This window comes from Carlito syrichta, unplaced genomic scaffold (assembly GCF_000164805.1).
Source record: "Carlito syrichta isolate Samal-C Ts95f unplaced genomic scaffold, Tarsius_syrichta-2.0.1 Scaffold308197, whole genome shotgun sequence".
In the NCBI taxonomy this organism is placed as follows: domain Eukaryota; kingdom Metazoa; phylum Chordata; class Mammalia; order Primates; family Tarsiidae; genus Carlito; species Carlito syrichta.
The window spans coordinates 281,184-353,272 of record NW_007252293.1 but is presented as its reverse complement, the minus strand read 5'-3'; positions in this window follow the sequence as shown (position 1 = coordinate 353,272).

Below are 72,089 nucleotides of genomic sequence, written 5' to 3'. Positions count from 1 at the left end.
ACTTTAAAGCTTTTCACAGCTTTATGAAATCTAAATATTTCCAATCTTAATACTAGAGTGTATGTATATGTTTTTATGTGTATACCATTGCTATATTTTCTGACAAAAAATATTGAAAATAAACTCTCTAAATTGGATGCTTCACCGATCATTCTGTTTATTTTAACATTGAATAGCACTTTTAATATTAATGTAATTTAATCAAACTTCTTTACTTTTTATTTTAGTTTTATATATACTTCACCATTCATTGTTATAAAGATATTTTCAAATACTGCCTCCTGTAGATTTTACACTTTGAATATTTGGCTTTAAGCTCTAAGCAAACCTGTAATTATTGTTTTATTTAATTAATTTATTTTTAAAATAAATTTACCAATTGTACAAGGAAACTTTACTGAAAGATTTACAGATTTACCTTTCTTCATTCATTCATAAATTAGGTTCCCATAAATGTCTGCTTGGGTTCACTCTTTTTTCCATTTCTATTTATCAATCTCAGCATTAATATCATGTTCTTCTAACTAATATAGATTTCACAAACAAGCATGAAATCTCATAGAACATATCTTCCACAGTCATGTTTTCCTTAAAGGATTTCTTGGCTTCTCTCAGGCTATTGTTTTTCTACATAAATTTCAGAATAATTTTAATCAATTTCAACAAAATATAATTTTGGCATTTTTATTTGAATTTCATTAAATCAATAAGTTAAGAGAGAATTGACATCATAATTTATTTAGTCCAATTATATTCTGTCAAGTAAATTATTTTTTGCCATTATAAATTATATGCTAATCTATACTTTCTAAATGATTGTTGCTGTTGCAAGAAAAGAAATTGACTTTGAAAGTTGATATTGTATCCAACAACACCACTACTCATATTGATTTGACTATCTGCACATTTGTGTGGATTTTCTCTGCGTATTATCATATCATTTATAAATAACTGCAATTTTCCTCCTCTTCAATTCACAAAACTCATTTGTTCTCTAGTCAGCATAATACAGAATAGAGGCCGAGATAAAACTTATCAGTGTTTTTTTAAAAATTTTAAATATCAAAAGAAACATTACTTGCTATAAGTTTTCTTAGGGTCCTCTCCCTCCTTAAGAAAGCTTTTTTGACTTCCAGTTTTCTGAGAAGTTTCTGCATGATGAGTTTGTAGAATTTTATTGATTTTTTTTGCCACCCATTTATAAGAACATATATTGAGATGATACTTATATATTAACAGAAGTGAATTACATTTTAATATATTCCAGCATTAAGAAAAATGTTATGCATTCCTTAAATGAGCCCTAATTGGTTCTGATGCATAATACATTTATGCAATCACTTTTTATGTGTGTACATGTGTCTGTGTTAATTTTATTTCTATGCTGAATGAGATGGACCTGGAATAGACCATTTGACCACAATTTTTTCAAGTGAATTTGCATTTGACAGATACATGCATCTGAACTCAACATTGTAAACTCCCACAACAATTCCTCCATAGTTGAGACTCAAGTTAAAGACAATTGCTATTTTTGGCACCCTTGTTAGAATAAATCATCTCCAATGTCTCCCCCTTCTTAATTTTTTGATTCTTGATATATGTTTAATCAAAGTGAATGGACAATTATTATTTTTGTCTTTATTGAATTCATGCATATATTTTGCAAAATAATTATTTTTTAAATACAACATTTAACGGTGTAGGTTGGTTCACTTTAATTATACTTCAAACAACTCTTTGTATTGCTTGCCTAGACACACAGTACTTATGTAGGCTTTTGATCAATATTCTAAACTTTACTCACAGGATTTCCTATTTAAAAATTATGTATTGGTGCTTTTTTATCATTACTTTAGTGATTATCTCATGAAGAGTTAGTATGTACTATTTTAATTATTACATAGGCAATATCTATCTATCTATCGATCTACCTATCCATCATCTATCTGTATTCTATTGAAGTGGCTTACCTTTACGTTGTGTGGGCAATTTTAGGCACAGGGCATAAACTCTATAAAATCTTCTTTTGAAAGGAGTTGAATAGAAAGCCTCCTTTTTTTTTTTTTTTTTTTTTTTGGTAATATGATTCTGAACTCGGTTTTTCCAAATTAAGGATACCCATGATTAAATATTAATAAGTATACTCCCCATAGTCAATATTGACATACCTATGCATTTCAGCCCGAAGACATAAAAAAGGTTAATACATTGTTCTATAGAATTTTTACAGCCTAATCCAATATATCAGCTGCTATCCGCAGCAACCAAACAAGATGAGAGGCAAAAACTAGGAGAAATGAGTGTTTGATACCATGGAATCAGAGAGCGAGTCTGTATTCAACCAAAAAACCTCCCCAACAGTACAATTTACTCAGAATTTTTACTTCATAGCCCCTCACCTATCCCAAAGTTAAATACTCCATAGCCCCTCACCTATCCCAAAGCTAAATAAACTCAAGTTCTTTTCATCCTTTTACCAACCCAAGATTGGATTAACAAGGCCTAAGGGCTATTTCTGCTTGACCCAAGATCCAATTGTGCTGATGATTCCTTAAGGGATGGATGAGAAGTTACAACAATCACAGAAGCTACCTTGGTACATGTAGAGAAACAACTTTGAATCAAACATGAGAGATATAAGAAATCCCCCTTGCCAGAGTCTTGGCCTGTAACAGAACCACTTTACTTGGAGAGGAAATGGGCATTTACAAACTCAGGGAAATATTCTGCTATTTGAACCTCCTTATATTTTTCCATTTATGAATACGGCCTATGTACATGTGCTACAGATTCTGGCAACTACTGCTAATTCATATGACTGCCTGCTACACTCAAATAAATCATGCCATTTTATTTGAAAAACCAATTAAGAATAGATCTGATAAAAAAATCATTTAAAAATTTAGCACTAAAAGCCAGAATTAACTAAGTACACATAATTTATCATCCATGTAAAAGTGATGAATACAACATACTGAAATTATTTGTGTGTGGTGAATGAATCAGAAATTGTATATTGTTTTTTATCTACAGTAATAAAATGCATGGTATACATTTATAAACACAAAATTTATGTCTGCATATTTATACAAATAGCTTTTTTGTTTATATATTTTATTTATTCTGGTTCTTTTTGGTCATCAGGATAGCAATGTTTCCTTAGGTCAGAGGCTTAAATTGTTAAAAATATGTTCTTGTTTTCAAACTCCATGCAATTTTACATGGTAAATAGAGTAAACAACAACACCAAAACAGACCCCAAACATTAGCCTTATGACATAATTAACCCAATGGGAAATTATATAATACATTGCTCAGTCCTTAATTACATGTCACTTTGAAAATGTTTAAACTTACTAAAAATAAAATCACCAAGTCTCAATTTCTTTAATCATCCAATAGATACAATTACCAAGTTGTTTTAATATTAAATTTTAAAATTGTACATATTTTTTGTAGACTGACATGCATTGTGGTTTTACCTTTGACTTTATATATAAAGTAGTTGAATATTTAACCAACAGGAATGTTAGATGATGAATAGAGATTGACACATTTCCAACAGTAGTGAACATCTATTTTATGCACTATAAAGTATAAAATCAAATCACGTCATTACTACCATAGTGGTAATAAAATTTACCGCAGACAAAAATGTGGGCAGCTTTCTTTGGTAGGGACAAAATTATTCTACTCTCTCAAAACCGCCTTGTCCATAAATGGTTCATTTGACATTGATAAAGTGAAGGCAAGTCATGATGAGAAGAGACATTTGGAATAGATGGTTCATATGTGCAGACCTCAGATCAATCTATTAAAATGTTGGCAATGCATTGTTTTCTCCTGCATAGAACGTATAATTTTACTAAGTCAATATAGATGCAAAGTCATTTCAAAGAGAACACTTCAGAATTAAAAGAAATAACTAAGACCCATTTAAGTCAATGAAATTAAGATGAGAAGAAAAATAATTTTTAGTCTTTGGCATATTCATTTCACATTTCTGAATAACACACAAAAATTATAAACTCTAGGAAGGTTCACATAGAAATAAAAAAAAAATAATTGTAAGACCAACAATATCATGCTGACATTACACCATCTAACATATTTGAGATTATTTCAACATTAAAGTTATGTTGAAAATCAGTGGAGACAGAGATTGTGATTCAAATTCAAAAAGAAAAATCAGTAATTTAAGTTCAATGATTAGAATTCTGTAAGAGTCCATTTTTGCTAGAAGTTAAAGAAAACACTTAGTACCAGCAAGTTGTCTGACATCTACCAACTCAGTTATCCCCACTGATTAAATCACTTGAGAATGTACTTTGACAAAGAATTTGTCTAAAAAGGATTGAATCTAGGGGAAGATAAAAGTTTCAAAAGCAATGATGAAGAATATATCTTATAAAATGAATTGTTAAAGCTAAACCTGAAAGGTTAGAATAAATGAGGATTTTATCAAGGTACAGAGAGATAAATCAGAGAATGGTCAAATAGATGATTTAATGAGAAGGGGCACTCCCATAGTGCAACTTAAAATTAAAATTAAAATTGAGAGAGAGAATCACAAAGCAAGAGACACATTATACATTCAACAATAAATGCAAATAAAATATTAATTCTAAGATTGTGGATTCTCTATAAGGAGACAAACATTTTTATCTTTCATTGAACTTAAGCAAAGTTGTGCTAACTTCCCTAGGAATCTATCAAGACATTCTTATTTTTTTTTCATTCCCTTTTTCACTGGTGATAGTCTCTGATTTCCTGGAAACAGGTGAGATGCAGTGGCCCTTCATAGTGCAGTAGGCAAGTCCATTCACTGGCTCAATCATCTGCTTAGACACCAAGTACAGGCAACCTTGCTCCTGGACTTTATGAATCTTGTCAAGCTCAAAAGGTTTGAAGATAGCAATGATGAAGAAAAAAATCATCCTTAAATAAATTGAGGGTAGAAGTTCAATGCTAGAACATTATAGCAAGTAATAAGTAAAATTTGAAAATATTTTCAATACACACAATCTTTGACCCAAGTGTACTTATCTTTTATCTATATTTCTATCTTTTCTTTATTTCTATCATCTATTTTATAACTATCATTTATATATATTTTCTAACATCTATCTAGGCATCCATCATTTCTATCTATCTATCTATCTTCTCTATTATTTTTATTTATTATATATCACAAATGATCTAGTTTTATAATCTATCATTTAAATAACATTTCTATTATCTATCCATTTATTCATCCATTATTTGCCTATTGCATTTTCTATCTGCACCTATTTATTTATGCATCCATCATGTATCACCTATCCATCTATTATTTATTATCAATCATCTATTTTGTATATATATCATATAAATATTTTTTCTATTATTTTATCTATCCATCTATCCATCAACTATCTTATCTATATTTTTATCTATCTAAACACATACATACACACATCTGAATAGTACTGAATGCCCAGAGATTGGGAATTTTCAGGGGAAAGATAAAAAGAAAAAGTGAAAGCCCAAGGTCTTTTTCCTAGGACGGCCCCCACACACCTAGTATTTCCACCAATACATCTTAGAATAGAACTGGATGCCATGGCTCTGTGAGACAGAGAAAGCTGAAGGTGTGCTGCAATTTCCGTTGTCAACAGAAAATCAAAAAAGAAAGGGGACAGAAACTGTATTTTGAGCATCCATTTCCCAGAGCCTGTGAAAGATATTAACTTAGGCTATGTAATTTTATTTGCACATTTCTATTCAGTATCTCTATTTTCTAGCATTAATATTATTTTAGTTGTATTTTTTACTGTGTCATTTTCAAATGGATGTGATGCTTATAGAAGTGAATCTCTATAACTTTATTGAAGACTTTATGATATCTCTCTACTACTGAATTTATGAAGGAGAAAGTTTTTTTTCAGCTTAAGTCTAAGTTATATATTACAGGACAATTTTCCATAATTTTACTCATTTTCTGAAAGAAGCATGAGGCAAACTACAATATATCTTGGTTATCCATTCATTATTTCAGAACATAAAGATTGTTTTTCTCTAAAGACAAAATTATTGTAATTCTGAGATATGATGGAAAAAACTATTTTCATCAGCACAAAATATATCAAAAGACATGGCCTAAATAATTCATTTTTCTAAAGTAGTATGATGCCTTGGATCAATAAAATTGTGCCAACATCTTGATACAAGGATTGATTAAACCTGAAAATACATACTGTGAATTTCATAACGCATTATTTTAGAAATACCACAGTTATAGAATTATGCCTCAGTCATTTTTTAAAAATATTTTTTTCAGTACTGCAAGCCCCCTTTCATGTACTTCCTGGCCACTTTGATCGACTTCCTTTGTAAGAATTAATTCGCTCTCTGGCTTAATGTTATTGCACATTTTCAACACCTGTCTTCTTCAAAGCTCAATTGCTAAGATTTGTTTTATTTAACGCATATTGAGAATCACAGAGACAATTACTTCCTGTATTTTAATGAATTTTTTTCTCTTCCATTTTATTTTTGTAAAATTTTTTTCCACTATAGAAGAACTATGATGGAAAATGCCCTACAAATAAAAATAAATATATAAAATACTGTTGCTTTATGGACCCATTAGCTAAGGCAATCACTGATTAATTTATCTTTTGGGGCCTCTCTAGTAAACTTAATTCACCGGGAATATCATTCATTTTTTTCTGAATTTTCACTGTTTGTTTTGCAAAGAGCATGCCAGATGTCAATTACTACAACTATTTGGCATTTCAAACATTTTTGTTCTGGTAACATTTGTCTCTCCTGTTTAGTGATTTAAGCATGGGAAGTCAGGAATTGTAAATAGGCCTAGATTATAATCAATAGTCATAATTGGGATGCCTGATATGTCAAATTTCTATGTCAACATGTTTTAAGATGTTTATCTAACTTTAGAAATTGACAATATTGAATGATCAAATTTCATGGGAGTCCTTTGATTCTGAAAAACAGCTTGGATTAAGAAATCCTCCTCGGAAACATCCATCCCCAAAACGTAAAACTCCCTGATACTACAGTTTCTCAATCCCCTGTCTCTCCCACATTTTATTTATCTATGACAAGACTAGATCGAACCCTTCAAATTTCCATTCATTGTCTTTTAAATGATTCACTCAATTGTTTGATCTCCTCCCATTAGTTGGAACAAAATGTTCCTTAAACAAACTTTTGTTAACCAGCCTATTGCCCCTCTTTAACTGGCCTCTTGAGAACATAATGGCCTCAGGGTAAAACATTCTCTTACCTTACTGGTTGGATCACTTTCCTTTTCGTCCTACATCCCCGTAAAAGAAAAGCTTTTCAGACTGAACTTTAAAAGGCCTGCAGCTATTCTAACCAGAGAGTTCACCCTACTGTGCTATAATTCTCCCTCTTCTTCTCTTGCAGTCATCTTTTCAGGAAAAAAATATCTCCCCACCTAAATATAAATTTATCACATGACAATATTCTAGTAAGGACGATAAGGGCTTGACTGATCTCAGAATTTACTCAATGAGATATAGCAAAACAATATATATTTATTTCATTCTAAATATTCTTTTATTGAGAAAATTTACAACGGTAAGAAAAAAATAGATGCTGAAGTCAGCCATGCCTGGTTCATATAATTGTTCCTTTTTAATCATTTGTGAGAGCTTGTACATAGGCAAGTTACTTGCAAGCATAGGGGTCAAAGGTTTTGCCTCCTGAAGTTACAAAGCTACTTGGGAGGCTGAGATAGAAGGATCACCTGAACACAGCAGGGCAAGACTGTGGTGGCCGTGAGTGTGTCACTGCACTCCAGCCTGGGCGACAGAGTGAGATTCCAACTTAAATACAAAAAGTACTTACTATAGATTAAACCTCTGAAGTGCTGCTGGCAAATAAGCTCTCAAAAGGCTGACCAAGTAGAGGAAAGACATGCAAATGTATTTAACATGTATATACAGAGCTTTTAGAATGATGACCCAGAGATTAAAGGGAAAGTGTTCATTTTCATGCTTAGGTTCAACGAAGTATGAGCAGCCATGTAGAAATACGATTGGGCAAAAAGGGAACAATCTAATGGTAATAGACAAAGTGGGGAAGTCCAGCAAGGCCTGTGTAGATTCTTCTTGGTCTCGTTGAGCAGTGTTCCTTCTTGCTAGGTGTGGGGCAAGGTCCTCTTTGGAATGAGGTTTTATAACCTACAACCAAACAAGGTAAATCAGATCATTTCTTTATGACCAGTTTTCACACAGAAGAGTAAGGGAAAGGAGAATCCTATTTTTGGGTTTTGTGGTCGGCTTGGGGGAGAAAGGGTTCTGGTTTCTAGCAGAGACTATGGGGGAAAAGGATTATAGGTACTATGGTGCCACAAGAAGAATGGGACCAGATAAAGGATGGCAGGAGAAAGTCAGAAAAAAACTTTTGTTTCCAAGGCTACTTCCTTGGGGCCTTCCTTTTGGGGTATTGGTTTCTGAGCCCCAGTATAGGCTACTTATGTGCTCTAAGTCTGTGTTTATTTATCTAAGGGGGAAACATTCTTAAAATATAATTATTTTAAATGCCACTTAAAACTAATATTTGTAAATGTCCAAGTAAAAATATAAAAGGTCAGCGTACAAAAGGGAATACCAATGGAAAGAAAATTATTGTATTTACCTGTCTCCATGCCAAATCCTCTCCACAAAGTTAATCACTTTTCATCATTATGCAAATCCTCTCCACAAAGTTAATTATTTCTCATTTCTTCTTTAACTCTCCTTGAGCTAAGATGATACTTCAAATTCTTTATCAACATTCAATGCATTTACCTACCCCCACATATGAATGACCCATAACTTATGAATTTTTATTTTTTTACACCTCATAATCTTCACAACTTTTGCAATTTTACATTTTTTGAAGAATTCAGTCTTCAGTTAACATTTTTCTGCCTCCAATTCTTGATCCATTACATTTGGACTACATAGATCTTAGTAGTATCTTACTGTAAATAATGAGTAAAATAGGTTTCTTATATTTTTCTTCATATATCCTCTTTCCTTTTCCTTCTTAATTCACATAGGCTTTTTCAAAAATTATATAATCAATTGAAATAGATTTTTTAACATGTTAAAATAATTACTTCTTAATGGCTTTCAATAGTGTTGATTCTGAACATTAAAAACCAATAAAGAGAATTTGGAATCATTTATAACTGTGTTGTCCAGTGGAGCCCAATTAATATAAATGGCTCTATAGGGGCATATGAGATAGGCCTGAACTACTTTAAGAATAGTTCTCATACTGAAGAACCGTATTCTCCTTTCTTAAAATCCAACAAATTACTTGAAAACATTGCACAATAATGCTTTTCCCTAGAGTTCACAATTACTTTTTTGCTTGTTGTAAGAAGAAACATGTATTCTTCTTTGCTTATCTCAATAAGATTTTCTTGTTGAGACTCAACCGTCCTTGAACAGACTGTCTTTTTACATTTTCCTTCTCAAGGCATCTTTCAGCAGGTTTCTCCATTTTTTTGAGTCATTGGGTGAAATCATGTGTAAATATTAGTTCATCATGCTGTCACATTTCCATATCTTTCCTGTAAATGATATTTCAGGCATTCTTGACAGATTTTCTGTACTGATCTGGATATTGGTGAATTATCTGATTCATTCATATTTGAAAGGTCAAGGAAATTTAAAATATAATTTTAATTCCTCATTACATTTAAACATTCCTCACTTCCCATTTGTCTTCCAACCTGATTCGTGGTTGCAAGTATGTATAAAGAAGGCTGTTATTGTTTTTAATGTGATTTTTTATCTTATGTAATTGTTATTCTTACAGGACTTGTGGCATCATCCTGTAGCTCTTGCTTCCAGTCTTCAGTCATACATATGGCTCTGTTTTTTTCTGTAAGGTCACTTTCCCGGAAGAGAGATCTTCTATCAGTGTCTTGCCAAGTGAGTTAAGCTCAGTCATCTTGCAGAACACGCTTGGCCCAACGAAACTGTCAATTATTTTATTCTGCTCAACCCAACTAGGTCAAGTCTTTGTTCTTGCAGTCTCACCTTTTTATTCATCCCTCACCAAGAGTGCCAGAAAACCTAGCACCATTTGACTTCTCTAGGTAAGAATCACCCAGCAGTTTATCTGTTTTCTGAACCCCAGATTTAGTGAGAAGGTCTCTTGATGCAATCAGAATGTGTCCCCCCTCAATAATACATTGAAACCCAACTCCCAAGTTGAAGGTATTAGGAAGTAGGGACTTTGGGAGGTGATTAGATCATGAGAGTGGAGCTCTCATAAATGGGATTGGTGTCCTTATAAAAAGACCCTAGAGAGCTCTCTTACCCCTTCCACCATGTGAGGACACAGCAAGAAGGTCCTATGAACAATAAGGTTGGCTCTCATCAGACACAGAATCTTCCAGTGTTTTGATCTTGGACTTTAAACCTTCAGAACTGGAATAAGCAATAAATTTCCCTTGTTTATAAGTAATTTAGTTTATGGCATTTCATTACAGCAGCTCAAACAAACTAAAATAGTTGATGCCCCCTCACTCAATTGATTTCACAAGTGGAAGTTCCCTGCTTCTCCCTTATAAAATGCACAGCACTAGGAAACTTTCCACTCAAGAAATACTCATTGCTTGTTATTATTCCACTGGATACTAAGCTTTTTTAAAAATATATCATAGAGATGAGAAATGGGCTCAAGGATCCAGATCTCTGCTTAGATAATCTAGTACTTATTTTTGTACACAGTGATTCTTAGTTTTGGATCCTCTTCTGAAGCTGAGGCAACCAGTTTAATTTCACACAGGCACACATATGCACACACACATACACACACATGCATATGTGACATATTGGGAGGAGTGTGTACTAGATTACTGAAGGACATCTCCTTTACTTTTAAGTTTTTATTTACTTCTGTACCTATGACAATGTCTATATCTATGCATCTTGGGAAAATAAATATAATTTAAAAGCTTTTTGGAACCCCAAAGACTCTTTAAGCTTGAGAGACATATGACTGTGATCTGAGTCACGTATGGCTACAGCTTCTGTTCTCAGATTATAGATTAACTCACGTTCTAGTCTTACTTATTCTATACATTGACTAAAGAGACCTAAACCATTTAAGGGACAAAAACCTCCTGCCTTATTAATTAGTGACTCTTCTTATATATTAACTTCCCTTTGGTTTTCTGGTTTGCTAAGATCAGACGACCAAAAACCCATGACAATTATGTCCTCTATAAAAGTGCTACATGTACCCTTCCCAAAAAGAAACAGTGCCTATAACCAGTCAAATTGGTGTAACTATGTGCCAGTCTTATATAAACAATGTTATAATCCTTTTAAAAACACCTGTCTCTGCCTATATAAATGACTTCTGTACTTTGGAATGCTGACACCATTCTTTTGCAGTTTGTTTCTGAGTGATCCATGCATCTTCAAACTTCGCTCTTGAATAAACTTTCTTCAGATTCTGACCTTTTTGATTATTTTAGGTTTATACTCTGAATGACTTTGTTAGGGATACTTGAAAGATGTGACTTTGTTCAAGGTTTTTATATATTTCTATATGTAGATGTAGATTTATGTGTATATAACAGATTCTTGAAGGACAGCACCAATTTTAGGGAGCTCAGGTTGTTGTAAGTAATGCCATAGACTGAGTCTCTTAAAAAGCAGACATTTATTTTTCACTGTTTTGAAAGCAGAAGTACAAGACCATCAAGGTGCCAACACCTTCCTGGGGAGAGCTCTTTTCTTAGTTTGTAGATAGCCACCTTCTTGCTGTATCTTCACATGGCAGAGAGAAAAAAGAGAGCTCTGGTTTCATTATCTTATAAGAGCACTAATCCCATCATGGGGTTTCCGCTGTCATGACCTCATCTAAACCTAAATAACTCCCAATAGCCCCACTTCCAAATACCATCTCATTGAGGGCTAGCACTTCAACACATAAATTTGGGGAGACACAAATATTCAGTCCACAGCACTCCTTAACTGTTAGCAGTTTACATTTCCTCCTTGTCAATGTCTATGTTTACGTCTATGTCTATGTCTGTTTATATTATAAGGTCCAAGAATAAACTTCCCTTTTGGCCTCTGCACTACTATTATAACAACCTCATCACTGTCCTGATATTGAACTATCTTTCTCTTGGCCTACAAGGACCTTATTTACCTTTCTGCCTAAAACACACAAACTTTATGAAACCCCGAATTTCATGCCAATAGACAGCAAGCAACAAATTCCTAAGAGAAGGGAAACATATAAGGATACTGCCTACCTAGAACTACCAAGAAAATACATTAAAAGAGTGAGGACTAAATAATTCAATGTGAGAGGCAATTAGTAAAATATGTAAGAAAATAAAATTATTATATAGAGAAAAACACATCATGATCAGATGAGAGTAAAATATCAGGTTTTTGTCTTAAAAGCATGAAAATTAAAGGGAAGTTCAATAATACAAATAGATTTTGAAAAAGAAGAAGACAAGGATGGGAGAGATTCAAAAACAGATGATAAGTGTGTGATTAATTTCTGTAATGAAACAAATATGGAAGATAGAACAATAACATTCAAAACTATCATGAAAGAAAACTAAAGGGATTTTTCAAAGTATCGATATAAAATGACACATTATTTCCCATGAAAAAATAAAGCTCAATTTCAACCAATAGTAAACCCTAAACATATATGTGCCAATATATACTTATATTATTTATGATATATATATTGCATATGTAAATTATTTATAGAGAGCAAGTAGTTTACTGGAAAAAATATATCCATTTCTTCAGATTTCTCCACAGTCACAATCACTGAGAAAATAAAATAGCACAATTTCCACGCAGTAAAGAAATTTAGATTCCCAAAACTGCATACCTTGATCATTTCCCACTTAAGTCAAAAGAAAGTAGTCATTATGAAAAGTAAGAACTCAGGGAATATAGGGGTCACTGTCTTTTTTTGTAACTACTTTAACCAGTACACAAATGGACAAACAAATCATTAAAATTATTTGTGAGAAAAACTTTAGTAAACCAAAAAGGAAAGCAGAAGAAATCATTCAAGATAGATGAAAATAAGCTCGGTAAATATTCTCAGTCAACTTCTGAATCCATGGAAATAAATAACTACCTGTAAACATTTTTAAAACTTCAGTTACAAAACTGAAAGTACATACAATGAATCTTTAACATAATTTTATAGTGTGAATAGAGAAAAAATAAGATTTTAAACTTTCTAATTTGTATACTTGTTTACTTTTTCCCCAGTGGGTGTGCAACAGATTCTAATGGTGAAAACTAACAAATAGTGTTTAAGATTAAGTAATCTCTGGAAGAATGTTATTTAGACATTTCTAAATATTAAATCACATGAGATACTTATGGAATACATACTGTAAAGCTCTAAGCTCCAAGAATTCTCAAAAGAGGATCTTCTGAAATGGAATTTGTATTTTTCAATCACTCGGGTAGTTTAATGAAAATGGTTCTTTGCCTCATTTTACGAAACACTGCACCAGATAACCCAAACCCTATTACTGCTACTTCAATTATAAAAAGAAATACTTGCATGGACTACCACCACCGCGGACTATACACCACAGACTGTGTCAAATAAGTAAGGGTGATAGACACAATATTATAATAATGTAGGCACTGTCCATTGAAAGACATGTGATAGCAAAATAAATTATAAGACTTATCACAACCTAAGACTAAATTAAAATCTTACATCATATCAATAAATCAAGTTTAGACTTGTAGATCAATAAACATGTGAAAATCCAATCAGAAGACTTGTTAATTAGAGAAAGGGCAACAGTTTAGTGAAAATACATGTAAACAAAATTGGAGCAAGTTTTGTGATAGGGATAGTAGACAAATTTGGAACCAAGACAAACATCATTACATAAAAATTGTAAAGTAAAGTGCAAAACCAACAATGCAATTTGTCCCTGTTTATATTAAATCTAAAAACAACACAAAAATACATAAAGAAAAGATTTTAAAGAAAGTCATTGTGTTTCACACAGTTCTTTAAGGAGATAATAGGTCCCTTTCTCCTACAATACCAAGTCAATCTCTGTGAAGCTATTTCTGCTTGTATATTATACCAGTATGGTCCCTATCTTGTTCCAAGAACCTTTCTAGGGTCTTTATGCTTCCCCATTTGAGGAATATGTGTTATATGGCCAAAAACAGCTGTTCCCTGAAAAGACACTCCACGTTAAGGTTTTTGTGGTCCTGAAAGTTAAGCTCATTGACAAAAACGATGCTTAGTGAATGACACATTGAAGAGAGCTGCTCAGCTTCTTTTTCAGCAAATAGAATTAAAAGGAGGTGGGAGGTCTAAAGAGAGGGTAACCCACTGTAAGAGGTAATTTTCTATCCACAAAGGAGAAGATTGGAAGTGTTACAAAGAGATCACAGCCTTGACCCAGGTATTCTCAGATTTAGCAAGGATTTATTTTCTCTATGTCTGACACAGAGACAAATAACTGGGAGAATTCTGGGGGCCAAAATACTCAAGAATTGAAAAGTGACAAAGATGGTAGGGTGCCACCATCCTCAAAAATATCTGAAAGCATTAAAAAAAAACACTCATTGATGAATGCTGAAAGGGGACTATTTTGGAAATTAGGATTGGAAGTTTAAGGAGGGGTATCTCCTTTTTAAAATGTATTGATTACTTGATTGTCTCTTTTAAGTAGTAACATGAATATATGCTACCATTGCAATTAAAAGTTCAAAAAGAAAAGGTTTAAATGAAGGCTTATTCTATGCCATAGTGTACATGTCAGCTTATGATTTGCATAGAGTTCAAAATATAATTTTTGGAAATATAATTTACTATTTAAATCTCTTGAGCAAGTATCAGTATATTATCAGTTACTCTCTCACAGAGCAGTAAGATTTTCTTCAAAAAAAAAAAAATTAACCAAACCTGCAATCCTCGAAGTATTACATTCTGAATATGATAAATGTTGTTGTTCAAGAGAGACCAAAATGTGAAGAAATTGAAAGAAAAGAACAGAGTTAACTAAGTGCTGGCCTCCACTGAGGTACAAAGGCTAAATTCTCTACATTTTTTATTATGTACTTGCCCAAAGGGCACAGATGCTACATTTTTATCACATGTCATTATGGCATGTGTAGCATGGGGCAGAAATACTGATGAAGATGCGTTTAGCTACTTATTAAGAGTGGTTTTAAGCCGGGCTCGGTGGCTCAGCCTGTAATCCCGCAACTTTGGGAGGCTGAGGTGAGTGGATTGCCTGAGCCCGCGGGTTCGAGACCCACCTGGGCAGCGAGACCTCATTTCTACAATAAATCAAAAAATTAGCCGGGCGTGGTAGCACAGGCCTGTAAGCTGCTCGGAAGGCTGAGGTGAAAAAAAGGATCGCCGGAGCCTCAGGTCGAGGCTGCAGTGGCCGGGAGTGGCCACTGCACTCCAGTCTGGGCAACAGAGTGAGACTCCAACTCAAAAAAAAGACACCATATTTTCTTGATTATGTACATCATACCACAAGTCTTCATGCACATAGATGCATTTAATTTACACACTTGCAGACATGAAATTATTTTATGGTCTTCTTTTTCATGCAAGAAGATAAAAACTTAAAAGATTTAAGGTTTTTTTTTAGACAGGATTTTGTTCTTTCATCAATGCTGCAGTGCAGTGACATGATCATAGTTCCCTGAAGCCTTCAATTCCTGAGCTCAAGCGGTTCTCCTGCCTCAGTCTCCCAAATTACTGGGATTGCAAACATGAGCCAACATATCCAGCATTAAAATCGTACTCAAAGTAATCAAACTTATTCCAGTTTTTTATTATTGTATTTATTATTATATTTAAAGTGTACCACATGTTTTAATATACATATGCACAGTAAAATGATGACTGCAGTCAAGCAAATTAACGTATCTATCATTTTCCTTTTTTCCCTTTTTTGTAACAAGGTCACCTAAACTCTATTCTCTTATTACACGTTCAGGTCTTATAAATGGCAAGGCTGAACCTCTATAGTAGGCAGAATAATACCTCTCACACCTACCTGCCAAATATGTCCACAACCTAATTGTTGGACTCTGTGAATATGTGACCCTATGAGACTAAATGGAGTTAGCAGGCATGATTAAATTGAGATGGATAAATTATCCTGGATTATCCAAGTGGACCCAATGTAATCACAAGTGTCTGAGAATATAGAAAAGGGAAGCAGAATATTTAGAACCCGAGATAGGGCTTTGTGAGAAAGACTAAATGAGGCCTTGCTAGCTTTAAAGATTGAAGGGATTATGAGTTGAAAATGCCATCAGCCTCTAGAAACTGGAAAAGGCAAGGAAACAGATTATCCCCTTAAACCCTCCAGAAGAAATGCAACCCCGATGAATACTTTGCATTTAGCCCAGCGAGACCCATGCTAGACTTCTGAACACCAGAGTAAGATAACAAATTTATGTTGTTTTAAGTCACTAGATTTGTGGTAATGTGTTAAGCAATTATGGAAAACTGATCCATCTGGACAGAGATTCACATCCCAGGCCAACTAGTCAGTTAAAATATGGTGTCTTCGTATAGTCTCAGACAGAAGGGATTTTGTCAGAAAGTGTTCAATCAATAGAATCAAGCAATGCCTGAGAACTTCTGTGTTCCTGAGTGGGTCAGCAATTTACAACCTTCTTGTATGAGAATTAACAACCTTGTAACAGCCTAGAGAGTGAACTAAGACTTATGTCAACTACAACCCTAGAATCTATAAAACAGCATAATACCTAGAGTTAGGTTTCTTCTCCACAACAAAAATCATGATGAAAGATTCTTGGGGTAGGTCTTTGGTAGGGTAAGGAAATAACACTTATTGAGAATTGTGTCATCATACAAGTTTTAGTGCTCACTCCATCCCTGTACATTTGGTAATTTTTTTGCATGTTAGGTAAGGAGGTGAAAAAGAGACTCAATGAATTTAGTAATATAACTAATGAAAAGAAATGGTGGTATATCATAAAACAGGATGTTATTTGCTATGATGATGTCCTTTCCAAAATTCATGTTTAAATTTTTTTCTCCTTGTGGTGGTATTGAGTAGGGACCTTCTGTGAAGTTATGAAGTCATGAAGGCTCCACCCTCATGAATGGATCTGGATCTCATAACAATGACGTACAGAAGTGGGTTCACATTCTCTTTTATTCTTCTGCCATGTAAGGATGCAGCAAGAAGGCTCTCATCAGATACCAAATACTGGTGCCTTATTTTGGACTCCTCAGCCTTCAAACTATAATAAATGAATTTCTGTTCTCTATGAATTACCTAGTCTATGGTATTTTTTTATAGCAGCACACATGGACTAAGGCACTATTCAGCAATAAAAATGAACAAGTCATCTAGACATGCAAAGACGTGGAAGAATCTCAAATGTATATTGCTAAGTGAAACAAGTCAATTTTAAAAGATTACATGTTGTATGATTCCACTGATATGACATTGTGGAATAGGTAAAACTATAAGAGACAGTAAACAACCCAGTGTTAGCCAGGCTTTGGGGGAGGTGATATTTGAAAATATTGAGCAGAAGACATATTCTTAGTGTAGCAAAACTACAGTTGTCCTTTCATAAGTGCAGATATTGGTTTTGGGCCCCCGATGAATACCCAAACCCGCAGATGGTCAATTTCATTATATAAAATGATGTAGTATTTGCTTATAACTTATACACATCTTCCTGTGTACTTTAAACCATTTCTAGATTGCTTATAATACTTAATACAGTGCAAATGCTATGTAAATAGCTGTTAAACTGTATTCTTTAGGGAATAATGACAAAACAAGTCTGTACATGTTCAATACAGAGGCAATCATCCTTTTATTTTAGAATTTTCAAAATGCATTTAGTTGAATCTGCAAACGCAAAGCCCAAGGACACAGGGGTCTGACTGTATTTTGTATGATACTGTAATGGTGGATACATAACACAAAATAATTATCAAAAATCATAGATCTTTACAGCACAAATACTGAACTACATGTATAAAAATTAAAACAAGACAGAAGTAACAACAAAATTTTAGGAATGTTGGAGCTCCCAAGATATACAAGGAAACAAAACAATTTATTAGTGTTACAGATGTGTGAAGTAACCTCACTGAAGACATTCTAACATAATATTGCTTTGTATAACAGTAGATCTGCAAGACTAAAGGCAAAAGGAACCACAGATAAGCACTGTGCTCTAGTTGATAAAGTTTTCCACAGGTGTATGTGTTAGCAACTCTAGTACTACTATTTGTGTATAATGGCATTGAACAATTAAGTCAATAGACATCAGGTGGTTGGAACCAGGTTTCTCAATTTTGGAGCCAGCAATGGAAGAGGCTAGAGTAAGCGAGGTTGTAATGAAATAGAGTTGGGGGCATCAGGATGAACTTCTGTATAGCTTAATATAGACACAGATTATTGCATACAAAAACATTTAGAATTATGTCTATATACATGGATTAGCATGCACACATATATTTTCTTGCTATATCAGCAGAGAAGACCCTGAGGGAACAGCACTTTAGTAGTCACAAAAAGATCTAGTGGCAAGAATTTGGTTTCTATTACTATTTTTCAATAACAGGAGACAGGATTACAGGGAAAAATGGCTGATTCTAGGATGGGGACAGGAAATATACACAATGAGTTTATAGCATCTTATATTGTAAGAAAAGCATGAAGGATGCACAGCACACACTCATATGCATATACATTCACAGACACAATGATGGGTATGCGAAAATTAGTAACAAAATTCAAGAAAATAACTCAGAAATACCATGGAAGGTTGCAGACTGACATGCCAGCACAAGGAGTATGCTTGGAGATGGTAACCTTCATATTGTTTTTAAGAGTAAATGTTACAAAATGAGTAAGAGTTTGTTATTATGAAGGTTTGGACAAATCCTTGCTATTAGTACAATGCAATGCTTTTCAACAGGTGAGAAAACTGAACTATGTCCTGTAACACTGCTCTGGTTTGAATATTTATGTTCTCCAAAACGCATGTTGAAACTTAATACACAAGGTGGTAGCATTGATAAGTGATGTCTTTAAGAGATGATTGGGTCATGAAGGCTGGACCTTCATGAATGGATTAGCTCACTCATGAATCAATGGTATAATAAATTAATGAGTTATCATAGGTACAGAACTGGTGGCTTTAAAAGAAAAAAAGAGACCCAAGCCAGTGCATTGAGCCACTTTGCCATGTGCTGCCCTGTGCTGCCTTGGGACTCTGCAGAGAGTTCCCACCTGCAAGAAACCACTCACGAGATGCAAATCCTTGACCTTGGACTTCTCCTCTCCATATTTGTAAAACATTTTTTTTTTGCTTGTAAATGACTAATGTACCTAATCCTGACTTGTATCCCACGTCTTTACAGTAAAAAAAGTAAAAAAAAAAAAAAATGAGGGACATAAATACAAGTTGCCAATAAATGCTGCAATAACCTAAAAATAAATCAATAAATATAATTTTTAAATAAATTACCCAGTTTCAGGTATTCTGTTATTAGCAACAGAAAACAGACTAAGATGAACACTAAAAAAAAAAAAAAAAAAAAAAAAAAAAAGCAGTACCAGATCCATGTGCATTAGTGTAGGTGAGTGAACAATAAATATTAGAAAATGACATTCATCAGAATTCTATCACAATAGGGAAATGTATGGTAGTTCAGCATAGAAATATGTGGCCATAAAGAATAAATAAAGACAAATACCCACCTTTAGTAACTGGTTATCTTTGGGTATGGAGACAAGCATATATTTAAGAAGGTTAGTTGATTTTATATTTTATTTCCTTAAAAAATGCTTTGAAAAATGTTTAACAAAGCATTTACTTAACTAGTTGCTGGTTAGAAAGGCATTTTTTCCCCACTATGTCATGTGATTAAGATAATTTGTATGTTAATTTAAAATTTAAACGAATAAAAGAAAATATAGGCAAGGGTAAAGGATGTTTGGTAAGAAATTGGAGAATGAATAGAATATATATCTCTCAGGAAATCTCTTTGCAAGAAGGAGAGAAAAATATGTTAGTTTTGGTTTATTTTGTTTTACTGAGTGGTGATTAGCTCTCTAAATGCTTGCTGTATTAGTAAAAGCTAAATTGTCTTTTTTTTGTACAATGTGATAGTCTGATTATTTTTCAGATAGAGATTGTCTGCACTAGTTTGGAAAATTTAAAATAAATTAATTGGAAAAATTTTATCAAGTTTCTTAAATATAGCAATAGTATAGAAGACAGGCAAAAAATTGTTATTGAAGTAAGAGAAATAGGAAGAGAAGTAACCTCTTAGTCTGTTACACAATTTTGTTTTCCCTACTGTTTACTTTTAAACAATGTTTTAAAGTTTCAATGTTGCATAAAAATATCACTTTAAAATTACATGGCTTACTAATTGACTTCCTCCCTTTTTGCATCTTATGAGACACATATAATAAAAAAACATAATTAGCTCATAAAAAATATCAGACTGGATTGACGTTCATGAAATTGCCAAAAACCAATAAAATATATTATCACCTAGATATTTATTAAATTGAAATAAATAGTCTCCTTACATACACTATTGGAAGAAACCTGTTACAATGGACAAGATTTTTTTTGTTGTTGCTATTTTTAAATGCACATATATTAGACCTGGGATTCTTTCAAAGTATACACTTTCTCTTAGATAAGGTAGTCATCTTCTGATTAATAAAACTTGATATTAATAAGATAGAGATGAATAGCAATTACCAAGAGCCAAGGAATGTTCTAAGGTTATTATAATTATTACCATGTTTACCCATCAAAATAACCCTTCTGAAACTGATATATTAAAGAAAAAAATAGAGTCTTATATTAATCCAAAATGGGAAGTAGTTCAATACAATAAACTTAAAAAAAAAAAATAGTAACCCTGGTTCTGCTCCCAGCTTCAATTTGGCCCAGGAAATCACTATATTATTAACAATGAATACTGGCTTTTGTTTTGTTTATTGGTTTGTTTAATTCTTAAAGCTCCAGTTTCCTCTTCTGTGAAATGGGATAACAATGATACCTAGTTCATAAGGCTGATATGAAAAATAGACAAGAATACCCAGAGATTGTTTATCATAATGTGTAGAATGCAGCAAGTAGCTGAAGTGCTAACTATCATTGTTTCATCATTAAGAACATTTTGTGGTTCAATGAAATTTTTCAACAGCTGTGTTTTCTATTTTTCTTTTTATAGGCCAAATGATGAATTTTTGTCATCTTCAAGAATCAGAATCAGTGACTAATCTATTAAATGTGTGAAACCAAGCACAGTGGGCAAGGATACAGCATGAGTATAGCTGTCCATGGTTTGGGAGGATAATGCACAGTATCTATTCTTCTGTAGCTCACCACACTTAAGAATTATGCTAACTATACCCCTTATATTAAATCATAGATTTCCTATTAACTATCATTGAAGTGTGTAATAAAACCAACACATAAGAAAGTAATAATAGTGTCTGGGAAAATACAATAAAACAGAGTGTTAATACATAATGAAGCATTCTGCACTTTTACTTTTGTGCATTGTAATAAACCTATTTGACAATTTTAGACTTGTCATAATAAAATTATTTTACTTCCTCCAATGTATGAGTGACTTTTCAATTCACTTTTCAATTGTCTCCACAAGATTAAAAAAAAAAAACTATGTCATATTTTGTTAGAAATATCTGTATTTATGTGTGTGTTGTGTGTAGTTAAAAATATTTATATTTTGTATAGATCCAACTAAAGCCTCTATCACATATTTGTTCCTCAATTTTGTGCATTTTCTCAAAGCAAAACTACATCAGCAAGAATAGCAGTACAAAACTGGCTACATTATCTTGAAAACACTAGGTAATTTATTGTGACAGCAGGAATAGTGATAAAACTGTGTAATATAATTAACAGCTAAAGACAGTCTAATACTTTCCTATCTTATAGACAAACATAAAAAGAAGATGCATTAGGTTAATCAAATTTATGTGTATGTGTATGTCCAGTATAGTGTTATTATATTTTTTAGCTAAGTTATCACTAATTATTTCTGACTATGTAGTCGTTGTCCAGAACTGTTTCTTAATATCGTCACTGCATTCAAAGACATCTGCCTTAGCATATTTTTATATGCGCCCCTTTCTTATGTGTCCTTATGAATTGTCAATGCACGGTTATGATCATTGTTGGTAACAACAATATTTAACCATATATTTCAGCAGAAGTTATAATAGACTGTTCTAACAGAAAGTGGAATGAAAACCATCTGAAGACTGCATTTAATTTTTATTAACATCTAGTGGTGGAATATCCATCATTAGAAAGCCCACAACCTAGAATACGTGTATGAGATTTTACTAAAAACCTAATTTAGCAAAATGAAAAGTTTTGCCTAAGTGTAAGCTGCATACAATCAAAAGAAATAGTCCACAGATGATGTTTATTTTCACATTTTCACTCTATGCACAATGCATAAATTATGATTAAACACTGAAAACCATGACATTGCAACCAAAATATCTCAGGTAATGAGAAAACCTATCATGGTTAGGGAACTCTGAAAACTCAGGTCTTTAGCATAACTTTGCTTTTATTTCATCACTTCCTCTTTCTACTTTTACATATTCCTTTCTTCTTTTCTAAAGGGGTGGCGAATTCTGTAAATTCAAATATAAATCATAATATATGTAAATTATAAGTGCATGTAAGTTATATGTGTGTATGTATATGTATTATATATAATTTACATGCACTTGATATTATATATAATTTACATGCACTTGATATTATATATAATTTACATGCATGATATATACATACACACTTATATACTGCATATTACATATCATTTTTAAAAAATATATTTTATTGTATGTATTTAAGGTATAAAACATGGTGTCATAAGATACATATCTGTGTGTGTGTGTGTGTGTGTGTGTGTGTGTGTGAGTAAAATAGTTACTATAATGGAGCAAATGACATATTCATCATATCACATAGTTATCCTTTCCTGTTCTCCCACGGCAAAAGCAGCTATAATCTACTCATTTAGCAAAAATCCTGAATACAATATACCATTATTATCTATAGTCTTCATGTTCTACATTAGATCTCCACACTTGTTTATCCTACATATTTGCTACTTTGTATCCTTTGACCTATATCTCCCCATTTCTTCTGATCCACTCTATCCCTGAAAACTACTGTTTTATTCTCTATTTCTACATATTTGAACTTTGTAAAAAGATTTCATTAAATATCCTCTTTTAATTATTTTTCTTCTTTGGTTTTAAAAATAGTAATCAATCTTTTCACACAATCTCTGTCTTCCTCTCTCTCCTTCCCTCTCATTGCTCTTTCTCTCTTCTATTTAATCGCTGTAAAACCCTGACCTCAAACTTGAAACCTTCTTTAAATGCCCAACAAAGCTATTTATATTTGGATAACAGTAGATGGTAGAAGCAACCAGGACAACTTAATATACTTGGTTTATGAGCTTAGTCAAGTCCAGTCACAGGAGTTTCAGACTGTCTTCCACTAATGCTGCCTCAAGCAATTTTGGGAAGCTCTTCATAGCAAAATCAGCACATCTTAGTGACAGCAGGTGGCCACTGCATCCTTTGCAACATTTCTCTGAGATAATTCTTCAAGCCAATTTTGGCATACAAAAAGCTGATTCTGTTTTTTGCACAAGAACATCTCCAATGTCTGTGAGGTTTTATGCATCTTCGGTTCAGTTCTCTTGAACAATCAGAAAATCAGCTTATGTAATACCAAATTCCATGCTGTATAGGAATCAACTTTTTCTCCAACATGTATACAGACATAAATGCATACTTTTGATAGCACTATATATATGTGTGTGTTTTTTACATATATAAGATACTTACCTTTGATTCTTTTATTTGCTATGACATCTACTTATAGCTAAAAGTCATCCACAGGATTCTTAAAAATCATACTGATATGTAAATAAGAGTGATTTTAGAGATTTAAGAGAATCCAGAGCCATATAACCATCCCAAATTGAGGCTCTAGGGTAAGACATTACTTTTCCTATTCTTCCTCGCTTTATTCCTAGAAGTAACAAGTGAACTGCAGGAAGCTGGCCGACTTTAACCCATCAATCACTTCTTGGTTACCATTTGTGACTCAAATCTTCCATTCCCTAGTGTTTATTAGTAGGTACAGCAGCCCTGGCTCACAGGTCAGCCCACTGCATCACCTGCACTCCAATGTTTTATAGGACCACTGTGTTGACTCAGTTCCTTCCCGGACTCAGCTTCTGAAATCTTTCCATAGTGATTCAAATTTTGGAGGTCTTCTTGTTACATCCAGTTCTTTACTCCCTCCTTTGAGAACACCGCTTCCTCTACAGCTACTTTTTGTGTGTGTGTGTGTCGGAGTTTCACTCTGTTGCCCAGGCTGGAGTGCAGTAGCACACTCACGGCCACTGCAGCCTCGACCTGCTAGGCTAGGTTGATCCTTCCACCTTGGCCTTCAAGTAGCTGGAATCAGAGACATGCGCCACCACATCTGGCTAATTTTTTTTTTATTTATTGTAGAGACAAGGTCTCACCATGTTGCTCAGGCTCGTCTCAAACCCCCGGACTCAGACTATTCTCCAGCCTCTGCCTCCCAAAGTGCTGGGATTACAGGCATGAGCCACTGTGCCTGGCATCTTTACAGATATTTAAGGTGCCAGGTTGAGTGGAGAGGGCATAAGAATAATTGTCTAAAAGCCCTTGCACTCTTGGAACTGGAATTAGGTTTTGTGTTTCCCTCTTCCAGTCCCCACATTCAGGCCATTTGCTTCTGGCTTCTTAAACCACCCAGCTTCAGATATCATGCTATCTGATTATATCTATTTCATATTTGATAATCCTATAGTATTCAATTATCACCTTTTTTTGATGGTACGCACATTAGGCCATCTCATTTATCAACATTGTACTTCTTGCTTGATTCTCATCTCCAATTTTACAGCTGAGCTAATTCTTGATATTACTATTAATACATATAAACTTGCAACATTCTCACCGCCCAGTTGTTTGCAATCTTACCTCCAATGATGATTTTCCTCTGCTTTATCTAATTCCCTATACTTTCCAATAAGCACCACGCTTCCATAATGTCAGTAATACAGTTTCCTCTTCTGATAACTGTAATCTTTCCAGCTCACCACTGCTAGTTCCACAATGCTTTTCAAAGCATTGTTCATGCCACCAGCACGCTTATCCATGGAGCTTACCAAATTTTCACTGAAACTCATCCTCTTATTTCCCTATTTCCCCAGTTAAATCCCATGACCAAACATCATCATTACTCTTGTGCTGACTCCCTGAATCTCTTGCCTCTCTCTTGTTTTGATTTGTACTAGCTTATAACCACAATTATGAATAAACACAACTCTAACTACACCCCATTGATCTTCATTCATGCAGGTAAATAATCATATCAACTGCTCTGACTTGAAATGTGTGATTGATGAGCTTCAAGTAGGGCTTCCAGTGCTCCTAATATATTTTCTAGTTATAAGTCCTTCAACACCTTCTGACAGACATTGTACTTTTCTTTCCTGAAATCTCAACATTTAACTCTCAAATCAGGGGATCAATTCCCTTTCAACAAAAACAGGGAAGGTTTAAAGCAAGAGCATCCATGGACCTCTTCCTTCATGTCCATCAAACTGTCAACATCTGAACCCACACATTCTCCCTGGTGGTCTGTTAATGCAGATGAATGATACATGATTTTTTCTAAGCACAGTCCGTTCATCTGCAATGGATTTCCTTTTCTCTTGTCCTTTTAAGAATATAGCTACTTAACTTAAATATTTCCATTCACATGCAAAAACCAAATCTGTTATATTTTCTATCTTAAAAAAATTATACATCGAAATTCTGACCGCAATGTCATGATATTTGGAGGTGGAGTTTCGGGAGGTGATTAGGGCATGAAGGTGGAGTCCTCATGAATGGGATTAGTGCTCCTGCAAAAGAGGCCTGATGAAGCTTGTTTATATCTCCTCCCTTGGGAAGACACATAAAAGACATCATTCATGAAGCAAAGATTGAGCCCTCACCAGACACAGAATCTGCCGGCATCTTGATTTTGGACTTCTCAGATTCCAGAACTGTAAGAAATAAAGTTCTGTTATTTATAAACGACCCAGGATAAGTTATTTTGTTATAGCAGCCTAAATGTACAAAGATAACCCTGTTTATTTCACCAGTTGATGCCCATTTTTGCCTTTATTATTTTGCTCCCATGTCAGCAAAATTTCTCCATAATAGCTCTCTCTACTCACCAGACCTCTGTTTTTTTACAGTATCCCATTCTTTTTTAAAAATACTCTATTCAGGATTTTGTTGCCACCATCTTTTGAAAGTTATTTATGTGAAGGTCACTGATAACTTCATAAAGTTGGATCTTATTTTTGATTCTCAGTCTCTATCTTGAAACAGCTCACCACTTTTTAAATTGGTCTTCCGGGCAACATACGCTCTTATGTTTTTCTCTTCTTTTCTTTTTTTCTACTATGCTATTTGCTAATCCTCACTTTGCCATTTCCTTCACTTTCCCCTGACATCTTGATATTGTCAAATTGTGATTCAGCCTTTTGCTGACATTCACTTCTTTCATACAGTGTCGTGCCATTGAATGTCATCTATATATCACAGGCACATTTTTTCCTTCTGTTACAAACTTCTTTTCCAAAGCCCAGTCTCATGTGACTAATAAATAGTACAGTTTACTCGCGAACAACCAGGATTTGAACTGCATGAAACTACTTATATGAGAATTTCTTCCTCCTCTGCCATCCTTGAGATGGCAAGACCAACCTCTCTTCTTCCTTGTCCTCAGCCTGCTCAAAGTGAAGATGATGAGGATGAAGATCTTTAAAATAATCTACCTCCACTTAATAAGCAGTAAATATATTTTCTCCTCTTATAATTTTCTTAGGAATATTTTCTTTTCTCTAGCTTACATTATTGTAAGAATATAGTATAACATGTATATAGCATATCAAATATGTGTTAATTTACTGTTTATATCATTAGTAAGGCTTCTTGTCAATGTTAGGTCATTAGTAGTGAAGTTTGAGGGAGCCTATAATTCTATGCAGATAAAATATTATCTAATTTTCATTTTAATTTCTTCCTTGACAAGTAAGCTATTTAGAAACTTCTTAATTTCAAACATTTTAGGATTTTCTAGTTGTGTGTGTTTGTGTTCAGAGAAAAGATTCTGTGATTTTTATTTTATGAAAGTTACTGAAATTTGCTTTTCAAGATAAGGTCTACTTTGGTGAATCACCTGCATATTCTTCTAAAATATGTGTTTTAAATTGTGGACATAAGGTATTATAGGTGACAATTAAGACTAGTTGACTAATTATGTTTCCTAATTTTCGACATTTGCAATCTTCCACTAATTAATTTTGTTTTAGTTATTTTATCAGTTCCTTAGATAAGTATTTTTGTTTTGTTTTTTACATTTTAAACTGTGTCACATAATTCTCTAGTTCCTTGTTGTAGTTTCTGCAGTTGAACCTCCAAATGGCACTTGTCAACTCAGCACTTGAATGAGCTTTGCTCTTGAGTAATGGCCTTTTCTTCTGATTTTGATCCTTGAAAGTAGGGCAGTGGGGTGCAAAAATAAAAAAGTAGAAAAGGAAGTAATGTAATGGAAGAATAAGCAGAGAAGAATTAATGTTTTGAGGAGGGGTTACTCCCTTAATATGTACTAAGATTTGAAGGATTTCCATGGGATAAGGGAAGAAGGTAGGTCCTAAGCAAGTCTGCCATTAGTCACTCTCTGAATGTCGTCAGATAACCCCCAGTCACTGGAAAATCAGCTGAATGTTATTATCTGCCTTGCATGACTGATGAAATGATCCTAAATTCTTGACACCGAGTATGGCAGAGTCTACACATTCAATAGGTGTTAGCTGAAATGATTTTCATAAAGAGACTGCACTGCCTATGTTTCATCCCATTTTATGAACTTTTCCCGGGTATTTCTTTTGATTTCCTTGGAAATGTTTGGGAATTTCACCAGGTCTTCCTTGAAATCCAGCTCATCTCTAGCTTTTGTAGATGTAGAGTATCGTGTTTCTCTGACATTTCTATACAGTCATTTCCTTCCATCTTTGATATTCCTTATTCCTCCAGCTAGCATGCAGTTTGCCCAGAACACTTCCTTTCCCTAAAGTTCCCATCCTGAGGGGAATTGGTCTATTCTCGCAGCTTCAAATTAAGTGTATAATTCTTAAGATGCAATTTTAAATTTTTATTCCTAAACTTAAATTCACTTTCGTACAGCGATCATGTTAAGCACCTCCATGCATAATGTTCTCCTCAAATAATTGTATTATTTTTTATATTTTCTTGTAATATTATCGTTTTTATGATATTGTGTTCATGCATCTTACAACTTTAATAATGTTTAAGTGCTTGAGGAAAGTAATCATTGTTTCTTCTAGTCATGATTCCTAGCACTACACAATGGTCCGTTAGGTAGTGCTTTTATGGGAAACACTTTGGAGAATCATATATATATATATATTATTGTACACACATATATGAGTCTACATATATCTCCTATATATGTATATATAAACACACATTCTTTCTCAAAGCAGCGAGTATTAGGAACAATCTATTATATATATGATTATAATCTACTATGAATCTGCCACTGCCTCAGTTATTGGGGGGGAAAGCGTGCTTGTAGTTACACTTTGGCAAATAGGGGACAGGTTTTATCTGGCGGTGATAACACTCTAAGAAAGATAAGCAAGGCACAGGAATACAGAGAACACAGGTGCTGTCACGACTGTGGACAGGGAAGTCAGACATGACCGCTGGGGTCATGTGAAAGTTGAGCTGATTGCCACCTAATAAAGGAAATGTTTCTATTGATTTACATTAACCTGGGACTAAATTAGACTAAAGATAGTGTATGATAGAAGATGAACCCTACACATAGAGAAATATGTTGAGTATGATGTGCAAAGAGAAGCTGAATTGTGTGAGCATGAAGAGAAAGTCTGCCTTTATTTCTGAATGTTTTCGGATCCAATTTTAGTAGTCTCTCTTTTCTAAAATGTGTGTGCGTGTATGTAGTGATGCATTGCTTAACAAAAATCCTTCTGAAAAATGTGTTGAAGCCGGGCTCGGTGGCTCAGCCTGTAATCCCGTGCCTTTGGGAGGTTGAGGTGAGTGGATTGCCTGAGCCCGCGGGTTCGAGACCCGCCTGGGCAACTTGGCGAGACCTCATCTCTACAATAAAGCAAAAATTAGCCGGGTGTGGTAGCGCGCGCCTGTAGTTCCAGTTAGTGGAAGGCTGAGGTGGAAGGATCGCCGGAACCCAGCAGGTCGAGGCTGCGGTGACCGGGAGCGGCCACTGCACTCCAGTCTGGGCGACAGAGTGAGACTCCAACTCAAAAAAAAAAAAGTATTGGTAGGCAATTTCATTATTGTGTGAACATCCTAGTGTGTACTTACACAAACCTAAATGGTACAGCCTACTACAAATCTCTGCTAAATGACATAGCCTATGATTGCTCCTAAGCAACAAACTTACACAGCATTTACTGTACTGAATACTGCAGGCACTTGTATCACAATGGTAAATATTTATGCATCTAAACATATCTAAACATAGAAAAGATACAGCAAAAACATGGTGTAAAAGATAACAAGTGGTCTACCTGTGCAGGATACTTACCATGAATGGATCTTGCAGAACTGGAAGTTGCTCTGGTTGAGTCAAAACATTAGTGATAAGTGAATGTGAAGGCCTAGAATATTACTGTGCATATTTATATGACTTGCGTCACAGTAGGTTTGTTTACAGCAGCATCATCATAATCATATGACTATGAGTAGCATATTGCTCAACAGTGTCACGAAGCCTGGGACATCACTAAGCAATGGGAATTTTTCAGCTCCATTATAATTTTATGAAACCACAGTTGCATATGTGGTCTGTTGTTGACTGAAGCATCTTTATGTAATGTGTGTGTGTGTGTGTGTGTGTGTGTGTGTGTGTGTGTGTGTGTGTGTGCATCCTGTATGAGTTTCCTGTGGCTACCATAACAAATGACCACAAATTGGGTCGTTTAACACAGAAGGAATTTCTGAAACAGCAGAAATGTGTTATTTCCCAGTTCTGGACATCAGAAGTTTAACACCAAGGTATCTACAGAGCTGTGTGCCCTCCGGAGGCTCTAGGGGAGGATACTTTCTGCCTCTTCAAGCTCCTAGTGGCTCCAGGTATCCCTTGGTTTGTGGTTGCATCACTCTAGTTTCTGCTTCCATCTTCACCTGGTCATGTGTTTCTTTATCCAAATCCTGCTCTCCTTCTATTATAAAGACAAAAGACATCAGATTTAAGATTTACCCTAATACGGTATGACCACATCTTAACTTAATTATGTCTTCAAAGATTATATGGATAGCAGTCCATATTCATCCCACTTACTATGAATTAACCTCTTACATAGGTGCTGGAAAAACATAATAATCTAGAAATAATGTTGTAGTGGTTTATAGCAATAAAAATACAGGTATAGAAGACAATGCAGGGATGCTGGAAGAGGAAACATCTCTGTTAAGAGAAGGCACTCACTGAGGTGAAGGCCTCCAATTTTACCCATAATTGTGATTTCACCTTCAACATAGCTGACCCTCCTAAGCAGGTGAAGTTTGGGTTTCTGCTGTTGCATAGCTCCTATAATAATTTATGTCTAATTTATGTACATTTAAGCAGAGACACTTTAAGACATTAAAGCTCAACATTCATAAACATTTTATATAAATTGTGTGGTATGAAATTGGTTACGTGTTTGTGCACATTTATGTATGTGTCAATTGCAGGGTGCATGACTTTGTATTCAGAACGAAGACGATATTTATGATTAAGTGTGTTCAAGTGTATTCTCCTATATGTATAAGTGTAAGTGTGCCTATAGAAAAAATGATGATTTTTATGTACCCGCTTCTCTAAGTCTTATACTTCATCTTTTTAAAGCTTTAATAGCCTATTTGTATTGATAGTTTTGTTGACTTCTCAATGACCCAGGACGCTGTGTTTCATAAGATTCTGCATCCAGTTTGAGTCAGTTATTTTGCAAGAACACATTGCTCTATATGTTATTTATAAAATTATGTAGCAAGTCTTCTGGACAGAGAAGTCTTATTATTTTAAATAATGAAACTGTATCCTCCTTATAGGTTAGGAAGTCTCAGACCTGAGGTCTTCCATTCTATCAGTTGTTCGTTATAAGGCCAATTACAATAGCAGAGTTGGGAAGAAAAAAACTTCCAGAAGTTTGCAATGAAAGGCAAAACAAAAATTATCAAAATTCTGACTTTGCACCTAACAAAATAGCAAATATGCACACACTCACACAAAATGACAAAAGGAAAGATGTAGCTGGGATATTAAAAATCAGTGTTAGATTTAAATATATCTTTCTCAGAATTGGTTTGATAAGAACAAAATAATGTATAAAATATGCAGATATAACCTAGAATATTAAAAAAGATTGCACTGATAAACTCTTATAGAACATTTCATAGCAGAACAATTACAAATATATTACATTAATCAGTAAACCTTAACACATGCCAATAAAACAATATTGTTATTGCCTGACAACACCAGGGTAAAATTAAAAGTTGATAACAAAAGTCAATGAAAAGCACATACCAACAGAACCAGTTATTCAAGAGATTGATGTGCAGTAATCACGGCTGTGATGCTGTGTGATCTAAGTTTTCAATATAAAACTTCCCAAGGAAAAAAAGGAGAAATAAAAAAGTACATTATATACTTGGAGAGTAAAGTGCTCATGTGCTTTAAAATAATTCTGGCATCCAAACAAAACCATCCTGGAAATTATTTTAAAATTGAAAGACATTATATAGGAAACCATGTGAAATATGACAAATGCAGAATGTTAAGAAGGCATGTAAACGATGAAAATAATTAAAAATTGGAAAAAACATATTGAAAGCAAAGATAGGAAAAAAGAGTGAATCATAATTGGGTTGTTTGCAGTTGACTCGCAGAGAAAATTGATATAGCAAATAAATGTAAAACACTAAGTAATGAAACAAAATAATTTAAAATTTAATAGGAAAACATTGACAAGACAGGTCAAGTAAGAAAGAAACAAGTATTAGCAGGCATAAAAAATTGAGACATTGGCTTAGATAGAGATTTAAGGAAGTAATACAGAATAAATAACAAAAAATTGTATCACATAGACTATGTCTTTTTTTGTTTTAAAGATGTGGGGTACAATTCAGGGTTAGGTATACAAACGTTGATTATGCAGGTACCCTTGTTGATGAGGTATGCCCCTCCCTCCTCTAGCAATTTCCCTCAACTGCCAATCCCACACCCCTCCTCTGACAGTTTCCCACTACTGCCAATTCCTCTCTCACAGTATTATAATTGTTCAAGTTCCGCTCATGAGTGAGAACATATGGTACTCTGTTCTTTGTTTCTGTGATAAACCACTGAGTATGATCGACTCCAAATCCATCCACGTTGCTGTGGAGTCCATATATTTGTTCTTCTTTATGACTGCATAATATTCCACTGTGTATATGTACCACATTTATTTATCCAGTTCAGCTTCAATGGGCAGCATAGTTGGTTCCAAGTTTTTGCTATTATGAATAGAGCTGCAACAAACATATGTGTGCAGGTATCTGTTTTTTAGAATGATTTGAGTTCCTCCGGGTATATTCCCAATAGGGTAATTGCTGGGTCATATGAAAGGTCAATTTCTAGTTCTTTCAGAAATCACTGCACTGTCTTCCAAAGAGGTTGCACTAGTTTGCATTCCCACCAGCAGTGTAGAAGTGTTCCTTTTTCTCTGCATCCTCGCCAGTATCTGTTGTTGTTTGTTTTTATTAATGATGGCCATTCTTACTGGGGTTAAGTGATATCTCAGTGTGGGTTTGATTTGCATTTCTCTGATGATGAGTGAAGCTGAGCACTCACTCATTTCATGTGTCTGTTGGCTGCCTGTATATCTCCTTTTAAGAAGTGTCTATTCATGTTTTTTGACCACTTTTTAATGGGGTTGTTTTTTTTTTTTCTTTTGGCATGTTTGAGTTCCTTGTAGATCTTAGATGTTAGACCTTTGTCAGTTATACAGTGGCAAATATTTTTTCCCATTCTGTGGGCTGTCTCCCTGCTCTCTTGATGGTTTCTTTTGATTTTCAGAAGCTCATCAGTTTGATGAGGTCCCACTTGTCTATCTTATTTCTTATGGTATGGGCACTTAGGGTTCTTATAGGAATTGATTGCCAGTTCCAATTTGCATAAGGGTGTCTCCTGTGTTTTCTAAGATTCTTATAGTTTGAAACATAGACTATATATTTCAAACAATAAAATTACTCAGCACAAACAAGAAGACATTTGAATCCTCAAACTCTATTTATGAACAATTCTCAATAATTAGCCAAGATATAAAACATTATCTGGAGTTGGGGCAGTAGATATAGTTGAAACAGGCCAGTCTTAAGTTGATAATCATTGGAGGTGGGCTATCATTATATTAGTTTTTCTATTTTTTCTTTTTAAAAATTTTTGTAGATTCAGGGGATACCTGTGTAGTACTGTTACTTGGAAATATTATGTAGTGGTGAAGTTTGGGCTTTTAAGGTACCCATCACCTGAATAGTAATCATAGTGCACAGTAGATAATTTTCCAACCTTTATCTCCCTCCAGTCCTCCCCCTTTTGGAGTTTCTAGTTTCTATTATTTCCCTCTGCATGTTCATATGTACCTATCGTTTAGCTGTCACTAAAAAATGAGATCATGCAGTATTTGTCTTTCTGTTTCTGAATTATTCAAGATAATAGCCTGTAGTTCCATTCATGTTGCCACAAAATACATTTATTCTTTATGGTTGCTTAGTACTCCAGGGTATGTATACCATATTTCCTTTATCCACTCATCCTTTAATGGACAGTTGAGTTGATTTAATGACTTTGCTCTTGTGAGTGGTGCTATGATAAACATTTGAGTCCAGATGTCTTCTGACGTAATTTTTTTTAACCTTTTGGTAGACACCTGGTAGTGGAATTACTAGATTAAATGGTAGCTCTATTTTTAGTTCTTTGAGAAATTTCTATACTGCTTTCCATAGAAGTTAGATTAATTTGCATTCTCATCAACAGTGCTTTCACATTCTTTTTCTTTTCTTTTCTTTTTTCTTTTAAGGTTTAAAATAAAGTTTATTAGAGAAAGAAGACAGAAAAGAGAGACATGTCAGAACTGGCATGGGTGAAAAAAACCATCCATTCTCTTTTTAATGCTTATTAATTTTCTTCTTTTTTTAAAAAAAATAATGGCTCCCATAAAACGCTAGACCTGTATTATTTGATATGAATATTTTATCAAACTGGCCTTATAGGGGAGATTTTTTTATTTTATAAACAATAACATCTAAACATTCTGTGAGAATAAAAATCATTCAGATAAAATATGAGACGTCTGTAGTCTTTGACTGTATTCAAAATTATATTTGCAGATATATTCCCTGAGAAATGGTACAAAAAAATACTAAAGACATCTGAATGTTAAAAAATGTATTTCCAGTGATATACTTATAATAAGCAAGCAAGAGAATCCAATGCATATTAAAGATGAAGTGAATGCTCAGCAGTATGCAAGCATCAATAGCTTCCTTCTGTACTTGAAACAACCAATTAAATCATCCAATTTATATTTATCAAATTAACTAGCAATGAAATTGTAAACTTATCAAAGATAAGGATCATACATTTTTGTCCAGATATAATCATTTATAATAACTCCAAATTGCCAACAACTCATATATCTGGGATAATATTAATAGAATGAACACATTATAGGGTATAAATACAGCAAAATATTCTACAGCAATAAAATGAATCAAACATCTTTACAAAAAACAGGATAGACAAACCTTATGAACAAATGTTGAGTGAAATAAGCAATGGAAACCAAACATAAGGCAACGTGAAGCAAAATAAACTAAATGGTTCCAATTTTATAAGGTCTAAAAACAGGCAAAATTAATTGAAGTACTTGTCATTGGGGAAGATGAAGTGTGTAGTGATTAAGAGGTATGTGAAGGATGCTTCCGAGGTACTGTTAAATATTCTGTTTATATAGTATATAGGTGTATTCTCTGTGGTAATTCATGCAGTTAGTCACTTAACTTGTAGACTTTCTAGTATTTAGCTTACATGCCAATATAAAGTTAAAGGTTGGTAATACACTAATGGATAGATGTTACATATTTTCTCTGCATTTTAAAATAAGTATTCACTGAGCAAATTTAAAAGTAGTTACTACTAATAGAAAAAAATCTTTGTAAATTAGCCATGCTAATTTTGTTGCTTTTTGGCATGGTAGAGATATACTGCATTTGTAAATATTTGAATAGATAGGGAAGGAGTCAACAGAATTAAAAGCTGAGTAGTAGTGGCCAATAGGGTTATTTATTAGCAGTACCAGGGAATTGGTAGGCAAATTTGACTCCAAGTGGATGCAGATTCAATATAAAAGATTATTGACCCAGCTCAAATGGAAACATTAGCACACCTACTTCAATGTGCCCATGGTCATCAGATTGTTCAAATAACATAAGGGCCTGATAACACAGTGATTTATTCAAGTTATTAGAGGAAATAATCAGCTTCTTTGATTATCAGAAGAGTCAACGTGTTCTCTATCATCATGGTGAGACCCTTGGCAAGTTAAAACAACTTAAGAAGTATTAAAGTTTTATACAATAAATGTAGATTTTGTCAGGATTATCTCTCTCTTTCTTCATATACGTATATATATTTATATAAACATATATATATATTACACACACACATATATACACATACATAGGACATTATGAATGTCATTTGGATTTATAAAAAGATATAACTTGGAAAGTAAATAAAAATAAACACATAAATTCAGAACTATCAATACTTCAAAGGCCACAATTTGTTTTTGTTTTGTTTTGTTTTTTTTGGTTGTTGTTGTTGTTGTTGTTGTTTTGAGTTGGAGTTTCAGTCTGTTGCCCAGGCTGGAGTGCAGTGGCACGCTCCTGGCCACCACAGCCTCGTCCTGCTGGGCGCCGGTGATCCTTCCACCTCAGCCTTCCAAGTAGCCGGAACTACAGACGGGGACTACCATGTCCAGCAAAGGGAAAGCCACGATTTTTACAGAAATTAAAATATTAATGTTTTAGGAAAGTTTTAATCACAGGGAAAGTGATATTATATAAACGAGGTAAATTTCTACAAGTATCTCTGATTGTATGTTCTTCTCATTATTAGCTATAAATTAGAAACTTCTAGAAGCCACTGATTTTTTTGATATTATATCAAACAATTTTTAAAACATGCTGATAGTGGTGCATCTATTCATTTGCTAATGTTGGATTTCAAAATTTAAATGTTTTTGTCACTTATAAAAAATTCATGTGCTATAAGTTTAAGGATATTCTTTCTAAAGAGTCTCAGAATGGAATTTTTACGTTTTCTTTCTCAAAAATAGATGACATATTTCCACTTTTATGATGTGAGAAAATTGCTGGAAAAAGTTTTTGCTGCCCTAACGTGGGCGATAACTGCAGAGGCCCACTATACACAAGTCCAAAGAATACTCTTCCGAATTATGGAATTAACCCTCCATGACATACATTTTTCAAGCACAGGTGTTGATGTAGGCATTGTGAGTAATTTTAGACATTTGTCCTTAGAAACTGCACATACATGGTGACTTTGTGAACATTATTACTCCCCTCACACTCACACATCCATACAGAGACATGTACAGATGCACATACCACACAGCCCTGCTAGCAAATTGTGTGTCCTTTCTCTGTTTGGATGTGGTGATTTTTCTTTGAAACTTAACTCCAGTTTCTTTTTTTATCTCTTCTGACCTAAATTTTAACTTGTCCTTTTTTCCCCTTTTCTTTTCCTTAAAAATAAACTCAAGTTAAATGCCTACATCAGAGATGAAAGAGGAAGCATTACTCTTAATATTTCAAACTATGGTTTGGGACATAGATCTTAATTCTGATGAAAGGTTAAATAAAATTCCCTAAGGTCCTAGTATATGCAGTACATCCTTCATTAAGCTATGAAGTCTATAAAGATTTAAAATACATACCACCAAGGGTGGTACAATTTCATTGGTTAAATTAGGCACAAACTTATAGGCTATTTTATGATAGCAATTATTTCATAAGCAGCATACATCAACAATGTATCAGATTGGTTCTATTAGCAAATTTTGGAAAAATAGCAAAAGAATTACACAGGCAATTATTGCATTATGGATTGCAGAAATGAAAGATAAGTTTTAAATTGCATTATGTTGCCTGAATTCTAGTGTTTTAAGACTTTTTCTAGTCTTTTTATGAAATGAACTCTTGCTTTGTTTCCTTGAACTGATATCAATATTGTTTAAAATATTCAGTTTATAATTGATCTCAGATAAAACTATCATCCACAATCTTACTTAAAATATATTTGGTTTTGATTGCTTCATGCTTGCTTTTACTTCCCAGATGGTTTGCATATTCATGCATTGCCCTTCATGTCATATTGCTACGTTTTAGATCTGGAATTGTCCTCTTTTAATTGTAACTCCATAGTGCTTCAACACTCTAAATATTCAAGGAATGCTTTATCAAATAAATAATCTTGATAAATATAAAGATAAGCAATAACTATGTATATAAACACTGTGAAATTATTGTTTTCTGCTGTAATAATTTATTAACTTTAATTAAATTGCATTTTATCCCAGTCTACTTGGTTGAAGAGATTTAAGTACACTGAACCTAACCTTTTTACTATTATGGCTACTACTACAAACACGCAGAGAACACACATACATATACAAAAGCAGGAGGTTTTACATCCATCATTGATTGTTCAAAATTATCTAATAAAATGTAAGTCAAATAATTCTGATTAGATATGCAATGATAGACAGTTACACAGAAAAACACTAGAACATATAAAATAAAATAATAGGTATAAAATCCCATCTGTGTGTGCCCCACAGGAGCTGGAAAATAAACTCATATAAAATAATTAGACATGATAATATCAAATTTCACCAATAAAAATATTTTAGGATAATTGTCAACATAAATGACTCTCAAAGAAGTAAATTGATATCATCAAGGTATTGGAAGTGTGAAATGAATCAGTTAGTGGTACTACTCACAGCATATCAATCTAAAAGGTAAAATAATCTGAATCATTTTGGGAGAATATTGCTAAAACAGTCTTGTGAAATGAAGTCTTTAAATAGAAAAATAATGCATTAGTCAGTACATTCTTTTGTGGTACTTCAAGGCCATTATTTACTTCATTAAATTCCTAAATGTTGGGTCTGTCTCTTGAGGGAAGTTTAGATGGTTTCCCTTTATTTTACTAATGAGAGTTGAAGTGTCACAGTCTGGTCCTCACAGGTGTATTTACTTATCAGGGCGCTATACTTCGCTGAGCCCAATTTCCCTTTCCAACAGCAAAGTGGTCAATTATACAAAGGTTACTTAAGCATGGCAAAGATAGTCTTGCCATTTCCGTTTGCTTTATGCCTCTCCTGCAAAAATACAACTAACATTCAGTAGAATTATCTGAAACAAAGGTGTCTAAACTCCCAGAAGAAGATATGGGATACTTTCCTGCATCATGATGATGCTACCTAGGTGTTTTTCAAGAGAAAATAAAAGACTTGCTCACATCTTTATGATGAGCTTGCTAAGGTGCCTGCACCTTAATCTTTGTTAACTCTCTTAGATCAATTGATACCCACATAAAAGGAATTCAGTTGCACCTAAGGACAGAATGACTCTCAAAATATTTTATATACTTTTTGGAAACTTGAGGTATCCTTAGTATCTTGATGCAAAACAAAATGTGTCCAATTTATTAGATCAGTAACACAGTACATGTAGTTAATTCAAGTCATCACAACTCAGTGTAGTGGTCGAAATCTAATTCATCAATTGGTTGTTTCACCTGAATTGGTCATCAAGTTATTTAAAACAGTTTTCATATTGACACCAGAAAACAAAAATAAAAATCTGCTGTTGTTGCACTGTAATCATTAACCTGTGTCTGGAATGGAGAAAACTCCAGTGGATAAAGCATATTTCCATCTTTGCTTGCCATACACACCCATGATCTTTTCATATATTCATTTTTGCATTTCTCTTGTTTCTTATTTTCTAACACCATCCCCTCTCACCAACTCCTCTCCTTTTTCAAGACCCATCTGTTCTCCCACAACCTGCAAATTTTTTTTTTGGCGGGGGAGCATGCTCAACTATGTTTTCAGCAGGTTTTCCATATCCTTTCTGTAGCCTACCTTGACCTTGAGAACATCATGCCCCCTTCAACTCTTTGAACTGAGAGTGAGATTTCCTCTCTTGTGGCATAAAATCCTTTTATATTCTTCATTATTTTCCAATGTGTCTTCAAAACCATTGCCATCATTTCTCCTGCTAATGCACAGAAAACCACAAGCACAAATATAAAGCAATGCACAAGTTTGATTTTCTTAATATTCACACCCCTACAACTTTGTGGACACCACTGGGTCTTGCACTACCTACCTTTGTTTGAGTTGACATCAGCGGCCACATTGGCAATCAACCCATCCATAACCAAGCCTTCCCAGTTTCTTGACTTCTCGACCACTTCATTCTTTGCATATGTAGGAGCCTTGCTAGCTTCAGACAGAATGCCTCCTTTTCAGCAATGGAGCATTCACGTTAAACAAAAGATATTCTGTGTTTTGCCTTATTTCTAAATATTTATTTTCTATTTTCAGCTCCTTTCATATGCTTTGCTTTTATCTCTTTGATATTTTTGGATTTTTTTTTTCTCTGATTTTTTTACACTAATATGTTCTAGATTGCAAGTTTTAATTTCTTTCTTTCTTTTTTTGAGACTAGATTTTCCTCTGTCACCCAGGCTGGAGTGCAGTGGTGCAATCATAGCTCACCGTAGCCTTGACCTCCTGGGCTTAAGCAATCCTCCTGCCTCAGGTTCCTGATTAGCTGGGACTAGAAGCACGCATCATCATGCCCCACTAATTTTTCTTTCTTTTTGAAATGTGGTCTTACTATGTTGCCCTGGTTGGTCTCGAACTCCTGGCTCCAGCAATTCTCCTGCCTTGTCCTCCCAAAGTACTGGGATTACAGGTGTGAGGTGTGGAGCCCAGGTGATCATGTGTTTTCTTATGGTATTTTTTCCCCTCAAATATGCTTGAAATCTGAATTTTGATTTTACACAAAATCAAAAGAGACTTAGAAAACTTTAAGTTTTGACATTCTCATTCCAATTTATGTAAGTTGTTGGCATATGCTTTTAATTAGTTGTATCTTGTTTTACTTTCATTTCCAGAAGACAATATCCTTTTCATTGAACAGATCCATGTTTGTTTAGCTTTAGTTACACATTTGCCACCTTCAATATTCTTCATTTTTCTTTGTGTCTCAGACCTTTAATCTGAGATTGTGTTCTTTCCTTTGGAGGCTATGTCACAACATTCAAATAATACTGAAAACCTCTTTGAGGCTTTGCCTCCATCCCTGAAGTAAATTCTAAGAGTTTCTTTTTGACTTTGGAAAGAATCTTTATTTTGTTTTTGCTCCTGAAGGAAACTGTGTGTAATTTAAAATTCTACATTGATGCTGTTGAGAGGAAATTTGACATCAGACTAATTGTTATTCCTTTGTTTTTGTTTCTTTTTAAAAAAATATTTTCCTACTTGCAAGTTCTTTTCTTTGCCTTGGTATACTGCAGTTGTAGTCTGTGCTTTCTAGATCTGAGTCTGTTTGTACTTATTCTGTTTGGATTGTTGAGTATTTAAACTGAGAATTGGAATCTGTAATCAATTCGACTAACTTCTTAGGTATTAACTTGAAAGATGTAGCTTCCCATTTTTCACATCTCTCCTTCTAAAGTCTTGAATAGCTACATTTTAAGCATGTTTACTTCACTTTTAATATTTCTTCACCTCACTTTTCAGTTTTCCATCCCTTTCCCTCACTATAACTTAATAATGTCTTTAAATATTTTCATGACACAATTCCCTTTCTTCTTCCTCCTCTTAGGAGCACTTCCCTGCTTTCACACTCTCTCTGGTTTCTTTAAATACATTGAGCATACTTTTTAACTATTTTGCCTATGATCATTTTCATATTTGGAACCTTTGCTGATTCAATTGTGTTTCGTATTTCCACTGACTTTGGATCATGTCTTTTCTGTGTTGCAAGAATTGGGCCACAAACTCATATTTAATGCTAATTTATGTGTCTAAATTCTTTTTAACCCATGATACAGGTGGATTCGTGATACCATTCTGCAATGCAGGAATCTAAGGATTTAAAATTATAGCTGCAGATTTAGTATTTTAGCACTGATGCTAGCACATACTTGAACAAGGCAGACAGAAAAAGTGAATTTAGACTGCCAACACTCTTGTGCATTTTCTTGGGTTAGAATTTCTTTGCATTTATTTTTTAATGATATTTTATCATGAGAATATGGGGTACAAGAAAGGATTGACTACATAAGTAGGCTACATGCAAGTAAAGTTTGGGCTTCTGACTGGTCCTCACTCCCTTTGGTAATGAACCAAGTATACTTTGTGTTGTCATGTGCCCCTCATCTTCTTTCCTCACTCCCTCCTCTAGCAGTGCCCAGTGAATTCTGATCCCTCTCTTGTCTAATGTAACTAATGCTCAGGGCCCACTCATGAATAAGGTCATGTAATATTCAGATCTTTGCTTCTGTCATAGTTCACTTAGTGTGATAGTCTCAAACTCCATCCAATTTGCTATGAAGTTTATGACTTTGTTCTTCTTTATGGCTGTGTAATGCTCCTCACGTATAGATACCACATTTTCTTCATTCAGTCCACTTTCAATGGGCAATAATGTTGCTTCTATGTTTTTGCTACTGTGAATAGTGTGGCAATAAATAAGTGTGTGCAGGTGTCTTTTTTGTAGAATGATTTATGTTCCTTTGGATATATTCTCAGGAGAATTATTGCTGGTTCGTATGGAAGGTCAATTTTTAGTTCTTTTAGGAATTGCCACACTGCTTTCCGAGAAAAAGTTGCTCTCCTACCAACAGTATAGAAGTGTTCTCTTTTCTCTGCACAGTGCCAGCATTTATTGTTTTTTGACTTATTGGTGATAGCCATTTTTACGGGAGTTAAGTGGTATCTCACTGTATTAATAGTTTTGATTTGCATTACTCTCATTATTAATGAGGTTGAACATTTTTTTCATGTGTTTGTGGATTGCTTATATGTCTTCTTTTGAGAAGTGTCTGTTCATGTCCTTTGCCCACTTTTTAATAGGGTTGTTTGTTTTTTTCTTTCACTTTGTTTGAGTTCCTTGTAGATCCTGGATATTAGGCTTCTATTAGATGCATAATTTGCAAATATTTTTCCCATTCTGTGGGTTGTCTTTTTATTCTATTGATACCTTCTTTTGCTGTGCAAAAACTTTTCAGTTTGATAAGGTCCCACTTGTCTATCTTAGCTTTTATGGCATTCACTTTTAAAGACTCAGTCAAGAATTTGTTGCCTACTCCAATGTGCATAGGTGTGTTTCCTATGTTTTTGCTTATAATTCTTATAGTTTGAGGTTTTACATTTAAGTCTTTGATTTATTTTTGAGGTGATTCGTTTATATGGTAATAAGCAGAGGTTCAGTTTAATTCTTCCACATCTGGTCAGTCATTTTCCCCAGTACCATTTGCTAAATGTGATCTCCTTCCCCCAGTGATTGTTATTGGTGACTTTGTTAAAAATGAGTTGATTGGGAGACTGTTTATTGCTTCTAGAATCTCTGTCTTGTTTCATTGGTCTATGCACCTATTGTACCAATACCAGTCTGTTTTGGTTACTGTAGCCTTGTAATACAGTTTGAAGTCTGAAAGTGTGATACATTTTGTTTTGCTCCTTTTGCTGAGGATTGTTTTGGCTAGTCACACTTTCTTCTGTTTCCATATAAATTTCTATATTGTTGTTTCCAGGTTTGAAAAAAATGTTGTTGGCAATTTAATGGGTATTGCACTGAATTTGTAAATTGCCTTGGGTCAGATGAATATTTTGAAAATACTGATTTTTCCAATTCATGAGCATGAAATGTTTTTCCATTTATTTGCATCATTCTTGATTTCATTGAGCAGTGTTTTATAGTTCTTGTTTTAAATGTCTTTCACTTACCTGGCTTGGTGTATGACAAAGTATTTCTTGTGTGTGTGTGTGTGTGTGTGTGTGTGTGTGTGTGTGTATGTGTGTGACTATTGTGAATTGGACTGTACTTTTTATTTGGTTCTCCACCTGCTTGTTCTGGTGTATAGATATGCAGCTATCTTTTCCACATTGATTTTATAATTCAAGACTTTACTAAAGTCACTTATCAGTATGAGGAGACTTTTGACAGACTTCCTGGGATTTACATAGTATAGAATTGTGTTGTCTGCAAAGAGGGAGAATTTGATTTTCTCTTTTTCTATTTGAATACTCCTGATTTCTTTCTCTTGCCTGATTGCTCTGGTTAGGATTTCCAGAATTATGTTGAACAGGAAGGGTGAGAGTGGGCATTCTTATCTTGTTCCCATTCTTAGGGGGAATGCTTTCAGCTTCTGCCCATTGAGCTAAATGTTGACTGTAGGTTTATCATAGATGACTCTTACTGTTTTGAGGAATGTTCCTTCTATGCCTAGGTGCTCAAGAGTTTTTATCAAGAAGGGATGCTGAATTTTGTCAAATGTTTTTTCTGTATCTATTGAGATAATCGTGTGGTTCTTGGTTTAACATCTTTTTTTTTTTTGAGTTGGAGTTTCACTCTGTCGCCCAGGTTGGAGTGTAGTGGCACGCTCCAGGCCACTGCAGCCTCGACCTGCTGGGTTCAGGCTATCCTTCCACCTCAGCCTTCCAAGTAACCAGAACTACAGCCACGCACTACCATGCCCAGCTAATTTTTTGATTTATTGTAGAGACGAGGTCTCACTATGTTGCCCCGGCTGGTTTTGAACCTGCAGGCTCAGGCAATATTTTCACCTCAGCCTCCCAAACTGCTGGGTTTATAGGCTTGATCCACCATGCCTGGCTGCTTTCACATCTTTTAATGTGCTGAATTACATTTATGGTCTTGTGAATGTTGAACCAGCCCTCCATTGCAGGAATGAAGTCCACCTGATAATGGTAGATGATCCTTCAGATGTGTTGTTGGATCCAATTTGCTAGAATCTTGTTGGGAATTTTTGCATTTATGTTCAAGGAGATTAGCCTGTAATTCTCTTTCCTTGTTGGGTATTTGCCAGGTTTGGGTAATAGTATGATTTTTTTTCCATAAAATGAGTTAGGGAGAATTCTATCATTCTTGATTGCCTAGATTGCTTTCAGTAAGATTTGTATCAGCACCTCCTTGTATGTCTTGTAGAAGTCAGCTGGGGACTCATCTGGTCCAGGGCTTTACTTGGCAGGGATATTTCTTATGACTGAGTCAATTTCCTGGATTGTTACTGATCTTCTTAGAGTTTCAATTTCTTCTTGTTTCAACCTTGGGAAGCTGTGTTATGCTGAAAAGTTTTCTATTTCCTTTAGGTTTTCTAGTTTATTTGCATACAGGTGTTCATAGTAATCTCAGATAATCTTTTGAATTTCTTCAGGGTCAGTTGTGACTTCACCTTTTGCATTTCTAATTGTGTTTATTTGGACTTTCTCTCTCTCTTTTTAGTCAATCTGGCCAAGGGTCTGTCAATCTTATTTATCTTTTCAAAAAAAAGCTTTTTGTCCTATTGATCCTTTCTATGATATTTCTGTCTTCTATATCCTGCAATTGTGATTTTTATCTTGGTGATCTGTATTCTTCTGATAAGGTTAGGATTTAGGTGATCTCACATTAAGTGTGATATTAGGCTGTTTACTAGTGACTTTCTGTTTTCTTGATGTGTGTGGGCAATGCTATGAATTTTCCTCTTAACACTGTTTTCATGGTATCCCAGTGATTCTGATAAGATATGTTTTGGTTTTCATATTTTTTTTTCAGGAATCATTGCATTTCTATTTTAATTTCTGTGTTGACACAAAAGTTGTTTAGCAGCATATTGTTTAGTGTACATATCTTTGTGTGTTCTGGGGGGATCTTGGTGGTGGCAATATTTATTTTTGTTCTACTGGGATCTGACAAGATGTGTAATATTATTTTGATCCTTTGAAATTGGCTCATCCTTGATTTATGTCCAAGAATGTGATTGATCTTGAAGTATGTTGCATGTACTGATGAGTAGAATGTATACTCTGTAAATGTTGGGTGGAGTGTTCTGTAGATGTCTATTAAATCCATTTGATCAAGCATGGAGTTAAAGTTCCAGATCTCCTTGTTGGTTTTTTGCCTCAGTGATCTATCTAGAGCTGTTAGTGAGGTATTTGGGTCTCCAACTATGATTGTGTGAGAGTCAATGTCCTCTCTTAGTTTGCATAGCAGCTGTTTTATAAAACTTGAACCTCCTGTGTTGGATATATGTTTAAGATGAATATTTCTTGCTGGTGGATTGAACTTTTCATCATTATGTCGTGTCCTTTTGAACTTTGATGGTTTGAAATCTACTTTGTCTGATATCAGAATAGCCACTCCTGCTTTCTTTTGTTTTCCATTCACCTGAAAGACCATTTTCCAGCTCCCATCTTTGAGGCTGTGTGTGTTCTTTGCAGTGAGATGAGTTTTGTGGAGGCAGCAGACTGTTGGATTATATTTCTTTATCCAGTTTGCCACTTCATATCTCTTTGGTGGTGCATTTAGTCCACTCATGTACAAATTGATTATTGAATTTAAGAGTTTATTCATGCCATAGGGCTCTTAAGGAGTTGTTTTATTGCCATTTAATTTTTATTAGTGCTCTGTATGCTCTGTTAATTCTGTGGTTTCATGTACTTTTTTGATAGATAAGACAATTTTTTGTTTTTGTTTTTTATTCAGTGTTCACCACCTTCTTAAGCATTTCCTGAAGGGCTGGTTTGGAGCTATAATATTCTCTTAGGGATTGATATCTAGGAAGAATTTTCATTCTCTGGCATGGATAAACCTTAGCCTGGCAATGTAGGAAATTCTTTGCTGGAATTGCTTATCTTAAAGAATGTTAAAGAATGGACTCCAGTTCCTTCTGACTTGTAAAGTTTCTGCAGATAAGTCTAGAGCAATTCTTATGGGTCTTCCTTATTAGGTAGCCTTATTAGGTGGGTCTTCCTTTCTTGTAGCATTTAGGATTTTTTCTTTCATACTTACTTTGTGGAAGTGGATTACTATATGTCTTGGGGTTGGTCTTCTCAAGTGATACCTTGTGAGAGTTCTCTGAAACTCTTTTACTTGAATGTTTGCTTCTCTAGAGAGATGTGGGAAGTTTTCTTGGATGACCTTATGGAATGGTTGCCCCCTGGTGTCCTCAGTTTCCCTTTCTGCTTCAGGGATATCAATCAGGCATAGATTTGACTTCTTGACCTAGTCCCACATCTTTTTCTTTTTGAGCTTTTTCTTTTCAGACTGGGTACATTCCATATGTTGGTCTTCAGTCTCTGAGATTCTTTTTTCTGCTTGGTTGATCCTGCTTCCTATGCTTGTTGCTTTGTTTTTGATTTCCACTATGGAGTTATGTATTTTCATTATTTCAGAATAGGCTTTTTCTGAAATTGACCAATTCACCTTTTACTTCCTGTACAACACTGATGAACTTGCTTCTAGTTTCTTTGGGTTCTTTCTGTTTATTTTAGTCGTCCTATATCTGACTTCTGTGACCATCACCTGGGGCAGGTCGTTCAGGGAAGTTTCCATTGTATGTGCTCTGATAACTGCTTTTTCTGGTTCTGCTTCTTTAGTACTCTGAGTATTGCCTTATTTTTGATTGATTGTTTCTCCTTTGTGACAGACTTCTCTTCCCTCTCTGTAATTCCTTTTGGTTTTGTTGCTCTGAAACCAGTCACTGCCCTTCTATTCTAGGGCCCTTTCTGTGGTTCAATATAATCATTCAGTGAGAGAGGGAGGGTCATTCATTTCTGCTCTTTGCTCCACCCTGTGGCAGGTTTCTCAACTGTAGTAAATTCTGCTGCTAGCACTCTGAGGAGAGTGAGTCGGGGTGATGGGCTTCCCCTGTATGTTGTCTGTGGTTTGCAGCCTAGATGTCTTCCCATCAAGAAAGTATTTGGGTGTCTTTCATGTTGTTCCCTCACTGTCCAAGACCACACTCTGCTCTTGAAAAAGAGCATGGGTCAGGGAGCGGTTAAGGGCTCCAACTGTAGACACACAGAGCTTGGGGGTGATTCTTTCTTCTTTCTGACTTTGAAGATAGGTCAGGCTCCAGGGAGGTTCACTCTGCAGATGGGCATTCCCTGCCTGGGAGCTGACTGGAGCTCTGCTCATAGCTGCTGACACAGCACAGCTTCTTCTCCCCCCATTCCACTTAGGGTCTATTTGACTGCCATGGCACCTTTATCAGGACTTCTCCCATGTGGGACCAATGACTTGTACACAGCTGGTAAGGGATGAATGCCCAAAAGAATTTTAGGTATATTCACTCACTCTTATTCAACCAGCAGGGCCTCAGTTATTCTGTAAGTCTGGTACATGGCAGAGGAGGGGGCACCCAGATTCCCATGTCTACCATCATTTTCTGATCTCTGTGTGTTCAAAGAAAGTTTTGATGGGTGTAGGGTGCTTTACTTACCAAAAGGGATTGGGGTGCCTCTGTCTATCAGCAGCTTGGTCCCTACTCCACCTTTCTCAGTGAGAGTGGTACTGATTTGCTGTTCTAGAGTAGCCATCTTGGATATTCATTAATTGATAATAATAATAAATATTATTATTAATTTACTGAGTACCACAATCCCAAAGGGAAAACATTCCTGTCCTTGACCTTTTCACAGTTTCTGAGAATGTGGAGTATTTCTATTTCACATTTTTAGTGCAGGGATAGTCCTTTGCAGTCTTAACTGCATATTAAATAGTGGCTTCTTGTTAACTTCCCTCTGAATGGGCTCTACCTACTGTTTGTTCTTCCCTGTTTTATGTTTGACCATGATTAGTTAAGCCTAAGAAAACCAGGGTTTAATAAGAAACAGCTTCAGGATTCTTCTTATTCCCCATATTTCTGTTTCTGCTTCGTCTTTTGCTTATAAAGACTTTCTTTCCTCTTGTGATCTCAAGAATCCTTTAACTCATTTCAAAATATTATAGTAAAATATTTGATCCAATATTTTTAGTTCTCTTCCCCCCCTACCACCAGTGTGAAGTTTGTGGTAGGTCTGGTAAGAAATCACCCTAGGTACATTTCTGAACTTATGTTATATGACAAACCTCCTTATCTTGCAATATTTACTTGCTTCTCTTATATTTGTTGGCACTATGATCATTTGGTTTTCCAGGGTGTGTGTCCACATGCTGTTTCTTTCTTTCCTCTCTTATTAATTAATTAATTAATTAATTTCCCCTCAGTTTAGTCATGAAATTTTAGAATATCCAGAATCAGGAACCCATTGCTTCTCTATCTGCCTGCCTTCATTACATAATTTCATGTATTCCCATGGATTTTAGTATCATCAGTGTGCCAATAATTTCCAAAACTCTTCTCTTTGTCATGAGATCTTTATTCAAGCCCATACTTGTAAAGTTGCCTGTCTATTTAATGACTCAATTTGATTGTTTAAAAACCATTTTGTGTAAATTCTTGGAGGGACCAAGACAAGGTATTTATTTTCCTCAGCTGAGTTCAGCGGTTCCAGAGATCTGGACAAGCTCTGATCCTTGTTCAACCTACTGGCAGTGTGTAACCTTGATTTGTAGGCTTCCCTCTATGGCAAAGAGCATCCTATTGTGACCAAAGAGAAAACAGATTTTATGGCCTATGAAGTTAATAGATCCCACAAAGTCAGAGGGCAATCAGAGGAGAAAGAGTTGCTAAATTTCTTCCCACAATCTCTTCAAGTCAGATGAAGGGTTGGCTTATGCACAAGGAAACTTGAGGAAGGGGGAACACTATTTCCAAAGCCATCCTAAACTTAACAAGGATAAATATCAATGATATAATTTTCACACTTATTTCTCTCGCAGATTCCCAATTTTATAAAAGGACAACACTGTGTGATTAATTCTTCAAAATCAAGAATATAGGAGTAGATACTTGTATACCTATGTTCGTGGCAGCACTAGTCACAGCACCCAAAATGTGGAAGCCACCCTAGTGTTCATTAATGGATGAGTGGATAAGCAAAATGTGTTCTATCCACACAATGGACTATTACTCACTCATTTAGGACATTTTGATCAGTGAAACAAGTCAGCCACAAAAAAACAAACAATGTATGATTTTGCTTATACAAGGTGCCTAGAGTCATCAAAATTATGGAGACAGAAAAGAAAATGGAGAGGAAGAATGCAGGGTTGTTGTTTAATAGAGACAGAATTTGGCCATTGCTTTGTTAAACTCTGGTGTGTTCATGTGGCACTTTGAGTTATGGCCACCGTGTTTTCTAGCTTTGGTTCCCCTCCCCTACCTGGGGAGATAAATCTCCTCTCTAATTTACTTTCTAAATAAACTAATTTTCCAATCTAAAAAAAAAAAACAATAGGGACAGAGTTTTAGTTTTGCAAGATGGAAGCAAATTTGGAGATGGAAGGTGCTGATGGGTGGAAAACAATGTGAATGTACTTAATGTCTGTAAATTGTATACTCAAAATGATTACAATAATAAATTTTGTTATGTATATTTTAACACAGTAAAAATTTAAAGCATAGAAGTTACCTTTGATTCCTTTATTGATTGCTTCAGTACCTCTACTCCTTAAGCTCACCAAAGCAATTTAGCTGGAGAATATTTGTGCTATTGAATTGCTTCCTATGTCCACATGGTAAAATTAAATTTGTCTAGTCTTAATTCCTTCTCTTCAATAGCACTGCTTTGGTCTAAATGTGTGTGCTACACACTCAAAATTCTTATGTTGACATCCTAAGCCCCAAGGTGATGGCATTAGAAGGTGGGGTCTTTGAAAGATGATGAGGTCACCAGGGTGGAGACCTCATAAATGAAATTAGTGCCTTTATAAAAGTGACCCCAGAGTCCTCTCTTGCCCCTTCCACCACAAGAGGATACAGCAAGAAGGTGCTATGAACCAGGAAGTGAGTCCTCACCAGTCACTGAATCTGCTACACCTTGATCTTAGACTTCCAGCCTTCAAGTGTTAAAATAAATGTCTGCTGTTTAAGCTGCCAAATCTATGATATTTTGTTATAGGCCATATGGACTAAGACAAGAAGCTTCTCTTAAAATGTAGCAATCTGTTTCTTCCTTATACTAATTTCTTTATAGCACCTGTTAATAGTTATCTATCACATATTACGAAACTATTCATTTTATAACATCTGCTGCCAGAAATTAAGCAATTAATATATATACTACTGAAGGAATTCCTCTGTCCAGTGTATCACATAGCTGTGGTCTGAATCAGTGGCTGGTACACAGTGGTTACTTGGTATTTGTGCATTGAATGAATAACAATAGGTGTCAGAGAGGAAAGTCAAACTCAAGTACTTAACTTGTATCTACTGCTTCTCTATCACACAAAGACTAAGTAATTTCTGGAGGTTCAGTCTAGTTCTTATTTAAAGAAAAGGGTGTATATTTTGGGCCTTTTATGAACAGAGAGTTCTTTCTGAAATGAATGTGCATTTATATTCTGCTCATGCTGGCCCCTGCTCTTTAGACTCTGGTTGAAATTGAATAAAGACAGATATGTTGGCAAAAAGGACAAGGATGCATTGCAGGAAAGTGACGCTCCCTGGGGCCAATTCTTTTCTATTACGCAGCCAGTTATTGAGAGCAGGCAGCATTAGTCCCAGGTCTTCTAAACTGGGTTAAACTGAAGGAATCTGAGACTGACGGGTAAAATGTTCTCACAAGAAGTTTTGAGTCTGTTTGGAGACTCTAAAAACAATCATAAAAAAGAGTGTACATTGATAATTTAGTACCAATGTAGGTTAATTCCACCATATGGGTTTTTAAAGTGAAGACAGCAAAATGGAATTGTTATAAATTGTTCATTAAAATTTCTACAAGATGTGTGGATTCACATTTGTTGTAAATTTTTCTGACATATTTAAATAAAATTAAACAATCTTTTTTTGGAGGTAGATGTGATGTCTTGCAAGTATGATTAATGCAGAAGTATACAGATTTTTTTAAAAGTGAAAATTAAATTTTGCAAGAAGCAATATATTTCTATGTAATATGTGGGTGTATTTATAAATTACATATACATATGTATAATTTACAGACAAAGACACACACACAGGGATATGATGAGTAAGAGAGAAAGAACATTAAGAGACAACAAAGTTCTTCATAGTCTTGAGCAAAAGCATATATATTAGATATATCATTTGTTTCCTCTTTTTTCAAGAGGAGATAACAAATCTATTCCTCAGAGAGAATTTTATTAAACAAGTAGACTATTAGGTTCATGCAAGAACAAGTGGTCAAATAATTAGATGGAGGATATTTGAATCTTGTGTGTCTTTATTCTAATAAAATTAGACATCAGAACTATGTAAAAATTTCTTCATAAATAAATCAAAGCCGGGCTCGATGGCTCAGCATGTAATCCCACGTCTTTGGGAGGCTGAGGTGAGTGATTTGCCTGAGCGCACGGGTTCGAGACCCGCCTGGGCAGCAAGACCTCATCTCTACAATAAATAAAAAAATCAGCCAGGCGTGGTGGCGCATGCCTGTAATTCCGGCTACTCAGAAGGCTGAGGTGGAAGGATCGCTGGAGCCCAGCAGGCCGAGGCTGCGGTGGCCAGGAGCGGCCACTGCACTCCAGTCTGGGCGCCAGAGTGAGACTCCAACTCTAAATAAATAAATAAATAAATAAATAAATAATAAATAAATAAATAAATCGAGTAAGATGTTACTTGTGTGCTTGGAACTAATTGCTTAACAATTCTCTGATTAATAATAAGTTTTGAAAGTGAAACAATTAGACACAATATCTACATGTTCTATAATAGAACTGTAGTCAACTCCGGATGGTGCATAAATATTTGGCACTTATATAAACATTATTTTGAATAATATCCTATAATATTACACTGTTCTGAGTATTTGTCATAAAATAGAGCATTTGAACTGTAGTGTTTATAGTTGTTCTGAGAAAATATTTTCAATCTGGATAATCTGCATTCCTTATCCATGGTGTCAATGCACTCAGGAGCAAACAGATTTGCTGTACACAGTGGCTCAAGTTTGTGATTCCAGCCCTTTGGGGAGACTGAGGTGGGAGGATTGCTTGAGGCCAAAAGTTTGAGAAAAGCCTGGGCAACACAGCGAGATGCTGCCTCTAAAAATACAAATTTAAAAGAATTAGTTGGCCAGGTTCAGTGACTCAGCCTGTAAGCCCAGTACTTTGGAGGCTGAGTTGAGTGGATTGCCTGAGCCCATGGGTTCGAGACCAGCCTGGGCAACTTGGTGAGACCAGTCTCTACAGTAAATGAAAAAAATTAGCAGAGTGGGGTAGTGTGGGCCTGTAGCTCCGGCTACTCGGGAGGTGAAGGCGGAAGGATGACTGGAACCCAGGAGGTCGACGCTGGGATGGCCGTGAGTGTGTCACTGCACTCCAGCCTGGGCGACAAAGTGAGACTCCAACTCAAAAAAAAAATGAATTAATTGGGCACGGTGGTGCATGCCTGTAATCTTAGCTACTTGGGAGGGCTGAAGTAAGAGACTCCCTTGAGCCCAGGAATTTGAGGTTATAGTGAATTATAATTGCTCACTGCACTCCAGCCTAGGAGATAGAGTGAGATCCTAGCTTTAAAATATAAATAAATAATAAAAAATCATACAGATTCTCCTTTGTTCTTTTTCTCTAACATATGTTGTTCCATTGGTTATTGTCCTGATTCCCCCCAAAGCACAGCACCAAATCTTCACTGATGGAGTCACTGAAGAGTCCTCAATTTAGAAATCTGCAGAGCAGTTTTCAATCATTGCAATTCTTGAGTTTCCAGAACACGTCCCACTATCAAACATTTCCTGTTTCTTGAAACACTATCATTCTTTAGTAGCCATAATACAGTCTCCTGTTGCCATTCCTAGCTTTAATTTTTTTCCAATTTAGTATCCTGCCTGTTCTTATTCTTTCCCTGTCTCTCTTTTAATATCAGTAGTTGATGGAATTCAAGTTTCCACTGTTTTATCTTTTCTAATAGATATACATTTACCCGGGTCAAACTTTTCCCTCCTGCAGCCTTAAAGACTGCAAATTTAGTGGCTAAATACAGCCCATATTCCATATTTCTTATCTTAGAGTCCAGGTAAAATCTCTGATGGAAGTTTCACCAGACTATAATCAATGTGTTGGCAAAGAATTCGGTTGACTGGCATAAAGTACACGTACATAGTTTGAAACCGTCACTGCCATTCATCTTCAGAACTTTTTCTCCTTTCACAATTGAAACTCCATACCCATTACACTAACTCTCCTTTCCCCCTGCCCAACACTTGCACCCACCATTCTACTTTGTCTCTATGAAAGTACATAATATAAGTGGAATCATATAGTATCCATTTTTTGTGTCTGACTTTTTTCATGTGGTATAATATTTTTAAGGTTCATCTGTGTTGTAGTGTGTGTCAGAATTTCCTTATTCATTTTTTTTTTTTTTTTTGAGTTGGAGTCTCACTCTGTCACCCAGACTGGAGTGCAGTGGCCTTTCCCGGCCACCGCAGCCTCGGCCTGCTGGGCTCCAGCGATCCTTCCGCCTCAGCCTTCCGAGTAGCCGGAATTACAGGCATGCGCCACCACACCCAGCTGATTTGTTTGATTTATTGTAGAGATGAGGTCTCGCTGCCCAGGCGGGTCTCGAACCCGCGGGCTCAGGCAATTCACTCACCTCAGCCTCCCAAAGGTGCAGGATTACAGGCTGAGCCACCGAGCCCGGCTAAATTTCCTTATTCTTAAAGATTAAATAATATTCTACTGTTTATCTATGTCATTTTGTCTATCTATTCATCTTTCAATGAACACGTGGGTTGCTTTCATCTTTTGGCCTTTGTGAATAATGCTACCATGTACATGGATGCACAAACATCTGCTCCAGTCCCCACTTTTAACTCTTTTGGATATATATGCAGAAGTGGAATTATTGGATCATATGGTAATTTTATATTTTAGGGTTTTCCATAATGACTGTGCTAATTTGACATCTCTACCAACAGTGCACAAGGGCTCCAATTTCTCCACATTTTCACCAATGCTTATAATTTCTTGGGCATGTGTGTGTGTCTGTGTGTGTGTGTGTGTGTGTGTGTGTGTGTGTGTGTGTGTTTTATAGTAGCCATTCTAATGAGTATGAACTTCTTTCACTTTTAAAGACTTTTCATTCTCTCATTTAAAAAATCTTTATAATTACACTGGGCCTTTGAATAACATTTCCATCTGAAGGTCAGATGATTAACTGCTTTAATCTGTAACTTCCCTTCTGCCATGGAAGGTAATATATTTACAAGTTCTAGAGATTAAGATGTAGACATCTTTGGGGACATAATTCTGTCTGCCAAATCTTATCATCTTAATGCCAGTGAAAATAAACTAATAAGAGTTCACCACTCCACTTTATCTCTGCAATGCTCACATCTGTTTTCTTTGATCCTGACCCCCTCCTTCCACATCTTGCAACTATCTTTATTAATTCTGGTTCATTCTTCAGATCCCTGTCAAGATGCCAAGTTGTTGAAAAGAGCATCATCTGTGATAACTTCTCTCTGGACATATCGAAGAGCCAGCTTATGTTTCCAGTTGGCATCTTGAGAAAAAATTTTAAAAAAGAAAAGTCTTTCTTTTGTCTATGCTTATAACATTCTAGACACTTGATGTCTGGGGTCTAGTTTAATTTGAAAGTAAAAAAAATAATAATAAAGTTTGAATATAGAGTTGGAAAGTTCCAATCTGTGGTTGATGTTAATTACACACTTCACAGAATAATGAAAAAGTGCTTTTTTTCATCTTAATGCTACTGAAAACTATGGGGGTTTGGAAAACAGAATGAAGCCCCTATGGTAGCAGGTTTCCAAACAAGCATTTAGTTGATGACATTGCTATTGCTATTGATGTTGATATTTCCAGAATTCTCTTTTGAATATTTGATGTAAGCTCTTGGTCTAAATTTTGGTCATTGTCACATGCTTGAACTTGTGCAGTTTTTGCTTTGCAGTAGGTGCATGATTTTGTTCAGAGGAGAAAAGAAAGAGGAAGGGGGGAGGGCAAGATTAAAGACAGAAGCAGATGCATCCGGAGTAATGAGAATTGAAAGAATCTGATTCAGTAGTTTTCTGTTTACTCTTGAAAAATGGGTTTTGAAAATACATTATTTTAAGACACAACAGTGATCCATTACATGCAGTGCTTCTCAATTAGAGGCAATTTTGCACCTCTGCTCAAGTACTTTGATGTCTGGAGATGTTTTTCATTGTCATTATTGGGAGGTAGGTGAGGAAGAATGCTAGGACATCTAGTTAGTAGGTGATAGGGATGCTGCTAAACATTCTACAAAGCACAAGACAGCCCCCACCACAAAGAATTATCAAATTTCAAGTGTCAAAGCAGCCAAGGCTGAGAAGCCCTGGATTAATGACAATGTTTTGCTGAAAGCTAAGAGATTTCCTTTGCTGGTTTGACATTCAAATCATCCTTTTAAGGTGCCATTTTTTTGACTTCGGACTTTATCTAAACACTGTGTTCAGCTGATTTGTTGCTGCTGATGTCATTACTACTATTTCTTCCCAAAGTGTCAATTAAACAATATTTAGTTACTCAGAATAAATAAATTATGTTCCTACAGTGTGAGCTGATTCTTTTGTTTATTTTTGTTGTTATTTTAACAAAATGTCAATGACACCTAATAGTTTCCAGGAATAAGTAAAAATTTAAATTTCAACCATAAATTTATTAAACATTTCATATATAATATGGATGCACCAATCTTGAGATGTTATATAAGATTGATCTAAAAATATTTTTATTAGTTTCTTCTTCCAACATTCAGCAAAATAAAACTGAATTTAAAAAATTAAAACAGCAGATTTATTAGGCACTTGTCAAAGTCAAAAGTAAGTCCCTTTCTAGAAATAACTTGCTTTTGTTCATTTTAAAATTGGCAAATGAGATGGAATTTTTGAGATTACAAGAAAACAATCAATCAATGATTTGTTTACTTCTCTGTTCCATTTACTCAACTGTGTTTTTGTTTTAACAGGGGCGATTTTACCACATCACTTTTCACCCTTAGCTTGTGAGATTTCTTCCTTTTTCCAACACTATTGTTCTATTTTTCAAGTGAAAAATATCATTAAATATATGCTGAGATTCGTTCTACCATGCTTCAGGTCTACAATAGGGAATTCAACCAAAGTTCTCCCTGAATATGTCTCTTGACTTGAATTGATGAAATCTGCTTTTGTTGTTGCTTGTTTGACTGGGTATATTTGAAATTAGGACACTTTTTTCTTTTATTCTTCACGTTGTTATTGTTGTTGTTATTTTGTTTCTAAGAGATATATAACAAATAAATGGATCCAGACAACCAAAACAGACTCTTGGAAACAAGGCATATAGTTGAGTAGCTTAGCTCAAATTACAGTCATGTGGAATTTATAGTAACAAGAATTTAAGGAAGGTAATATAAATTTATATTATACTTTTATACTCAATGGAACACATTAGAAAGAAGGATAGTCCTGATTTTATTTAATCTAATTATGCAACTCTGTCTACCTACTGATATATTAGAGACATAGGGAGTCTTTTGTAAGCAGTATGACTTTGTGAGTTTCAAATAGCTAGAAGGAGGATATTGACTGTTTTTAACACAAAGAAATGATAAATGTTTGCAGTGATGAATACACTGATTACCCTGATGTGATCACTATATAGTATAAGTATTATAACATCACTGTATGTTAATTTTCTTTAACTTTTACTTAGAAAATCATTAAACCTTGAGAAGAGAATCCATGCTGCAAAAAATTGGGCAACATGTGTTTATTGTCTCAAATATGTGCACTTTATTATGTGTTTAAAAGATGGAATCCCTTGACTTAGAGATGTGGAAAGTCTTCATTAAGGAAATGAAATATAAGCTTGATCACAAAAAACAAAGTCAAATTTAACTTTATAGTCAAGAGGAAGAAGAATATTTCTGGAAACGGGAACAGCTTGTGCAAAGGGTTATGTTGTGAAATCAGATTGCATAATCAAGGGATGATAAGAAGTACATTTTGTAATGAAAATGCAAATCTGCATTTGCAAGTGTACATGCATTTTTAAGTCAAAGATTTTGCAAATATCAGTACTTAAATATGTCTCCAAAGTAGACTAACTCTAAAGTATGGTCTTAGTGTCAATTTAAGGTAATTGCAACAAAACAAATTACATGAAGCTACGTGCTGCTTTATAAGCTTATGTCCTCAGGAATTACTGAATTTTCTAGAGTGTAGTCAGGTTATTTACCAAGAGATTGAACAACATGATTAAATGTTAGAAAAACCTAGAATAAAATTATGATATATATGCCTACTGATAGTTGTTTTACTTACTGTTTCTCATTTATTTGGAACTTCTTTCTCTCCATTTTTTCCTTTGTGTCATTTTAAAGATTAATTTTTTAAAGCTGGTGCCTTTGCTTTTAAGGTATATTAGTAGCACATACAAAAAATCAAGAGATTGTTTTCTGTATTTTTTCGAGGTCAAAACAAGACACTGACAAATCAAATCAAATAGTGATACTAATCAATAAACATAAAGCACAAGCCTGGATTTTCAACAAATTGGAAACGTGAACACGAACAAAAAGTAAAGATGATATTACTTCACCAACTACAGCATGAAAGTCTCTACCTAAAATTGTGACTGTTTTATTTACGACTATTAGCAATCCAAGGATTGGTGTCAAAAGAACTTCCTTAATTAAATTACTGTAAATAAATTTGAATCAATTACTCTTAAATGTCCTTTATTAGAATAAAATTTTGGATATATCTCATCTTAGGAGTTTGTTTTATGTGTACGTGTATGTGAATGTACACACATGAGTAATTAGTTACATTCTAATTTTTATTAATAAAAGTAACTAAAGAGTAATTTTAAGTTTGAGAACTGTCTGTATATAAGAACATTACCATATCTCTGAAGTTTATTAGTATGCTTTTCCCTCCATCTGTTTACAGAGAAACCAATGATACTACAGAATTGCTACATTTGCTCTTGAATCAACTCACTAATAAAATCTGGTGATTTTTATTGCCAAATCAATGAGAAAAAAGAGTCCATTTGGCACAACATTTACTTACCTACATAATGATGCTCATGACAACCAAGGCAATTGGGATAACCTTGAAATAAAAAGAAAAATATTATTTATGTGTGAGGATCAAGGTCTTGTGATTACAACCATACTTTATAAAACCAAATTGTGTTTGTAACACACCCATAATTTTATGGAAATTGTATTAGCTTGCTAATTTTCCGTCCTAAAGCACCAAGTATAAAAGCAAAATGTTATAATTCAAAACATTAATTCTATAGTGCTATAAAACAAGTTTAAAATATATATAAAGTGAAAAATTTTAAATAGATCTTTCTTACAACATTGGGTTCAATAAAAAACAAGACTCATAAAAAACAAAAACATAGCAAGGATCAATTCTTGCAAGGCATATAAAATAAGATTGCATCTAAAAATAATATTGATTTTATAGAAAATGTAATTGCTGTATTTTAGCTCATATTCTGGTAACGCATAATGCTACCAAACTCATTTGGTTTCCTGAACAGTACATGTTTTTGCCAAAATTTACACATAAAAGTTTTCAATTCAATATAAAACACATACTTATGATGTGAAACATTATGCAATTGGCTAGCTAACATTGTTAGAAAGTTCTATATTTTAGTTCAATCTCATAAGTGTGCTTGATACCAATTATTGAAAGATAAAGTAGAAATTAAATAGAACATCCACAAAACCTAGACATTAATGAAATACATACCTAAATATTTTCCCAAATTATGGATCAAATTTTTCAAAATATTCATTTGAAGGATAATTTTATGTTGCCTATCAACTGTAAACAGTCATAATTTATCAGTCCAACTTCCTAAAATACTTGAATTACACTCCATGGAGTAATGCACATGTGGCAAATTTGATGTGTGAATTTACAACATCTGAAACTGTAAATATTTGTTTCAACATCTGATAGCAAAATTGCGTATTTGAATATTTGGAAAACGAACTATGCTGGTAGCAAGCCATCAAGGCCAGGTAAGCCTTATTAATAAGAATAGATAGACCTGGAAATGACAAACACTTCTTTACATTACCTTGTTATTCAGACTAGAAATAATCTTAACAGGGCAGTTGTCAAACTCAACACCATTTTGATTTAATATCTTAAGGAGATAAGTATTTTGAGTAAATTCAATTTTCAAGTTATTTCATTTTTATGCTTTCAGATGAAAATTATGCCCCAAATCACTAATAGAAATTATTAAATCCCATTTATTTGATTGATTGTCATTACAAAGAGAGTCATTTTTCTCTTGTGATGATATTTCAGGGCCTTGGGGAGGTGGCAGGGCAGATGCAGTCACTCTAACAGGAATTTACAGAACTCCTATTGGTATCTTGATTGGAGCTATAAATAATATAGAATATGTGATGATAAATATTCAAAATAAGCTCCAGATATTTGAATTTCCAACCTGAAATTGTTCTCAGTCTTTGAAAGTTAAAATTTTGCTTTCCCCTAGGTTCTGTGGGGAGAGGAGCATGAGTTACTGATGGTTAAATTCTGCACTGCCAAAGTCCATGAAAAGCAGCTCTCCCTTGTAGAAAGGTGCTTAACTTATTTCCCTGCAGATTTCAATTTCCAGTATGCTATCCTTTTCCCCTCATTCGACTTGCTTTCTTTATCATCATACCTTCTTTATGTAGAAGACTAATAATAAAAAGAGATTGCATTTTTGTTGGCCTTAACTTGGGCCAACAATTTAATTTTGCATTTTGACAGACAAGTCAACCCAGGGGCTGAACTTCCTCACTGAATTTGTTTTACTTCTTAACTTTATTTTGCTCAAGGGTTTTGGGGGTTATTTTTATTTTTGTGGTAGTGGTTTGGTGGGAATTGACAAAACACTGTGTAAACTTGCCTTGGATTTGTTTAGGGCAGGGAACATCAAAAACTTGTAACTACTAAAAGTGAGAGAATCACACTGTATTTAAATTTATCTCATCAGACAGGTATGGTGGTTCACACCTGTAATCACAGCACTTTGGGAGGCAAAGGCGAGAGGATTGCCTGAGTCCAGGAGTTTGAGACCAGCCTGGGCAACTTGGCGAGACCTCATCTATAAAATAAAACAAAATATTAGCCAGGTGTGGTGGCACGCTCCTGTAGTTCCAGCTACTTGGAAGGTTAAGGTGGAAGGATTGCCTGACCCCAGCAGCTTGATGCTGTGGTGGCCGTGAGTGTGTCATTGCACACCAGCCTGGGTGATAGCAAGACTCCGACAGAAAAAAAAAAAAAATTATCTCATCATGGATAGAAATGGAAGTGGGTTGCAAGCAATATTCTCTCTGGGAATCTGGATGTTTTATCCTCCTCACTGTGTCACATCCATAGCTCAACTTGACAGTCATCTTTGATGCCTGAGAAAGGTATACCTTGTATTTTTTTAATCAAGGTAGAGACAGAAACCTAATATCCTTAATATATCTATAATATATTATAGATATAATATATATTTTATAGAATCACCAATGGGAAAAAAGAACAAAATTCCTAATTTTTCACCCATTGGAATGTGTAAATGGACGTTGCAATTAGGGAGATAATTTTTATAACCTAGAGGTCCATCCTTATGTAGACAAGTGTTAACATAGCAATTCTGAGAGTTTTGACCTCAAAAAAATCATCTTGTACTGTTAGCCCTTGTTTGATTCCTGAGAGCTTCAATTTTAGGGGGGGTTCTCATCCTTTCCTAAATGATACGAGTGACTCATTGTGCCTCAGGTGTTTGTACAAACAATGTAGTTATGCTAAGTACCTGCTTTTTTCCTGGGAGTCAGGTATTTTGGGTATGTGCTAAGAAAAGGGTGCCTACATGAACAGTCCCTGAAAAAAACTTTGGGCACCTATCTCTTTTCAACTTCCCTTATTGACAATATTTCCCATAATTTGTCAAAATTTCATACTGGGGGGATTATCATGTCTGCCAGGAGACAACTTTAGGAAGTGCTCACCTAATTTTGTCAGGATTTCTTGCATGAGTCTTTTCTTTTTGTTAATTTTACTTTGTATTATTTGATGTGATAAATCATAACAATGAGTAAAACTGTACGCTGAATCTTCATAGTGAATCATTAAACCTGGGGTGGTCTTGGAAACCACAAATACAATGTGCCTTTGAAATATAAGCATAAATTTCCAGACAAGAAAATCACTTCTGAATACTCACTGTATAGTTAGTCATCTTTTAAATGTTTGACGGCTTTATTGAAGTATAATTGATACACATTAATTTAATGTGTACAATTTGATAAATTTGGTCATATGAAAACCCCCATGGCACCATTACTACAGTTGAGGTAATAGACATATTCAACATCTCCCAAAGGTTGTTTCTCTTTGGTTTTTGTTTGTCTATTTGCTTTGTGGTAGAAACACTTACCATGAAATCGACCTCTTAATATGTTTTGAAATGCATAACACCATTGTATTCACAATAGGTACCGTGTTGTACAGCAGTTTTCTAGAATTTATCAATGTAGTATAACTGAAACTTTATATCAAATAACATCCCTACACCCATCCCAGTCCCTAAAAACCACTATTGTATTTTCAGTGTCTATGAGTTTGATTACCTTAGATACTAATTCTAAGTGGAATCAGGCATTATTTCATATCCAGCTATGTTTTAACTTCTAAAGCTGGTTTTTCAACTAGGTCCTAGTAAATTTTGCCCAGAAAGTTCACATCATATTGAGGCATGTATTTTCTTTATAGTCCATTATTTACTTTTTTTTTTTTTTTTGAGTTAGAGTCTCACTCAGTCGCCCAGACTGGAGTGCAGTGGCCACTCCCGGCCACCGCAGCCTCGACCTGCTGGGTTCCAGAGATCCTTCCGCCTCAGCCTTCCGAGTAGCTGGAACTACAGGCGCGCACTACCACGCCCGGCTAATTTTTTGATTTAATGTCGAGATGAGGGCTCGCCAAGCTGCCCAGGGGGGTCTCGAACCCGCGGGCTCAGGCAATCCACTCACCTCAGCCTCCCAAAGGCGTGGGATTACAGGCTGAGCCACCGAGCTCGACTTCATTATTTACTTTATGTGTGCTTGAAATGATGTGTATTTTTTTTTTTTTTTTGAGTTGGAGTCTCACTCTGTCGCCCAGACTGGAGTGCAGTGGCCGCTCCCGGCCACCGAACCTCGACCTGCTGGGCTCTGGCGATCCTTCCGCCTCAGCCTTCCCAGTAGCCGGAACTACAGGCGTGCGCTACCACGCCCGGCTGATTTTTTGATTTATTGTAGAGATGAGGTCTCGCTGCCCAGGCGGGTCTCGAATCCGCGGGCTCAGGCAATCCACTCACCTCAGCCACCCAAAGGCGTGGGATTACAGGCTGAGCCACCGAGCCCGACTGATGTGTATTTTTTAATTGGTGGAAATAGGTTTCTCCATATGTCCATTAGATCATGTGCATTGTGTCTTTTGGAGCCTTAATATCTGTATTTTTAAAAATTACAAAAAAGGTGTGCTAAAATCTAAAAATATAGCTTTGAATTTTTCCACATCTCCTTATTAATTTTGCCAATTGCTCCTTTTTAGCTTTTAAGATCATTAAGTATGAGATGGTTAAATTCACAGACAATAAGAAAGAGCTTCATAAGAAAATACCCCCTCACCTCCAGAGAGTTTCTTCTGTGTTCGAATTTCTTACTCTTTGTGGCAGCTGGCTTCTTCAAAACAAGCAAAAGAGAGAAAGATTCCAGCAAAACAAATGTTGCAATCTTATGTTTACAATAAATTTCATCATCACTTGCATTTTATCATGTGCAACCTATGACTTTTTCTGTAATATATTGGTGAGAAGCAGGGGACTAGCTCCAGCCCACACAGAGGGGAGAGGACTACTCTAGGACATAAATAGCAGGCTATGGAAATCACGTGGATGTGGGCAATATACATTTTGACTGCATTAAGTGCTTTATAAATGTATCATCTATAATTACTGTCCAGTTGGTGAGGTATACAAATCATTTACTAATAATGGTAATTTCAAAAAAGAGCGATGAACACCATCATCTTTGCAAACTTAGCTACAAAACAAGATGTTCAAAAAAGGTGAGATGGACACATATATGTTTGCCACTGCCAAAATCGAACTCCAATAACCTCACCATTTTGTCCTTGAATAAGACCCAGTAAGTCTTCGCTTTAGTCCTAGATAAATAGATAGTCACTACTGTTTCTCGGAATTATCTGGTTGCTTTCTCCTCCAACAAAGTTTACAGTATTTCTTTCGTATGTTTCCTATTTACATTTGAAAAATCATCAACTCACATTTGGTCGATTCTGCACTCTGAATCATTCTCCAAATTCCAGCACCTAAACAGTTATACACTATGCAGTTATTTATGCTGTGTTGAATTAAAATAACACTGTTTCAATATATGTTACCAAAAAGAATTGTATGAAATATTAATCACATAATAGATAGAATCTAAATAGGGTTTAATGAGTCAAAAAACTCAAACAACCCATTTGAAAGTTAATTATGATGCCAAAAGCCACCTTCAGGCCACTATTCTAAAATCTATGTTTTGCTTTATGATGGAAAAAGAGAAGTCCCTTGAGGCTGTCTTTGCAAAGTAATTATTTCTAAAAGGAAAAATGCCAGCATTTTAGTAACATGATTTGAATATCACACACATGTCTTCACTCTGGTTTTTCCTTTCCTTGGACAGTTTTATAACATAATATGAAATAGAAATGGATTTTTCAGAAATGAGACTCAATTTTTTAAAAAAAATTATGTTGATGATAGTTTATTTTAGAATTGGGAGAAAAGGGAATAAACTTCTCTTTCCAGGGATCACCAGGATGTATCTGTAAAAAGTTTCTCTTACCGGCTACCCATAAAGTCAGTCTGACCAAGATATTGACCCTAACTACTTCATATTGCTTAAAATTTGATATGAGTGAATGAGAGGGAGAAGCAGGGAATTTTATCGTTTAAAGAACTGAGGATCAGATCAATAGTTAACAATTATTCTAGTACGAGAGTGCCATAGGCATTGAAGTAGACCTGGAGAAATGACTTCGCCAGTTGTTTACCTTTTCTTTTAATGGGTAGGAGCTCTGTGATGTTATTGGTGCCCCATTGAGCATAATTTCCTAGGATGATCTTTAGATCTTTAGCATTATTTTCCATTTTCAACTAATTTATGAGGTATATGTTCAAAGGTTTATTCACAGACTATAGTCTTTTCACTAAAGCATCTCTCAAACTGAATTATCTTACCCAGCTAGATTTGGTTGCCTCAAATTTCTCCTCCTGTATAATTAGGAATACCGATGGAGTAATAGAAACCCAAGCTTTCCTAGGGGCAGGATAAGTTATTTTATGAACCCCCAGAGAACTTGAAGAAACAGGAGTGAATAAGGACATATTTATGTCAACTTTGTAAAGAGTAGGGTTTCATTAGGATTGGCTATGTAGGGAGTGGGTGGAGTTTGAAGTTCTGTGAGTATGAGGAAGAATACAAAGGGATCTGAAGAGGAAGCTAAGTGATGGAATTAGAATGAAGCTAGGGAAAATTAACAAAAAGCAGATGAGAGAAAGTGAGGAGGCATTTGTTTCTTACTCATAAGTGCACAATACTTTGTTTAACTTGAGGTTTGGTGAATGGCAATAGTGACAAATTTTATACCATCAGATATGATATTTCTTATAAAAGAAATGACTACATCTTTTTCCCTGTGAGGGTGAGCATTGTGAGGCCAGTGGTCAACGTGAGCATATGCACATATCTGTCTCTATAAACATTTAAATATATTAGGACATTCATATATACATGCATATTATTGAGATTGAGTAGTTAATTATTAATTACTGAGTTTCTTTAAATTAGAAACATCATTGCAACATTGCACTTGCAAGAATTTGGACACTTCCCAAATGTTAAATTCTGTGGGAATGGTCAGAGAGGTGTATGGTATATTTCTGCTCTTTAATGATCTGTAGCCATTTAGACAATGTGGGTAAATATACAGTTTCAGACATAAAATATTCTGTGAGATATTTTTCTTCAGTAAGAAAGTAAGTTTTTGGGTCAATAAATACAACGAGAGCAGGGTGAGATTTTAAAAATGAGAATGAAAGAGAACGTTTTACTTTTCTTGACAAATTTGTCATAAATAGGGTATTGCTTGGTACTAGTTTTAAATATAAAAGCATGGTGGCGAACTGAATTTCAGTGCGAAGTAATGCCTGGGTTTTGAGAGCTGCTCTTTGGTAACACACAAATAAAAACGATCAGACTTGCAGCCCACAAAAATAAGCCAGGATCTGCACATCACATTTAGACAACATGACTAACTGTTAAAATAGAGAATCTAAAGAATTAAGAGTTTCATAACATAATACCCCAAAATGTCCGTGATGTAATACAAAAATCACTTGCCATAGCAATAACCAGAAAAATTACAACTTGAATGATAAAAGATAATCTTCATACATTAATCCTGAAATAGAATTATCTGGCAAGAATTTTAAAGCACATAAAAATTATTCAACAAGCAATTGTACTCTTCTTCTATCAAATGCAAAAGTCAAAAAAGAAAAATCTAAGCAAGTAAACAGGTGCATTTAAAAAAAGACCTGAATAAAAATTAGAGAACTGAAAAATACAATTCCTGAAAAAAGAAAATGAAGTAAAGAGTTTGTCAGACTTATAAAAACTGAAAACATTCATCATTATCAGATTTGTGCTGTAAAAAATGTGAATGATTTTTAGGCATAGAGGGATGATAAACTTTCTACTTGAAGGAAAAAAGATAAATGGAAATGGCAACTGGGTAAATATAAAGATTTTTCTCATTATTTAAATCTTTTACATTAATTGATAATGGACTTTTTAAAGCAATAATAAAAAGAATGCACATGTATTGTAGGATTTATAATCCATGTTGAACTAAAATGTATGCTATCAATAATGGAAGTCTGAGAGGATAGAAATGGTATTATGCTGTTGTTGAAAACTTGTGTACTGTACATCAGTAGTACACTATCACTTTAAGAAGGTAAGTTTAAATTCAACCTCATAAATAATAACATTAAGTATAAATTATCTAAATATACCACTTAAAAAGCAGATATTGTCATATTGGATTAAAATAACAAGACACTAATTGTATGCTTCCTAAATAAACTCAAGGCAAGTATAAAAGCATAAATATGCTCTAATTTATTTGTGATTTTCTGTTTTGATGCATGTGCAATTTAGAAGGGGAACCAATCAGATGCCTTCTCTGGATTGACTTTTGGGTGCTAGGGAGAATATCAACTTTTTTTTTCTGTTTAGATTTCTAAACTGGGAACATGTAAACCTGAAGCTATATCTTACTTTGCAGATGGATAGACTCTGTCTACAGAATGAACCCAATACATAGAAAGGAGAAAGGCAAGAAATATGCTCTTGAAATGTGTTCTGTATCTGAAGCGGGTCGCCCATTAAACATTCCAATTTATGAATTTTTTTTTTTTTTTTTTTTTGCTTAAACAGTTTGAGTTGAGTTTCTTTCAAATACTTCAGAAATAATCCTGACTTATACAGTGTTATAGCACATATAGAGTGCATATAAATTGAAAAATATATAGAGCATGAATATTGCTGATTAAATGATAATATGCATAATGAAGAAAAAGCTTTTGGAATTTTCAAATATCCTTAGGATATCAATTTTTAATTTAATTATGTTTTCACTATAGAAGTGGTATAATTTAAAATATTTTAAATTTCTTGAAACTTAATTTATTACCCAGCATATTGTCAAACTTGACAAATGTCTCATATGCACTTATAAAGAATATATATTCTGCTGTGGATGAATATTAGAATAAATGTCAGCAGTAATATTCAGGTCTTCTTTATATTTAATAATTTTCTGTGTACTTATTTTATTAAGTATTGAGAGGTTTTGAAAACTCTGACTGTGATGATGAATTTCTTGATTCTTTCAGATCAATTTTTTTTCATATATTTTGAATAATAAGTTCATAACTATTCAGGATTTTTAAGTTCTCTTGATGAATTCAGCAATGTGGCGATTTTAATGACATTCTTTATTCTTTTCTTCAATTGTTGCTCTGAAATTGACGTCATTTAGTATTCATATAGTCATTCCAGTTTTTTGTCCAATAAATATTTCTGTAACATAATTTCTCTCAACCATTATTTTAATCTAGTTATATTTTTTAATTGTGTTTGTGTGGATAGCTTATAATTGGAATTTGCTTTTATTCACGCTACCCAACATTCTGTCTGCTTTTTATTAATAATTGAGGTATAATAATTTGTGGAAGTTAGATCACTTTTACTTTGATTATTGTTAGAAGAATTTAAGTGTAACATGTTGCTATTTGTTTGCTCTCTATCTCATCTGGCTTTTTTGTTACCCTTTTCCTAAGCTTTTGCCTTCTTTTGGATTAATAATCTTATTATCTTTCTATTCTCTTTTTTGGGACAATTATATCTAACTTATTTTCCCCAAAAGTTCCTTCAGTGTTTCTATTATACATATATAACTTATCATAATCTTCTATCAAATAATTGTACACTATGACACTTTTTGTGTAAGAGTTTTGTAATGTTATACTTCTGCCATTTACCCCCACACCCAGACTTTGTGCTGTTGATATCATATCTTTTACCTCTATATAAGACCTTGTTTATACTTTTGTTTAATATGTTTTTAGGGACTGAATATTCACATCTCTTCAGAAATTCTTATGTTGTAGCCCCAGCTCTTAATGTGATGGCAGTTGGAGTTGGGACCTTTAGGAAGGAGTAAGAATTAGATGAAATGTGAGGTTGAAGACTTCAAGAAGGGATTACTGTCCTTAAAAGAAAAAAATAACCAAAGTTCTCTCTCTCCCCTCTCCGCTCTCCCCTGTCACCTCTCCCCTCCCCCCTTCCCCCTCTCTCTATCTTTACCATCACTCTTTCTTTCTCCTATGTGAAGAATTCCCTCACCAGAAATTGACCATACTGTCTACCCTAATCTTGGACTACCAGTCCCCAGAATCGCAAGAAAATCAATTTCTATTTTTTGTCACCCAGTGTGGTATTTTGTTAAGGCAATCCTAGAAAACTAAAACATTTATCGGTTTTCTCTTTCATCTAGTCTTATAAATACAAACAGTATCTTACCTCTTACCGTCTTATGTATCATTCTAGTGCTCTTTATTCCCTTGTATAAATCCAGATTTACATCTGTTATAACTTTTCTGCTATTTAAAAGACTTTCCTTGTAGGTGATTACTTTTTCAACCTTTGAGTATTTTAACAAGTTTTTTTTTTCAATTTCATTTTTTAATGATATTTTCACTCTGTTTAGGATTTGGGGATGACTATTTTCTTTTAGTTCTTTAAACTTTCCTGTGAAAATTTTCTCTAACCTTTCATTTTATATGATTTCATTTTATCTGTATTCTTCTACAGATAATGTAGTTTTAAGCTGGCTATTTTAAAAATACTTCTCCTTACTACTGGTTTAGAGAAGTTTAATTTTGATTATAATATATTTTGCTTTACTATTTTTCACCTTCACATGCTTTGAAATTTTTTGGTTCTGTGAGTTTATGAACTTCATTACATTTGCCAAAAAAAAAAAAAAAATCTAACACCATTTCTTTAAGTATTTTTATTTTCCATCATTTCTGATTCTAATTATATGTATACTATTCTGGTTGAGGTTGTTTCACAGATCACTGGATCTATGTTTTCTTTTCTTTAATCATTCATTTTAATCCTGGTGCTTTATTTTGATAATTTCATTGACTTTTTTCAATTGCAGTAATCTTTTCCTTTGCAGCATCAAGTCTTTTGTTGATCTCACCCAGTATAAGTTTTATTTCAGATATTGTATCCATTAATTCTAGAAGTTTTATTTATTTTTTTACATTTTTCTTGAACTTCATGATGCTAATACTTTTGGCCACTTTCTTGATCATGTATATTTATAATGGATTGCTTAAATTTCCTTGTCAACTAGTTATATTATCTATTTTAGTTTTTGGTCTCCTTCTGTTTGTTAATTTTTTAAAACTCAACATTACTGACCATGTTTTTATGTTTTTTGCATACTACTGGTGTTTGATTAGGTTACCAGGCTTTGCAAATTTTACCTTTTTGGTAGTAAGATGTGCTTATGCACATATTTTTTAGGTTTGCTCTAGAAAGTTTTTATAAAACTTGGAAATAGCCTGGGCACAGTGGCTCAAGCCTATAATTCTAGCACTTTGGGAGGCCTAAGGCAAGAGGATTGCCTGAACCTAGGGATTCGAGACCAGCCTGGGCAACTTGGAAAGACCTCATCTCTACAATAAATAAAAAATTGCTGAGTGTAGTTGTGTGTGCCTGTAGTTCTAACTACTTGGAAGGCGGAGATGGAAGATTTGCCTGAGCCCAGCAGGTCGAGACTACATTGGCCATGAGTGTGCCACTGCACTCCAGCCTGGGTGACAGAGTAAGATTCCAATTAAAAAAAAAAAAAAATCTTGGAAATAGTTTGTTCATTTGAAGACTTTTTTGCAGTTCATGTCGTTTGAAAGTACAGACACAAGTCCTTAAGGAAATAACTATTTTTACAAAAATTTCTAGTCCAACAACTGGTGGAGTAAAGGTAGTCACAAGAAAGCATCTAAGTGTAATCTCAAAACAATCTCCAGCTCTTTAGAAAGATTTAATCACTAAACAATGGTTTTTAAAAGAAAAAAATTAACATTTTACTGTTGTTGCTTTCAAGTATTAGATGAATTAACTGATCGATTCATAAAATAATTATAGAATGTACATTATGTGGCAGACACAGGTCTAGGTTCTAAATATGCATCTTTTTGTATGCATCTGACAGACATTTTCTGCCACCACAGAGGTTAATATCTTCTGGTGATCTACAGGCAATGGATAGTAGAAATGTAACCGATGACCCTTAAACATCACTGGGGTAGAAATACTGACACCCTCACGAAGTCAAAAATCCATGTATAACTTTTGACTCCCCCTAAACTTAACTACTAATAGCCTATTCTTGGCCAGAAGCCTCACCAATAGCATAAAAGTCAATTAATACAAGTTTTGCATATTATATATATTGTATAATGAACTTTTGCAAGAAAATAAGCCAGAGAACAAATATTATTAAGAAAGTCCTAAGGAAGAGAAAGTTACACATTCATTACACATTCATTAAGTGTAATTGGATCATCACAAATGTCTTCATCCTCATTGTCTTCACATTGAGTAGGCTGAGGAGGAAAAGGAAGCTTGCTGTCTCAGGGGTGTTAGAGGGAGAAGAGGTAATAAGGGAGACAGGAGAGGTAGGCTCACTCAGTGTAGCTTTTATTTTCAAAATTTGACATATAAGTGGACCCATGAACTTCAAACCCATGTTGTTCAAGGGTTTACTGTAAATTAAATGATATGTTAATAAGTACTTGGTAGAAGAATAATTCCTACAGTTCATAAATGAAAGAGCATAGTTTATTTCTCAAGCAGAATGGAAAGACCGCCACCCCCAGCACACAAGATATCAACATAGAATATCTTCAAAAAGTATTGCTTCAGTAGTTTTGTCCTAGATTGAAGGTTTTTCTATTCTCACCCACCAATGCTTAAAAGTGACTTGCTATAGAATTCTCAGTTTGGTGGGAATTTTTTCACATGAGGGTATATTAAAGGAAAAATGAGACAGTTGTTTTACAATTGCAAAGCTATAAAGGTTGTCACTTCTACTACTTACAGATAGGAGATAAAACTGAATCAAAGAAACACAAATACATGCACATACAGATATAAATATACATATATAGTCAGTCTTTCAGATCTGTGTGTTCTTCATTCATGAATTCTACCAGCAAATATATTTGGGAAAAAATAACAATAGAATAAAAATGCAAATTAAAAAACAATACAGCATGACAATCTACTTATATAGTATTTACATTTTATTAGGTATTAAGAGTAATCTAAAGAAGATTTCAAGTATAGGAAAGGATATATAGAGGTTATATGCAAATACAATACTATTTTATGTAAGGTACTTAAACATCCATGAATTTTGGTATCTGCAGATGTCCTGAAACCAATTCCTTAAGTGGTGATTGTATAATGGTATGTCAGTTTATCCATTTCTTTAAAATAATAAAAGAAAACAAGATGTGCTTTCTTTTCTATTTGTTAAGATAATATGGTTATTATGGAAAACTTGAAACATGTAGAGTAAAAGTACATGTCATAAAAAATAGTAATCGGAAAAAATAATATTCTAACAAAACTTTCTGCATAAAATAAAGGTCATCACTTGGATCATTATTTTGTCAAATAATTATTTTGACTAAAATATGCTTATCATCTTATGTAAAGCCACAGTTTTTGATTAAACACTAAAGTAGATTAAAAAATTTTTTTTTTAACTTTGAAAATAGCATTTTAGGTTAGACTCCATCAAGGTCAATAAAAAATATACAAGCAAAGAAAATAAAATGAAATACATTCTAAAAGTTTACCAAATTTAATATTTATACATTTTTAGAGAGATGGTACTTTGAATGCACT